The sequence below is a fragment of the Rosa chinensis genome, chromosome 5 (assembly GCF_002994745.2).
Source record: "Rosa chinensis cultivar Old Blush chromosome 5, RchiOBHm-V2, whole genome shotgun sequence".
NCBI lineage: Eukaryota > Viridiplantae > Streptophyta > Magnoliopsida > Rosales > Rosaceae > Rosa > Rosa chinensis.
Window position 1 is genome coordinate 43976946 of NC_037092.1, and position 70653 is coordinate 44047598.

Sequence of the window (70653 nt, forward strand, 5' to 3'; positions counted from 1 at the left end):
GCTCGGTTTTCGACGGAGATCATTTCCCCTAAGGTCTTGCTTTCCAATTCGCTGTGTAGGGGTCGAATCAACAACCTAGGGTTCTTGAATTTCACCATATCAATGATTCGACCATTTCCAGGTAAAATTTGGATGTGTTGTAGTTGAGAAAATTAATCAGTGGGTTGAGTTGTTGCTATACATGGAATTTGGTAGCCGGTTGTGGAGGTTGGTTTTTGGCCAGACTTTGACTTCTGTTGTTGAGATAATTAGTCAATTATACATTTAGTTTCATAATTGCAGCTTTGGGATAGAATTGGAGATGGAGTGAGTATGAATTTTGATGTTGTTCCAAGGTGGAATTTGTTAATTGAATTACGAGGAATTCATCCATTGGATTTCCTTGATTCGGCCCTAAAGCCCATATATTAAGGGAATGACATTAGTGAAGAAGATTAGGAGGTGTTGGGCATATAAAGATAATGTTAGGGTTTGGTTTTACTTATCGTAATTTAGTTTTTCATCCAGTAATTAAGGGTTTACGAACGTTATATTGTACAGGACGTGAGGAGGATTCCCTCGAGGAGGGTTCGGATCGACGGCAGGCTTAGCCGTACACTGTGAGTGGACTTTTGTTTTTAAATAAGTGATTGCATGCATTTATTTACTAAAGTATGTTCTATTTAATTAACATATTACTTTCTGAGCATATAAATTTGATTGCGACTTATCTCGTGGTTTTGCTTCCAATAATGATTTTTATGAAGTATTTATGATTTATACCGGTTGTGAATTTTGGTTATTAAGTTGTTATGCTCGGATTCGAACTTATAATTGATGTTGATTTTCGACGAATTGTTCTTGATGTGATTTCCGGATTTATACTATTTATATTATATTTATATTCGTCGATTTGAGACCTTATTTGCGAATTGAGTTTTGATGGAGTAAATTTTCATATTTATTTATCGACCTTCGATTTTTGGCATTGGGAATGCCTTATTGATAATCTAATTATTCTTTTAGCGTGTCCCACACGCTGTCAATTTATGTGACTTTCTACGAGAATTTCCGGGTACGGTTGGGAATCGTACCCGTGTTTTCTTTATTCGTGGGACATGGGGAAGCCTTAAGGATTTATTGGATTTTAATAGTTTTTACCCACCATACCTGGGTCGCTATATTTTATTGCTAGCTAGCCTATTAGTACTCCTCCCTGCTTACTATGTGTTTGTGGGTGAGTAAGAGTAGAGCATGAGATGCTCCAGAGTGTGGGACACTCCGACCCGAGCCTGAGAGGCTCCCTTCTTTTGTATGGTGAAATTTCTTCCCCATATTTTATCGTTATTTAACTAGCGGGGCTAGTCCGATTTCTTTTAACCAGCGGGGCTGGTATGTTTTTCATGAGTTTTTGAATTTAAAGAAATACGTTTTATAAACGTTGCATGCATCGAGATTTTTATTAAATTTAAGTCTGTGGGAAAGTATAAACTTTTCTTCCATTATACTTATTTATTTTGTCCACTCACACTAACGTTTTTATGTACTTTCCCCCTGGGCCGTTTGGTTTCAATTGCCCAGATCGCAGCGTTGCTGACCGGCTTAGGAGTGGAGGCTAGCACCACCTTTGTCATCTATCCTCAGTAGGTTATTTATTAACCTACTTTATGTATTATATTTCGAGTGTGTTCTATAGATTGCTCTGATTACCTTAAAAGGGTGGATTTATACTTTTGTATAATTATGAGTGTATGGGAGTTGTATAATATTGGAGGCAGTTGAAAGATTTGATTTGTTGGGTTGTAATTTATATAAGTGGTTATGTTTGTGCAGTACGATGTTTATACTTGGAAATTTGCGGATTGTGCTAGGAAGCAGGGTGGCTTCAAGCATAGAAATTTATTATACTTAGAAGTGTTTTCAGCAGGTTTAGGGTTGTCCACTTCTAGGGGAAGTTCTGTCGAATTTTCCAGAAAAGTGGGCCCCGCAGGCCCATCTTGGAGTTAGGAGGGTAATTCCGGGGTGGGTCCTGACAGTTAGAGGCACTGCAACCACACTTAGTGGAGGCGTGGTTGAGGCCGTGGCTCCCCAAAGGAAGAGGGGGAGGCCGCTTGGTTTGATTGACACTCACCCAAGGAAGAAGAGGGCTAGTAAGGCACAAACCGATCCATTAATCATCAATGTAGAGAATCCCTCTCATGAGATTGTCTCTTATCATAGTTATGCCCATGAATCAATACTGGAGGACCCTCCGATGTTTGAAATGATTCCAGAGAACAAAGAAATCTCAATGGATTATGAGAGTGCATATGAGTTGATAGAAAGATCTTCCATACACATTGATGATGTATTTACATACACTGTTGCTCAAGAAATCATAGAGCATGATGATATCGAATCACGCTCTGTTGCAGAATGTCAACAAAGAGCATATTGGCCTAAATGGAAAGAAGCAATCTAGGTAGAACTAGATTCTCTGACAAAGAGACAAGTATTTGGTTCGGTAGTGCTAACCCCATCAAGTGTAAAGCCTGTAGGATATAAATGGGTCTTTGTCAGAAAGTGTAATGAGAAGAATGAAGTCCTGAGGTACAAGGCTCGCCTTGTGGCGCAAGGTTTCTCACAACGCCCTAGAATTGACTACGAGGAGACATACTCTCCCGTAATGGACGTTATAACGTTCCACTACTTATTTAGCTTGATAGTTTCCGAAGGACTAGAAATGCAGCTCATGGATGTGGTCACTACATATCTCTATAGGGATCAAGATTCAAAGATAAATATGAAAGTGCCTGATGGCCTTACATTACCCAAGTCAAGTGACTCTAAACCACGGAGAGCGTGCGTTTGCAATTAGATTGAAACGCTCACTTTACGGATTGAAACAATTCGAGCAGATGTGGTATACCCGTCTAAGTGACTACTTGATTGGGATGAGATATAAGAACGATGAATTATGCCCCTGCGTATTCTTAAAGAAAACAAGTTCTGGATTTGCAATTGTAGTTGTATATGTCAATGATATGAACATAATAGGTACTCTTGATGAAATAAGAGAAACTGCGAGCTACTTGAAATCCGAATTTAAGATGAATGATCTTGGGAAAACTCGATTCTGTCTAGGCCTTGAACTAGAACACCAAGTTTGTGGAATACTTATCCACCAGTCTACGTATGTCCAAAAGATGCTCAGGCGATTTAACATGGACAAAGCGCATCCTGCTAGCACTCCCATGATCGGTCGAAGTTTGGATGCAAAGAAAGATCCATTTCGTCCAAAGGAAGATGACGAAGAGGTGTTGGGAGCTTAAATTCCCTATCTAAGTGCAATAGGCGCATTATTGTACTTAGCCCAATGTACTCGACTAGACATTGCATTCTCAGTGAACTTGTTAGCTAGACTTAGCTCAGCACCAAAGCAGCGTCACTAGAATGGTATCAAGAACATTTTACGATACCTAAAAGGAACCATTGACTTGGGACTGTTCTTTCCCTACAGAGAGACAAGAGGGACCGCAGATGGAACTGCAATCTCTAAAGGAAATGTTGATGGCGAAAGTGCCACTCATTACACCGAAACGCCAAATGACGGTTTAGTTGGCTTTGCTGATGCTGGGTACCTCTCTAACCCACATAAAGGTCGTTCCCAAACTGGTTATGTATTTACCATTGGGAACGTGGCAATATCTTGGAGATCAACCAAGAAAACTCTTGTGGCTATCTCCTCGAACCACTCAGAGATCATTGCTCTACATGAGGCGATTCGTGAGTGTGTATGGTTAATAGTTATAATTACACATATTCGAAGGACTAATGGTTTGAGTTCTACCACTGAATAGCCTACTTGCATTTATGAAGATAATGCAGTTTGCATCGAACAAATGAAGCTAGGATATATCAAGGGTGATAATACAAAACACATATCGCCAAAGTTTTTCTACAATTAGCAACAACAGGCCCTCCTCAAGATTCAAGTGAATCATGTAAAGTATGAGGAGAATGTGGCTGATTTGTCCACCAAATCATTGCCTAAGGCCACATTTGAGAAACATGTGAAAAACATAGGAATGCGAAGACTTTCCAAGCTCCCTTGATTAATGTAAGGATCAGGGGTTGGTGTAGACGTCAGGGGGAGTCTAACACACATGTCATCCTCAAATGTAAAAGGTGCGTTGTGCTCTTTTCATTCGATCAAGATGTATTTTTTGTCCCACAAGGTTTTTATTGTTACTTGGCAAAGTTTTTAGTGAGGCAACAACCCATGCACCATGCATTTCATCTTTGACTTGGCACAAGGGGGAGTGTTAAAGGAAAATCACATTATGTGTCTTCGTCAAAATGACTAACGGAGAGGGAATCAAGGAATTAGCGATTACCATCAATCAGCAAGGATTACGGATCAATCGGCATTTAATGTCATCATTGTAATTGATATTTCTGTTGTAATTCTCTCCCTATATAAAGGGACTATGAAATAAAATGAGGAGACAAATTCCAATTCTCAATTTACTTTTACAAACCGCCTAATTTTCGCCTAGACTCCCATTTAGACGAGAAATTTTTCTGTGCTACTGTCAAGCCATGTCAGCTTGCTGACATGGTTTAAAGAGTTAATAAAATATTGACAAGTGGTATTATACTATTATTTATTTAAATGAGTCTACATGGCTTAAAGAGTTAATAAAATATTGACAAGTGGTATTATTTATTTAAATGAGATTACACCTCATTACCAAACTCAAACACCGTTATATACTTGTACATTCTCTCGTTGTCATCCCAAAAACCAGTTTCAATCTGATTGCCTTCTCTGCTCTTCCATCAATACCTTCAACCTTCAATTCTACCAAAATTCATTTCTTTTCTTTTCTTCTCTTTATGCTCCCAGATCCAAACACTACTCCACAAGTACCCTCTTAATTGATTTTCTATTCTTATATTGATTTCATATATAGAATAACATTAAAATCGATTTTGGGGTTTTGAACTTTTGTAGAAGGAGGATGTTTCAAGTTAATTATTTGCAGAGAGACAAAAATGAACTTAGCAAATGCCAAGATGAGTGAGAGGCAGAAAAAAAAAAAAAAAAAAACCAAGAAGAAGAAGAAGGAAGCAAATATAAATAGATCGATGAAGTGATTATATTCATTAAGAGGCCTTTTTATGAATAGAGCACAATTACCCGATCAGTAAAATAGGGGTTAGGAATACATGATTTAGGGTAAAACATTTGGATTTGGGTTGTGTTCATGAACAGACATGTGAAGACATAGAGATCTCTGGGAAGAAGAAGATGGCTGTCAGTTTGGTTAATTTTGAGGTATAATATCATTTTAAATAAATAATACCACATGTCAATATTTTATTAACTAATTAAGACATGGTTTTCTCCATCTAGACCCCTAGACGCTAGTCTGGGCGCTAGTCCTCGGACTACCATCAGAGTGTCAGACTAGTGCTTGGCTATTTTTAAAACCTTGCTAACCCTTACATAATTGACGGCACATATAATTCTTCCCAGCACGTGACCACCATGTGGTTTGTGGATATACACTGCTATATACGGAAAAGTGAAAACCTTCTCATGTTTTGCTCTGCGAATGAGAATGGCAGCTTGTAATTGTTTTGAAATATAAAAATAGTATTGTAAAATCGGATGCTTATTTGGGTTTAATGGGCTGGCCACTGCTTTACTTACGAGCACTATTTGGACGAACTCTGCACTTATGAGTCAACAACCCTGTTGGGTTTAATATATTATCTAAAGTATAACTATTTTTCTTAAAAAAGCAGAAGCCCTGCCACGAAAAAGACGAGAGATGATGGGGCCGCCAGAGTAATTGGTATTCTCGAAATTAGGTTTTCAATCAGCTTTATTAAAATTTCCGCCGGTTAAACACAACTGTTGCATTCTACTCCGCACGAGATGCTTATTGTTTTAGATACGTCGGAGAGCATAAATTAGATACTTGCTTATGTTTATGTTTCCTTGCAGTTGCGATGTTTGATTACTGACAGAAGCTGATCTTATTGTTATGCTGATTGAAACTCGGCAGGAGGAAAAGGTGAAGGGGTTGAAAACTACTGCACCATAAGGGAATCCCATCTCATCGTATAGATTCTGGATTCATCATTTTAGTAAACTCGATCAAATCTACCAGATCTACCAAAGTATTGTCCGTAAGCTAGAACTTCTTTTTTTTGTTTTTTTTTTTGTTTTTTAATAAAGAATCAGCCCGAACAAGAACCCAGAAATCCCAACCTGACAAGAACAAAGCTTGCCCCAGTTCCATAGAGAGGGGGCCTTTTCCCATCATAACGACATTATCTGACAGCGGACGAGCGGCTGCCAAACCACGGGAACGGAAATCAATAATCAACGCCATCATCTGAATTCTGAAGAAGGCTTCCATCTGCGAGAGGTACGTTGTTTTATTTGTTAATTGTTGTAGTTGTGTTATTCCCTGGTTGCGTTTGTAGTCCTTTCTAATTTACCATTCATTTATCCAAAATATATATAAGAAAACTATGCCACGCATTCAATCAAGTCTGTCACCGCGAAGTTATAGTTAAGGGGTCTGTAAGTGTAAGAAGAATTTGATTATCTTATATATGAATTGCATCATCTGATGTTTCAATTCTGGCTATTAGTTCTAGTTGCAAATCTATCGTGCTGTAGTGGGATCTGTTGGTTCTTAGTTTAAGGGTAGAAACCCTTTTAGTTAAACAGAGAGTTTTGACGCATCTCTCCAACAAGAGGATTTGGAACCCTCCACTGTTTGCAATTTTTTCAGACTTTAGTGGTTCCGGATAGAAGTTCCAAATTTTAAGGTTATAATCCATCTGCAAATGGGGTGCTGTGGTCAAGAGATTTGGGATTGAAGCAAAATAAAGGATAATCTGGAACCACACCAATAAGGCAAATATCTGTGGGCAAATGGGAAGAGATCTGGGATTGAAGAAGAAGAAGAAGAAAATAAAGGGGAATCTGGAGCCACACCAAAAATCTCTGGGCAAATGGGTCTTGTGGATAAGAGATCTGGGATTGAGGCAGAAGAAGAAAATTGAGGGTAATCTGGAACCATGCCAAGAAGGCAAATATCTGTGGGCAAATGGGTGCTGTTGTTAAGAGATCTAGGATTGAAGAAGAAGAAGAAGAAGAAGACAGTGGAGGGAAATCTGGAACCACACCTAAAGTTCTCACAAAAGACTTGATTGAAATTGTTTGAAACAAAACTTAATGAATCTCATTCACTAATTTTCAGAAGTACACATTGGCTCTCATAGTGAGCTACAGATAGACCGACAATAAATGACCCACTTTTTATTTCATGATATTGGTATGGTGCCCGCTGTAAAGGTTGTACCCATTCCGAGGTTTTGAAGTAATGTCCAAAGCATAGGCCTTGCTACAGATTCTCTTGTCCAACTTAAAAGCACCCTTATTCTTGGGTTGAAGCTTATAATCCTTCTTGTGCTGCAAGAACAGTCTCTTTTGATTATTCCATTTGTCTCTTTTGTGAAGTCCTTCCTCACAAGTTGCAAGATCTTTTGTCACATTGGTAATAGAGGACAGAGGTGGACTTTTGAACATGTCAACAATGGATGGAAATATAGAGGCTTAGAAAATTAGAACACCCTTTCTTCCCTTAGATTTGCTGGACTTCTAGTTTTTGTAGTGTTTCATGCGTCGTCTAGATGTTTCATTTAGGTTGTATTGGGCCATGTTTTGTATTTCTGAGGGCCATGTTTTGCATTTCTGAGGGCCATGTTTTGCATCTTAACATCACATGTTTTTACATCCACTTTACAAAAAAAAAAAAAAAAAACCCTTACGATACTAAGAAAAGGAAACATGGAGTATGGATTGTAAAATAAGGTGTGAATTTCACTCCCCTAATATTAAACATAAAAAAATGCCTTTTGGAAACCATAGGGATATGCAAGAACAAACAATTTTTATTGGAAGCATTAATCTAAATAGAATGAATAGAGTTGTTCGTTAATCCATGAACAGGTTCCATATAGACACAGACCCATGGATCCGTACATCTTGATTGCAAAACAGTTTATAGAAAAGAATCGGAAAGGAAACAAACAACTAAACATTTATCGTGGATCAAATAAAGCCCTCCTGAGGACTTGTTTAAGAATTTGGAAGAGGAATCTCATGTAAATATCATGGAATAAGGTTTGCTGGTGGGATAATATTTTCTAATTCTTTGTTTTGAGTTGGTAATTCTCGAGTGGACGATACTTAGTTGAGAACCATTCTTCAGAGAGAAACAAAAGTACAAGGAGATGCAAAACGACATAATTTTGCTTTCCATTAGAAAGTCAGCATCGCTACTATTTATTTATTGTGTGTGCTGATCTTATAATTCTTGTCTACTTCAGTTACTCTAGTTGTAGTCTATTGTATTGTGTCTGAGATGTACACTCAAAGAAACTATGCAATTAATCTACAGTTTATTGCTCTTAACACTTTGCCTCTTGTCTCTTTCCTGGTAAACCCTTGTCTAAGAGCTTTGAATGATCACTTTATGAGGACCATTATGCAGCACTATATAATTAAGTTGGATGATACTATTGATTTTATGTGGTTTTTGATGGATGAATGAATTTATATATATATATATATATATATATTTATATAGTGTGTGTGTGTGTGTGCACGTTTTAATCTATACAATTTATATGTATTATTATAATAATTCATGTGTGTGTGTGTGTGTGTATATATATCTATATATATATATATATATAGTGTGTGTGTGTGTGCGTTTTAATCTATACAATGTATATGTATTATTATAATAATTCATGCGTGAGAGGCTTATGCATCAACGTCTAATGCTTACGAGGTGCAAGGCTTAGACCGTCATGATTTAAAACAATTCTCCATACTGCCTTAGGTCCCGCTCTGTGATATCCAAACTAGGATATTCTAGTTTCACGTGACTAATTGAAAACTGTTTTTAATGTCTCCTACAATGAGATTTTTATAGAAGCAAAATACTTGCATTTCTTTTTGTTTTCCTGCTGTTGTCTCCAGCCATATATTATATACATGTTATCATCCATTTTTCAAAAAAGGGAAGAACTTGTTTCTGCCCTTTCTGACATTTCTGATTGCCTTTTCTGTCAACCTTATGTCACAATGATTCATTCACCTTCATATAATTTGATTCTACTGGATTGCAAGGTAGACAAGATTCAAATGTGGTTCAGCTTTGCATGTGAAGGCCAATTGCCAATTGATAACCCTGGAATATTAGAGATGGTAAAAGTTCTCTCTATTTTAGATCATTTACAAATAGCTGAACATACTTGCTCTTTATACATATAACTGGAATTTGGTTTGTTCTGCAATTTTAGTTACTTTTTTTTCCTTTATAAACATTTCTTAAGACTAATTTTGTCTTATCAGTCTTGAAATGTATCATACAAAAGAAAATTTATTTGCTAATTTAGCTTCAGGTGTAAGGTGGCCAAATTAATATCAATGCAATGCCAAATAAGAAAGAATCCAATATTTTAGGCATTCTGAAATATTTAATATCAAGATCAAAAGTTGCTGATGGCAGCCCCTGGACGTGCTAAAATCTGTAGTCAATGTACATTTGATTTTTTTTTTTCCCGGTTTTCAGAAGAAATATGTTTTACTAGGACAAAAATTTTAGTACAAAGATTGGAGAAGTATTATACACTAGAGATAAAAAATACAAAAGTGGAACACAGCACAGCACGCACAACTAGAAAGAGCTAACTGATCGCAGCCCTCCAATCCCAAAATTGGGAAACAAATTTACAGCATGAAAAGCTACTGATATAGAAGCCCAGAAAGAGGACCAATTTTTTCCCCACAACTCCTCCACCACTGACTCTATACTCAAAAGATCTACTTCTTTCAACCAAGACTCTAGTTCCACAGTGTTTTTTTCCCTTTCCCTCTAAAGCCCCTAAAACTTGCACTTAGCAGAGACCAGCAACCCTCTGTTGGATCCTAGACCATTCCAGCTTCCAGAAAAAAGTCTTGACTAAAGCTGTTGAGCGATTTGACTGTGAATCAAGACAAGGTCAGAGCTGTAGTCAATATACATAGATATAAGGTGTGAGGTTTCGGTAATATGCTAGATTATAATTACTGTATTTGACAGAATATTGATAAGATATAACATCCTTCTGATATTTTCATTAAATATAAGTTGGATTTTTACACAAAATTTTCTGTACCTGAAGTACACTTAAAATCATAAGATTACATTTATTGATTTAAGAAATTGTAATCCCACTTTAACATTTAAATTACACATTGTGTATGGGTCCATCTGGTTTAAATTAGGGGTATGAAAATTGTTCTGAATTCTTTTAATACTTATTTTTTTTACATGCCCTAAATGATTCCAGCAGATGAGTATATATTATTATAATGGCCGTATTTGATTAATTGTAATATTCTTTACTGCTTTGGTTTTATCTCTTCAGGCGCACGGCGAGAGTAAGAACACGATTAATAATTTGCCAGATTGTGTAATGTCATCTATACTTGCATTGTTGACAATAAAAGATGCAGTGGATACTAGCATGATATCCCGTCAGTGGAGGTACTCCTGGAAGCATCCAATACTTTCAAGGCCAGATCTTGAATTTGACATTCCAAACATTTTCGGAACCAAATTATGTTGCCAGCTCTTTAATGAATTTGGAGATCAGTATACATAGGTTTGGTCAGTATGAAAGAGAAGCCTTTGTAGGATGCGTGAATAAATTTTTGAAGCTTTACCATGGTAAGGAGGTTGACTCTTTCAAAGTGTCATTCCCTTTAGATGGAGTTTATGCTGCCGACCTAGATGAATGGATTCATTTTGCAATTAGAAAGGGAGCTCAAGTGCTTGATCTTCAATTATTATGTTGCGGCCTTCTAGAAACAAACAATTTTTATGTGTTCCCTCACTGGTTACTCCCAGGATCTCTAAAGCATTTGTCATTGCTAAGGTGTGTTCTAGGACCTCCTCTTGATTTTGGCACATTCAATGAGTTAAGAACTCTTTCTTTGAATAATGTTATCATAGATGAAAAATTTGTGGCACATCTATCCTCTGTTTGTTTGTGCCTTAAAAGATTGACCTTAAAGGAGTGCAGTGTGGGTTCGTGTCTTATTCTTGGGGCTCCATTACTTTGTTTGACCGAGTTGAAAGTGCTCCAATGTATTGATTTAGCCAAACTGGAGATTCACTGCAAAAATATTACCTCCTTGGAATATGAAGGACTTGCAGAGACTTATTACATGAAAACAAAATGGTTGGCAAGAATTTTTTGGTCTGATAGATCTTTCAATGATTCATCACTTCATGCACTAACCCAACTTGCCTCGTGTCCTGGGCTAGAGTGTCTTCATCTGCGGCTTTGGTTTTCGGGGGTGAGTTAATATTTATACTGAATGCATGTCAATTTATGTTTGCATAATTAAAATGTGAAATTTCTTTGCAGGAAGAAATACCTGAAAACATACAAACATTTACAAACCTCAAGCAACTGCACTTGGATCTGTTTTCACCGCACTTGAATGTTTGTGGTGTTCTGATTATAATCAAGGCTGCACCTATGTTGGAAGAATTTGTATTAACGGTTAGTAAAAGCCCCTAAACGCTAACCTGTAAACGAATCTCTCAATGCAGTCTTTGTACTTTTGTAGCAAAATATAATATATAACTCACATTACATTGAATGTAACCTGCTAATATGGCTATCGTAGGTACGGGCATCTATTCACAACGAGGTGAGAAGTATCAGGAGGAAGATGAGCATTCTTTCTAGATTCTCACATCTTTGTTTGAGGAAAGTTAAGATTCATGGTTTCCAAGGTAGATGGTACGAAATTGAGTTGGCCATTTGCATTCTGAAAATTGCTAAAAAGATGGAGATAATGGTAATCGATCCTATTGGAAAATACTATGCCGGTGGTGGTGAATGGAAGGACATGAATGATTCAAGATATTCGTATGAGGCTGTTGTTCAGGTCAAAGAGGCCGTGGGTGAGGCTAGGGAGGACGGTGAGGCTGTGGAGGTGGATGAGAAAAAGGCTGAGGCTGTGGATGAGATGGGGGACGAGGATGGTTGGGAAGAAAGAGGTAGGGCATTTGTCCAAAAAATTTACGTAAGGTAATGACTGATGCTCAAGTTATAGTTCTGTGATGACCATGGGTCAGCTTTTCACAAAAAAATGCAGCTTAGGCGGATTGCTTTGACAGAAAGATATTACAAAATAAGTAATATACCCAATTTGCTTTTTATTTTTATTTGTTTTCCTCGTGTAAATGTTACCCTTATAATAACTATAAGGAATGACAAAAATTACATTTTGAAGTTTAATACCATTTGATCTAGTTAGGCGGATTGTTTTGACAAAAAGAATATTACAAAATAAGTAATTTATATAAAGGTCTTTTTATTTGTACCCAGTATATCTCTAAGTAGGGAGCGGCTGGAATACGCCCTACGTAGGGTGCGCCCTCGTGGGCCCAGCAGTCATGGTTCAATCATGTCCACACATTTTGAAGTCAAAGGTTATTGATGTAATTGCCTACTTAACTACCGTTATCAGTAAAAACTAACTCCGTTATAGTAATTTCTTGAGGGCGTTTAAGATAATTGTCACGTGCTTGTCCATCTCTTTCTGCGCTCACCCAATTCTCAATCTCGTTCTCACTTCGAGATCCCAAAGAGGCAAAGACCATCAGAGCTCCGAAACAAGGAGAATAAATTACTCCCTCTGATCTGAAAACCCACCTCCATCTCTGTCACCGGAGGTCGTCGTCATCGTTTCGCTCTTGTTGTTGGTGAGTTCATCTGTCACAAAGTTTCACTTCCATGGCTTCTAAAATCGTAATGCGATTGGGTACTGAGAATCAATCCTCCTCTGCTTTCAAGTTTGAACCTTTATGCAGAATAAATACAGTGGAGATATAAAGATAGAGAGCTTCAGCCATAGCCAATTCCTCTGTAATCGATCAGCAAATTCTTAAACCATAAGCCCAGTTCCAAAAGCAATTCTCTCTTTCAGAACCCGATCAGCAAATTGCCGGAAACCCACAATTTCGAGTTTACAGAACCCGATTACATATCAACAACTTCATACGAGCATATCAACAACTTCACAACCATTATCATGACAAAACTTCAAGTTTACAGAACCCGATTACATATCAACAACTTCATACGAGCAACCCATTCCAATCCAATTCACCATTCTCATAAACGCAGATTCACCGTAAGCACAAGCAACACATGCAGCCTATTTCAGTCCACAATCTCAATTCAAATATCAATTCCCAGATTTACTTGCAACAACTTAAAACAAAATAAACAAGACAACATAACCAATTCGATAACAGAGTCTTCAATTTCACCATATCAAACCAAACTCAGTTCCATAACTTCCGATCACTAACACAAGAACTACCTTCGAAATCGGAAATCAACTTTAATCAACCCAACTCAGTTCCCAGGACAAGCCTGATGACGAAAACCCAATTTCCCAGTGTCACTGCCGAAGGTGAACTGGTGAGTGTGATGCCAACAACCAGAGAGCTTTTCGATTGTTAGCCTATGAGTGCAGCCCAGCAAGAAACGAAGCCCAGAAAGGCCGGAGAAGTTGCCGGCGTTGAAGAACACGGCAGAGCAGAAGGTAACCCAGAAACCCAATCAGTCAAAATCGTTCGAATTGAAAAAAATAATTGGTCTAACGTATAGAGATTGACGAGAGCATGTGGTAGGAAAACTCATGCAGCTTAATCGGTGACCGGAGTCGCCGGAATTCGTTGAAACTCGCCGGAGCAGACTCGGAGCTTCAGGTCTTCGATTCTCCTTCTTCGTTCAATGCATGGACAATCAGAGGCCACGGGCGTGACGAAGATGGCGAGACGGAGAGAATGCCAGTGATCCGCCGCTGTGCTGTGGCCGGCCGGAGTAGCGCCAGTCGGATCCTCTTTGCGGGTCTCTGGGTCGCGTCAGTCAGAGAAATCTGGTTTTCTCTCTCGGTCCTACTGGATGGATCATCTGATTACATGCCTACTTATAGGCTTTTTCAAATAATATTCGATGGCTGTGATCAGTCGGTGGATTTATGGATGGCTAGGATCTCGCCACGTTGATCTCTGCTTTTCCAAAATATTTTTCTTTAATCTGAAACTTCTAAAAATCACCAAAAATAGCATGAAAGTTTGGAAAATTTCCCGAAAATTCTAACGAACTCGTCGTGTCGCGTATTTTATTATCCAATCTTTAAATCGAGGATTTCACTTGTGAAAAATTTTAGAAAATATTCTTGAGCACCTTTTCTAAAACCCGAAATCAATAAGTAAATTATCAAACTATCTCAATTAGGCATGGTAAACTTTTCTGGGGCTCACATGTAATGTCAAATTTATCGAATTTCAATTTCGATTTTTTGAATCGCACAATATTCTTATATGTCTACTAATGTGGTATAACAGGTTTTTTAGTTGTAATGAAAAGTATACATTACATAAGCAACTATGTGTAGGTAATAGATTTTATCAAAATCGACCGTAGGATGTTATCACGATAAGAAGAAATGGTTATGGTCAAAATTTCAGCTATTTTCGTCGTCGTTTGGGTCTCGATTTAGTAGGTCAACCCTAAACATTAAATACCACATATTCTAATATGCTCATAACCGCTCACTCGTAACTTATTTTTTTGATCTGTCAGCTCTCACGCTCTCATGGATAGGAGCAATATCAAATAATATAAAAATTTAAGGAATTTTATCTCATCAAGGGTCTGCTCCCCTTAGGGAAGTAGAAGCTTTTAAAGGGTTGACCGGTTTATTTCATGTCAAAATGACGGTGGATTGGGTTAATTTTTTTACACAATGCCTATTAATATGCTATAAATAGATGGGTAATATCAAATTTATCGATTTTCAATTTTGATTTTTTGGATTGCACAAAATTATTACATGTCTACTAATGTGGTATAACTAGCTTATTAGTTGAAATGAAAAGTATACCTTCCATGAGTAACAATGTGTAGGAAATAGACTTTATCAAAATCGACCGTAGGATGTTATCATAACAAGAAGAAATGGTTATGGTCAAAATTTCTGCTATTTTCGTCATCGTTTGAGTCTTGATCTAGTAGGTCAACCCTAAACCTTAAATACAACATAAAACTAATATGTTCATAACCGCTCACTCGTAACTTATTTTTGCGATCTGTCAGCTCTTACGCTCTCATGGGTATCAGCTATATAACCTAATGTTAAAATTTTGGAAAATTTATGTCTTTGTGATTAAGCTCCCCTTAGGGAAGTAGAAGCATATAAAAGGTTGACCGCTTGATTTAATGTCGACATGATGACAGATCGGGTTAATTTTTTTACACAGTACCTAATAATACACTATAAATAGATGGATAATATCAAGCTGATCGATTTTCAATTTCGATTATTTAGATCGCAAAAAATACTTACATGGCCACTAACTTGTATATTAGTTACTTGTAGAAGCATACCTTCTAAGACAAACAAGATGGAGAAAATATAATTTATAAAATTCGACCGTTAGATATTATCATAACATAAAGAAATGATAATGGTCAAAATTTCAATTTTTTTCGTAGTAGTTTGGGTCTCGATCTACGTGGTCAACCTTAAACCCTAAATACACATAAAACTAAAATGCTCATTACCGCTCACTCGCAAATTATTTTTTCGATCTGTAAGCTCTTACACTCTCGTGGGTATGAGCTATATAACCTAATGTTAAAATTTTGGAAAATTTATCTCTTTGTGATTAAGCTCCCCTTAGAGAGGTAGAAGCATATAAAAGGTTGACTGCTTGATTTAATGTCGAAATGACGACAGACCGGGTTAATTTTTTTACACAGTACCTAATAATACACTATAAATAGATGGATAATGTCATACTGATCGATTTTCAATTTCGATTATTTAGATCGCAAAAAATGCTTACATACCTACTAATGTAGTTTCACTTATTTATTAGTTACATGTAGAAGTATACCTTCCATGACAAACAAGGTGGATGAAATATAATTTATCAAATTTGACCGTTAGATATGATCATGGCATAAAGAAATGGTTATGGTCAAAATTTCAATTTTTTTGGTCGTAGTTTGGGTCTTGATCTACGTGGTCAACCTTAAACCCTGAATACACAAAAAACTAAAATGTTAATTACCGCTCACTCGCAACTTATTTTTTCGATTTGTCAGCTCTTACACTCTCGTGGGTATGAGCTATATAATCTAATGGAAAAATTTTGGGAAATTTATCTATTCGTGGTTAAGCTCCCCTTAGGGAAGTAGAAGCATATAAAGGGTTGACCGCTTTATTTAATGTCGAAATGAGGACAGATTGGGTTAATTTTTTTACACATTACCTATGAAAATATTATAAATAGATGGATAATGTCAAACTGATCGATTTTCAATTTTGGTTATTTAGATCGCACAAAATGCTTACATGCCTACTAATGTAGTTTCACTTATTTATTAGTTACATGTAGAAGTATACCTTCCATGACAAACAAGGTGGATGAAATATAATTTATCAAATTTGACCGTTAGATATGATCATGGCATAAAGAAATGGTTATGGTCAAAATTTCAATTTTTTTTGTCGTAGTTTGGGTCTTGATTTACGTGGTCAACCTTAAACCCTAAATACACAAAAAACTAAAATGTTCATTACCGCTCACTCGCATCTTATTTTTTCGATCTGTCAGCTCTTACACTCTCATGGGTATGAGCTATATAATCTAATGGAAAAATTTTGGGAAATTTATCTATTCGTGATTAAGCTCCCCTTAGGGAAGTAGAAGCATATAAAGGGTTGACCGCTTTATTTAATGTCGAAATGAGGACAGATTGGGTTAATTTTTTTACACATTACCTAATAAAATATTATAAATAGATGGATAAGGTCAAAATGATCGATTTTCAATTTCGATTATTTAGATCGCAAAAAATGCTTACATGCCTACTAATGTAGTTTCACTTATTTATTAGTTACATGTAGAAGTATACCTTCCATGACAAATAAGGTGGATGAAATATAATTTATCAAATTTGACCGTTAGATATGATCATGGCATAAAGAAATGGTTATGTTCAAAATTTCAATTTTTTTGGTCGTAGTTTGGGTCTTGATCTACGTGGTCAACCTTAAACCCTAAATACATAAAAAACTAAAATGTTCACTACCGCTCACTCGCAACTTATTTTTTCGATCTGTCAGCTCTTACACTCTCGTGGGTATGAGCTATATAACCTAATGAAAAAATTTTGGGAAATTTATCTATTCGTGATTAAGCTCCTCTTAGGGAAGTAGAAGCATATAAAGGGTTGACTGCTTTATTTAATGTCGAAATGACGACAGATTGGGTTAATTTTTTTACACATTACCTAATAAAATATTATAAATAGATGGATAATGTCAAACTGATCGATTTTCAATTTCGATTATTTAGATCGCACAAAATGCTTACATGCCTACTAATGTAGTTTCACTTATAAACAGTTACATGTAGAAGTATACATTCCATGACAAACATGGTGGATGAAATATAATTTATCAAATTTGATCGTTAGATATGATCATGGCATAAAGAAATGGTTATGGTCAAAATTTCAATTTTTTTGGTCGTAGTTTGGGTCTTGATCTACGTGGTCAACCTTAAACCCTAAATACACAAAAAACTAAAATGCTCATTACCGCTCACTCGCAACTTATTTTTTCGATCTGTCAGCTCTTACACTCTCGTGGGTATGAGCTATATAACCTAATGTTAAAATTTTGAAAAATTTATCTCTTCGTGATTAAGCTCCCCTTAGGGAAGTTGAAGCATATAAAGAGTTGACCGCTTTATTTAATGTCGAAATAACGACAGATCGGGTTAATTTTTTTACACAGTACCTAATAATACACTATAAATTGATGGATAATATCAAACTGATCGATTTTCAATTTCGATTATTTAGATCGCACAAAATGCTTACATGCCTACTAATGTAGTTTAACTTATTACATGTAGAAGTATACCTTCCATGACAAACAAGGTGGATAAAAAATAATTTATCAAATTCGACCGTTAGATATGATCATGACATAAAGAAATGGTTATGGTCAAAATTTCAATTTTTTTCGTAGTAATTTGGGTCTCGATCTACGTGGTCAACCTTAAACCCTAAATACACAAAAAACTAAAATGTTCATTACCGCTCACTCGCAACTTATTTTTTCGATGTGTCAGCTCTTACACTCTCGTGGGTATGAGCTATATAACCTAATGTTAAAATTTTGAAAAATTTATCTCTTCGTGATTAAGCTCCCCTTAGGGAAGTAGAAGCATATAAAGAGTTAACCGCTTTATTTAATGTCGAAATAACGACAGATCGGGTTATTTTTTTTACACAGTACCTAATAATACACTATAAATTGATGGATAATATCAAACTGATCGATTTTCAATTTCGATTATTTAGATCGCACAAAATGCTTACATGCCTACTAATGTAGTTTAACTTATTACATGTAGAAGTATACCTTCCATGACAAACAAGGTGGATAAAAAATAATTTATCAAATTTGACCGTTAGATATGATCATGACATAAAGAAATGGTTATGGTCAAAATTTCAATTTTTTTCGTAGTAATTTGGGTCTCGATCTACGTGGTCAACCTTAAACCCTAAATACACAAAAAACTAAAATGTTCATTACCGCTCACTCGCAACTTATTTTTTCGATGTGTCAGCTCTTACACTCTCGTGGGTATGAGCTATATAACCTAATATTAAAATTTTTAAAAATTTATCTCTTCGTGATTAAGCTCCCCTTACAGAAGTAGAAGCATATAAAGAGTTAACCGCTTTATTTAATGTCGAAATAACGACAGATCGGGTTAATTTTTTTACACAGTACCTAATAATACACTATAAATTGATGGATAATATCAAATTGATCGATTTTCAATTTCGATTATTTAGATCGCACAAAATGCTTACATGGCTACTAATGTAGTTTAACTTATTACATGTAGATGTATACCTTCCATGACAAACAAGGTGGATGAAATATAATTTATCAAATTCGACCGTTAGATATGATTATCACATGAAGAAATGGTTATGGTCAAAATTTCAATTTTTTTCGTCGTAGTTTGGGTCTCGATCTACGTGGTCAACCTTAAACCCTAAATACACATAAAACTAAAATGCTCATTACCGCTCACTCGCAACTTATTTTTTCAATCTGTCAGCTCTTACACTCTCGTGGGTATGAGATATATAACCTAATGTTAAAATGATGACCGCTTTGTTTGATGTTGAAATGATGACGAAAATGATTGATTTTTTTACAGAGTTCATATGAAGATGCTATAAATAGATGGGTAATGTCAAATTTATAGATTTTTAATCTTGATTTTTTAGATCGCACAAAATCTTTATATGTATACTAATGTGGTCCAACTTGTTTATTAGTCTAATTTTATCACATACTGTACCTTCCATGAGGAACAATGTGGAGGAAATAAACTACATCAAAATCGGCCGTTGGATGTTATCATGATAAGAAGATATAATTATGGTTAAAATTTCAGCTATTTTCGTCGTCCTTAGGTTCTCGATCTACTAGGTCAACCATAAACCTAGACACCACATAAAACTAATATGCACATAACCACTAATTTGCAATTTTTTTTTCTCGATTTTTCAGTTCTTACACTCTCGTGGGTATCAGATATATCAACCAATATTAAAATTTTAGGAAGTTTATCTCTTTGTGATTTAGCTCCCCTTAGGGAAGTATAAGCGTATAATTAGTTGACCAAATTGATCGAAGTCGCAATAATAACAAAGTTGGCTGAATTTTTTACAACATGAATAAAATATTCCAATCCTCTTATCCTACGGTCGGTTTTCCCAGTGTTGTATGTCTTGATGTGTTGCCCTTTGAGAAATTTGATATATAAATATAGTTATGAAAGTAACTATATTTGACCAAGTGGATCGAAATCGAAACGAATACAAAATTGATTAAATTTTTTACAACCAAAATGAAATATTCCATGAGCCTGTGGTTTTTTTTTTAGTAAGGAGTTAAAGTGGAATTATTATAAATTGAGTCTATGGTCTCGGTGATTATTTAGAGATCTAAAAAATATTTTCTAAAATTTTTCTTTATGTGGAATCTTTAATTGATGGATTTGATAATAAAGTACGGGACGAGACGAGTTCGTGTGAATTTTCGGAAAGTTTTTTAGACACGTAAGTTATTTATTATGATTTTTCAAAGTTTCCAAAATAATTAAAAATTATTAATTAAGGTTGTGCAATGTTAGCCGTCAATAAACCCACCGCTTGATCTCTACCCATTATCAAAATTGAATTCTAGGCTTTTGAATAACCAATTCAGATCCAAGGGGCCAGAAGCCGTTTTCCAGACTCGCGAAGCTACGACAGTGAGTCGACTGTATCTCGGCCGCTAGTGAGTTGATTGCATCGCCGGCGTCCCCGTGATCTTGGTTTGTGCATGGGCCGAGTTTGAAGAGAGAATCGAAGGCCGAAGTCTTCGGCAGCTCACCACTTGATTCAGTTTTCCGGCGACTCGATCACCGCTGGCGGTGCTGCTGTGCTCTAGTAAGATACTGCAACCGAATTAAATTGAAACAAGTTGAAAAGGCCCATCAGTTACCCTCCCTGCAACTCTTCTCATTCAAACTTTCTCCCTCAAAATCAAAGCCAAAAATTATTTCCAATCGGCGACGGTACGACGTCAAGAAGCCGCTGCAACTCCGCTAGCTTTCAAGCAATTTCCGGCGACTCCGGTGGCGGTGCAGCCTGCATGTTGTACGGAAGTTGGTCTACTCGTCGTGCTCTACACGTCTATGCAAGTAGTGCTTCGATTCGATTAAGTTTTGGAGAAATTGTATTTTGGGTGTTTCGGATTTTTACTGTGATTGCGGTTTCCTGCAGCAATTCCAGACTTCTGACTCTTTTCCGGTAGCTATATATCCTGGTGCTAGAACTCGGAAGAATGATAGGTCCAACCAGATGGTTGGCCGAGCTGAGTTGATGATCTTGGGTAAGTTCTACAGTCGCGGTGCCGCTGTCGTGGTGGCAGTTTCGATCTTCATTGGTTTTCTTAATTTTGATTTGTGCTGTGAGTTGTGTTACACAACTTGTGTATTGATATTTGGTTGAATTCATAAACATAGAATTCGTTTACTTCCTTAATTTTGATTTGTGCTGTGAGTTGTGTGTGTTGATATTTGGTTGAATTCAGAAAAACAGAATTCGTTGAGTTTGGAAATGAGAACAGAGGGAGAAGACACGCGAAAGCGACCAAAGTTTCAGAGTATGGTCGAAGGTTCGGAGGAAGATGAGTCATGAGACCCTTTCAAGGAGGTGATTGAGGCAATACGGTAATAACCTTTAGAGCTATCTGTCCAAGAATCAGACACATAGCTTCTGGTTTGTCATTCCTCCACTGACTGTTCTCTCACCTCCGAGTTCTCATTCAACTTCAATCAGTGTGCGGGTGTCAGTCTGCACTCAGTGCCTGACTCTTCGATTAGGCAGACCCCGACTGATTGGCATGTGAATGACCATTTCACCCCTTCATTGAGAGGGATGGCGCCACAGTAAAGAGCTTTTTACCCACTGCAACAACCTTGTCGTTTGCAAAAGATTTAATGACCATTTTGCCCCTCCGTTGACTTTCGTCTGGGGCGCACCATACGCAGGGCGCATTCCAGAAATTCCCCTCTAAGTAAACCCAACAATAATATTTTATATCATATTGTTCCAACTTTATCCTTGTATGGTTGGGAAAAAAAAATTTGCACCACACTTCAGTTCCTCAGCCAACCGTTGTCGGTGGCTCTTTCCCCTCATCTCCAGCAGCATTTTCTTCCTCCCTCTGTGAAAACCATAAGGCAAACAACTTAACTTTCCAATACCCAATCAGAATTGTGAAAATCAACCACATATGGCTATTCTACTAGTGAACATTAATATGAGGTCAGAACTACGAAAATCAGACCTCTGCGGCCTCCTTTCCGATGGCGATTGTTGTGATAGCGTAATGAGTGACGGCTTAGCTACCCTTTTCTAATCTCTCTCTCTCTCTCTCTCTCTCTTCTCTCTCTCTCTCTTGCCTGAGCACTCGGCTTATTTTTTGATCGCTCTCTCCTCCCTAAGCAGTTGGCTTAGTTTCCCTTTTGCTACCGGATGAAAATTATATTCATGGTTTTATGGTGTTGATTGAACCCACCACCATTCCCTATTTGCTTTAACTAGTTTTGCAATTCCAAATTGAATAGTTAACTATCAATTTGGCATGTCTCTTTTATCATCTCGGCAATTGCTTCTTTCACGAAGCCATACCGTTTTATATCAACTGACAATCTAACATGATTCAAAGCCTACACAAATTTTGATTGCAACCCTATGGAGCAACTCAAAAACCCAATATTCTAAATGATGAAAAAGTTAAACTACCTAGTGGAGAGGGATAGTCAACAAAGCCAGCAAGAAAATTTGACAGAGTTGGGGAAGGAAGCTGGGTACGGCTAGAAGGCTTTTTGAAATGGTAAGGGTAAAATTGGAAATATAGGATAACTTCTTGTGTGTTGGGTATACATAGATATTTGTTTGGTACATTTAGCAAGACCTTTTACATAATTTTATCTGTATTTTTATTTGTAATAACTATAAGGAATGACAAAAATTATATTTTGAACTTCAGTACCATTTAATTTAGTAGCATAAGTTTATCCTTGTCATTAGTTGCAAGTTTCAACTGTTGATGTAATAAATAAAATATTATGTTTTGATTAAAGTTTATTCATTTATTATTTATGTTTTGTTTTTGAGTTTTCTACCTGAACGTAACTAATATTGGTACTGCATAATAGAAAGTCAAATTAGATGTGTAGTTGGGATCTAAAATTATTTTTTTAAATAAGAAAGGTGTTCAAGTAAATCTATAATATGCGTCTGGCCCAAACTCTAGGTTACTTGATCTAGTTATAATATGATTTTGAATTAGAGATATTGATAGGAGCATTTTAATGCGATGTTTTAACGGTTATTTCCTCATTTTTACTTAGTTATTTCCTTAAATAAATTCTTTTGGTTTAGGAAAGTTTCTATTTCCTATTTTTAGAAAGTTTCCATTTTAGTTTAGGAAAGTTTCCATTTCTCATTTTTAGAAAGTTTCTATTTTTAGTAATAGTTTCTATTTTCAGGACCTTCGCACAAATGAGCTGAAATGAGCTTGAAAGTGGAAAGAGGAGCTAGTCAACGTTGGAGGGAGTTAAAGACAAGACACAAAGGGCTGCATAAATGATCTGAAATGAAGACATGAAGTTTCCCTGTTTCAACCAGGAAACCTGTTCAGAAGAGGAAACTTTGACAAAGCAAGACTCCTAAGCCGTCCAAGAAGTATGATCGAAATAATGAAGGGAAATGACTCTTGGAATCGTGAGGAGGCATCAAGGCTTGAAGATGACGCAACAAGGCCCAAGAACCTTCTAGGTTAATTTGGATTTTCGGCAAAAATGGATAAAAGCCCATTGGATTTAGGGTTTGTGACGCATGGGAGAAGTATAATGTGTGTTTTCCGTGAAATGCCAAGAGGAAAAGAAGGAGATGGCGTGAAAATCAAGAAGAAAATAAAAGATTACGCAAAGAGATATTCAAGGGAGAGTTTTAAGGAAAGAAGAAGTGTGTGCAATAAGAAAAGGTTCAAAACAAGTCTAGATTCGTCCCCTACTTTCTCTAAGGATATTATGGCTGAAATTGGTGAAGAAAATCAGAAATAAATCCTATATATTTAGGCAATAATATATTTTAAGGGATATGGACTTTATTTTGAAGACTTTTGATTGGTTGGACAATACAATAGGGCTTACATGACAAATTGCGATTGGTTGGTGTTATGTGGCATTTTCTGATAATTCCTTGGAAAATAATAGAAGATTCATGAAGCTTGGAGAGCCTTTGCCGTTCCCCTATATATACTCCCTCATTCTTGACGTTAAAGAGACCCTTGGAATTCAGAAAATTACTCCATAACCTGAAAGCTCTCTCCATTCTCTAGTTCATCTTTTGCGATCTCAAGCAAGGGAGGAAGAAGGAAGAAGAAGCCATGACCATCCCTCCATAAACCACCTTGAAGCCGTGAGTTTTGAAGCTTGCTTTCAAGATTCAATAATTCATCGTTCAAGTTCTTCATCACCATCTCCATTCACTGTGTAATTCAACCTTTTTTCCTTGTAGCCTCTTTCAGTTTTCCTTGTTTGAATTCGTATGATTTTGTTCTAGTTAACATATAATGTTTAGGGCAAAGTTAAAGCCTAATTTCCATGATTAAATAAAGTTTTCGATTCCTATATTTGTGATTCTAAGTTGCTTTTGTGAGATTGTTCGATTGAATTTAATTGATTGATATCTTTTATATGTTTATTCTAATTGGTTCGAAACTTTTAGGGTTTATGTATAATTGGTGCTAGATTTAAGTTAATGATTCACCTAATAGTTTTGTGAACTTAAATCAAAAGTAGTACATGTTTTGGACAAAAATCAAATTCAATTGAAAAGGATTGCAAATAGATGAACTTATTCATACTAGGTTGTGCACTTAAGTTGATAACCTTTCTCTATGTGTTTTGCGTTGAACATGTCTTGATTTGTTATCTTTCTAGACTTTGATTGCATGTTTGACAGGATTGATCTAGGTGCTTTCACTTCGATTAATTAGTAAAGGAAAGTAAAATATGGGAAATCATTTGCTTCAAATGTTTTACATGATCAACTTCTTTCTCATGACTTGGAAGAACAATTGTGGGGTTTAAATCGAATTTGATGTTTGGAATAGGTTTGATCTTTGTTTCTTGCGTTCCACTTGTGTATATGTGTTTTTGTGTTTTAATTTTATCTATTTTAATTTTCGTAATCCTAAAACCTAAAACCCCCCTTATTTTCGTAAGTTGTAAATATTTGTGTAAATATTATACTATGTTTTTATTTTAATTTTTGGATTAATTTCAGTTTACCCCCCTGAGGTTTGGGGGTGTCATCATTTCACCCCCTAACTCTCAATTTTGAATTTTTACCCACTGAACTTTCCAATTTCAGTCGGCTGTGTCCAATTTCTTTGATTCCGTCCAAATTGGACGTTAATTCTGACTACTTGACCCACTTTGAGGCTAAAATTGTCATTTCAAGGAAAAAAAAACCCAAAACAAAAAATAAAAAAACCTTTCTCCTTCACTTTCGGTTTCTCTTTCATCTCCAAATCTGTCTCTGTCTCTTTGTCTCTCTCTCTCTCTCTCTCAGATCCACATCTCCAAATCTATCTCTCTGTCGACACCTCCCTCAAGCTCCTTGCCGCCGCCAACTCCTCTGACCCCTCCCCTTCCTTTGAGTCCACCTCCACCTTCCTCTCCTACTTCTCCATCTCCAAGTCCTCCGTCAACTCCCAACTCGCCTAGTGCCGACTCACCGATCCCACTCACCTCAAACCCTTCCTTGACCAAATCTCCGCCTCCATCTCCTCGTTGCCGAGAACTCCTACTTCTTCCCCTATAAAGTCCGATCGTCGTTGAAAACGATCTCCGATTTCCTATCTGAGGGAAGCAACGCCGATCTTGAATAATAGGGGAGGAGAGAGACGACCCACAGAAGCTGAAGAAGATAGCGGTGGCGGCTCACGACTACAACGACCCGAGATGGGCTGACTACTGGGCCAACATCCTCATCCCTCCTCACATGGCCTCTAGCCCTGACATCATCAGCCATTTCAAGAAAAAGTTCTATAAGCGCTACATTGTGAGCAGCCCGCTCTCTCTCTGTTCTGTTCTACTCTGTTCTTCAATTTCGAATCTTTACTAGGATTGATTGCTGATCAGTGTTTTTTGCTTGCCAATTTGGACTCTGGAGCCTGGATCTCATATGGGTTTTATCTGTTTTGGGTGATTTGGGATTGGGTTTCTGGGGTTTTGTTCTTTGGTGGGTTGTGAATTTGTTTCTACGCTGAGATTTTTTGTGGATTATAGAAAGGTTGGAACTGGGTTTCCTTGTTTTGTTTGTCAAGAAATTTGATTTATTGCATTTGTTATCTTCTAATGATTATGATTTTGTTACTCCTGCGTTTTCTGTTTTCTGTGAATCGAGTGATTGAGCCTTTAGGAAATTGTGTGCCTTTAGTTTCTGGGATTGTATGCCCTCTTCATAATTGTTCAGTTCTTTTAAGCGTACACTTATTAGGATTTTGGTGAATGACGTACTGGGAATGTTGTAATTAGCAAATTTGTTGTTTCTGATTCCATTTCCTGAGTATGATGAAAATGACAATCCGTGAGTCTTCGTTTCTGATTCCATTTCTTTTCATTCGCAAATTTGCAATTGGAGATTATGATGGGAATGCTACAAGTTCAGTCTCGAAGCAGTTTTCCCAACTAAAATGAATGTCGAGGCTGGTTCTGGTGGCAATGCTTTATCTTCTGAGCTCATGGATCATGGTCGTTGCCAGCATGGTGGTGGTAAGAGGAGCATGGAGTGTGACGGTGACAGTGGGAGGAGAAATGGTTTTAGGGAGAGAGAGGTCGAAACTGTTTTTTTTTTTTTTTTCCTTTTTCTAAATTTTGAATTGACCATTTTAGCCCTCAAAGTGGGCCCCATTATCGGACTTAACGTCCAATTTGGATGAAAAATGAGAGATTGGGCACAGAAGACAAAAATTGGAAAGTTCAGGGGGTAAAAAAGTGAAATTGAGAGTTTGGGGGGTGAAATGATGACACCTGATTATACGCATTTATATGCGTATAATTATATCTAAAGCACTATAATTAAGTCAATTCTCATGTCAATTAATATGTAATTAATACATTTTTATTTATTTTGTAGAAAATAAGCGGAATTGCGAAAACGAGAGAAAATGGTGCGAAATTGGAGCAAATTGGAGTTTCCGACAAAAGGACAAAATTGTCAATGCGGGTCAACGCCATCAAGGGAGCGGAATTCAATTACCTCCGGTAGTATTTGCGGAAGTGCATTGAGAAGAGAGAATAAAAAGAAGAAGAACAAAAAAAAGAAGAAGAGAGAAAGCAAAACAAAATAAAAGAGAAAAGGAAAAAAAAAATAATAATATCTGTACCATGCTGACGTCATGATGACGTCAGCACACCATTCCCTTTTCCTTTTCCCTTCTTCCTCTCACCCGTGCAGCATTTTCCTTTCTTTTCTTTTTTTTTCTTTCTTTTTTTCTTTTTCCCCTCTTCCTCTCATTTGTGGCCAGCTAGCCATTATTCTATTTTTTTCCTCTTGAAAGCCACGGAGAAAAAACCCCATTTTCCCCCTCTTCTCTATCTATCACGCCCAGGTCTCCCATCTTCTTTTTTTTTTTTCTCTGCAGCCGCACCACTAGACCCATATTCCATCCCCATTTTTCCTTTCTCAAACACCAAAGCCGACCTCACCCACTTACCCTCTCTCTATCTCTTCCTCTCGGCAACACAACCAAGAACCTCCTCACCAATTTTTTCTCCTCACAAAGAACCTCCTCACCAAGATCCATTTCTCTCTCACCTCTCATTATTCTTCACCATTCCTCAATCAAATTTAATCATTTTGTCAAGGATCCGGGTTTAGGTATAAGAGAGAGTATAATTCCAAACTAGTCATTCTCACTCTTTAGTGTAGTTGTGATTAGTGTTGGTCTCTCTCTTTTCTTTACTCTCTTCTTGCTTTAATTTTTTGTAATTGATGAATTTCTTTGTGGGTATGTTGATGGATTGTGAGTAGTTTCTTATTTGGGTCTAGGGCTTGAAGCCCTAGCAATTTTTATCATGTAATGACATTAATTTTTGGTGCTTAATGAAAGTGTGTTGTGGTTTTTGTTTATGACTTTGCGTAATTTTCGATGGGAATTTGTTATAAAAATTGGCCAAATTTATGACTAGTTCTTGTCCTCATCATGAAATTCATTTAATTAGTGGCTTAATTTTATGAATGAGCATGTTGTCGTGAGCAAATTGTCAGTCTCTAAAAATTGACTTAATGCCATTTTATGCATGTTAGGAGCCATAGTCCGGTCTTAATGTGTGTGATATGAGAATGTGAATGCCCTAGCCCGGATTTACATTATTTTCGTACTATGAGAATGTGAATGCCCTAGTCCGGATTTGCATTATCACTCTAAGGCCCTAGTCCGGCTTAGAGTTAGGGATTGCGCCATTTCCCTTTTGTTGTGTGCCAAAATTGTGTTGTTACGGTAAATGATTGCTAGAGTGGATGCTTTAGTACCCAAATTTTGTCCATTGTTTTCCAAACCTTTAAATTTCTAGCACTTTACTTTTTTGCAAATTTTAATTTTCTAGTTTTTAATTTCCAAAACCAAAAATTAATTCCCCCAAATATTTGCTCACATTTTTCATTGTAAGTACCATAAGGCCTTGAGCGTACCAATTTATTTTGGTGAGTTCTTGGCTACCTTTTGGCTTCGGGAGACCTAAGCCGTGCATGTGTGAGACTTGGTGTTTCACTTAGCCATTTTACTATTTTTTTCTTTTAGTTTAGCAAGTGACTTTTGTGACCCATAAACCATTGGATTTGAGTTAGCTCAAGATCCCCGAGGTACGATATTTCCGGGTTTAAATATTTCCCAATTCTTTGATGACCGTGTCCTTGTTGCGCGTAAGTTGCATTTTAGGCATCAAATCAAATGGCGCCGTTGCCGGGGATTAGAGTGTAATATCTCTAATCCCTTGGTTTTAGGTTGTTAGGTTACTTGCATTATTTTCTTAGTCGTAGTTAATTTTTCTTTTTGTGTGTAGCTTAAAAAAAAAAAAAAAAATTGTGATCGTTTGTTTTACTTTGCTTATTTTTGTTACTTTTTACTTGTGTGATTTGTTGTTGAGACATTGTGGTTATTTCTATCGAAGTGACGGGCCTTGGATTACTTTGTAGTACATGTAAGACATGAGCATCGATAGCGATCGTCACTTTGCTTGACTTTTTTGCTAGTTTTTTTTATTACATTTTCTAATTAGTCGTTAGTTTCTTGAGTTGTTAGCTTTTCACTTATTCTTTGCTTTAATTTATTTTATTTTCTTGTTTAATTGTTGTCTTATCTTATCTCGTTACATCTCCCATTTATTGTGAAGCGTGAAATTGGATTCAAGTTGCTTAGTTTGTGAATTCTTGAGTATTTCTTACGTGGTCATATTTTTGCGAGGTGCATGAGTGAAGCTCCAAAGAGACAAAGATGTCGTCCAAGAAAGCGAGCACCTCCTAGACCAAGAGTACATCCAAGCAACCTTTCACCGAGTCCATTAAGATCACAACCTACAAACACCATGGGGGAGCAAAAGACAATGAGGGAATACACTAATCCCACAATTGTTGATCATCCTTCTTGTATTGTGCTCCCTCCATGTGAGCATCATTTTGAGATCAAGCCAAGTACTTTGAGCATTCTACCTGTATTCCATGGCATGCCCTCAAATAATCCCTATGATCATATTGCGGAGTTTGAAGAAGTGTGTACTACCGTTCAACTACATGGTCTCAATCCCGATGATTTGAAGCTTAGATTGTTCCCTTTCACACTCAAGGACTATGCGAGGAAGTGGTTAAGTAAGTTGCCTCCTAGATCCATACGCACATGGGTTGAGATGCAAGAAACTTTCCTGGGAAAATATTTTCCTCCTTCAAGAACTTCCAATGTTAGAGATGAGCTTGTTGCATTCCAACAACTCCCACAAGAAAGTTTTAATGAGTGTTGGGAGCGATTCAAGGACTTGGAGATGTCATGTCCTCATCATGGGTTAGAGAAGTGGTTCCTTGTGGACAAGTTCTATAGAGGATTGATGCCGGATCAAAGGCAAAGGGTTGACACTTTTAGTGGTGGAACTATTGCAAGTAAACTCCCGGATGCCGCTTGGGACACATACGAGGAGCTTTCTCTCAACTCCCTTCAATGGGATGATCTTGATACAAGGAGACGTCAAGTGCATAACAAGGAGAGTATACCTAACCGAAGTGGTATTTATGAGGTTCAAGGGACATCAACCGGGCCTTCTATGCATGAATTCAAAAGGTTAGAAGGCAAGATTGACCAATTTCTAAATCAAGTTAACCGAAACCCTCCTCAAGCACAAGTCAAGATGGCGACTTCTACACCATGTTTGCTTTGTGAGAACCTAGCACATTCCACTCAAGAGTGCCATTTATCTTCTCAATATCCGGAATTTATGGAGGAGCATGTTAACCAAGTGGGTAGTTTTGTGCCAAGGAACCCAAGAAATGATCCATACTCCAACACTTATAACCCCGGTTGGAGAAATCACCCCAATTTTTCTTGGAAAGATCAAGGTGGAGTTTCTAATATGCACCAAGGAGGAAAGCAAGGCTTTGGAGGCAACCAAGGCCAAGGATCATCCAATTTCATGCCCCATGGCAATGTGCACCAAGGAAACACTCATTTTATGCCTATTTCTTCACAAGGGCAGCAAGCATATATGCCTTATTCTCATGGTCAAGCCGCTTTTTCACAAGGATTCCAAGCTCCAAATGTCTCTCCCGGGTTTACACAAGGTATTGGCTATAGTTGTAGCAAGTTTCAAGGCAATTCTAGCTCATTTCAAGGTCCAAATCAAGGCGAGAGCTACAATTCCCCACCTATTCTTCAAGGCATGCCGATTCAAGCTCCAAGTGAACCAAAGAAGCCTAATTTTGAAGAATTGATGGGTGAGTTCCTCAAGGTTCAAACTTCTACCAATGTGGAGACCAAGCAAAACATCTCTTCACTAGCTCAAGGGTATCAAAATCTACAACAAAGCATGACTAAATTAGAGATACAAATGGGCCAAATAGCAACCAATTTGAGTGAGAGACCAATGGGAGCTCTTCCTTCCACAACGGAGAAGAACTCGAAGCATGTAGCCAAGGCTATTACTACTCTTCGAAGCGGGAGGACATATGACAATAAGGTATATTTACCTTCATCTTCTCAATCCCCTTTGCATGTGAATGCCCCATTTAATGCTCCCTCTCCTACTATATCACCTTCTCTTGGTAATTGTGTTTCCCCTTCCACACATGTTCCCAACTCTACCTCTCTACATTTTAATGATGGTTATGTGTTGGTTGAGGAATATGATAGTGATGATAGTGATATGCATGATGGTGCCACGAGGGAAGAAAATGTACCTCGTGGCAATTTGAATAATGATTATTTACATGCTTTTAATTCAAAGGAGGATGGGAACCGGGGGGAAGAAAATGTACCCCCGGGAATTGGAGTGGGTGATGTGGCTTTGAATGCAAAAGGAAGAAATAAGGGGGTGGATAAGGTAGCCGGAGGGGAAGAAAATGTACCCTCCGGAGGAGTTTCTAATGTTGACAAGCCTCACACAAGCCAAGCTTCGGTTTCTCCCACTTTTATTCAAGGCAAGACTACAAATCCTTCTATTGTGCAACCGATGGTTTCTAGAGATATTGTAGATCCTAAGAATGGGAATTCCATGGCTCTTGATAATTTGGGTGAGGCTATGAAGGCTAGGGACCCCAATGAAGCCATAAGTAACCCTAGGGATCCATCAAGTGGTCAAGCATCTACTCAAGCTCAAAAGCCAAGAAAGGGTCCAATTTGTGTGCCTCCTCTAGATATGACGGATTATGAGATTCCATTGCCTTATCCTCAAGTGAAGCGGAAGCAAGAGTTAAAGAAGAAGCAAGAAGCACAAACGAAAGAGTTCATTGAGTTGTTCAAGAAAGTCAACATCAATATCCCTTTGTTGGAAGCCATAAAGCAAGTGCCTTCTTATGCTAAATTTCTAAAGGATGTGTGCACAAACAAAAGAGCATTCAAGGAGCATGAACAAGTTTGTCTAAGTGAGAGTGTATCGGCTATTCTTCAAGGAAAATTGCCTCCTAAACTTAAAGATCCCGGTAGTTTCACCGTGCCATGCACTATTGGGTCAAGATTCTTTGACAAGGCAATGTTGGACTTAGGAGCAAGTATTAATTTGATGCCATATGATATTTATCGAACACTTGGTCTTGATGATCTTAAGCCTTTAAAAATTTCATTGAAAATGGCGGATAGGAGTGTTGTCTACCCAAGAGGGATGCTAGAAGATGTGCTTGTGAAGATTGATTCTCTCTATGTGCCGGCGGATTTTGTTGTTCTTGACATGGCTAAGAGTATTGATGTTGAGGAGGATGAATCTCCTATATTGCTTGGTAGAGCATTCATGGCCACCGCCGATACCAACATTAGTGTAAAGAAGGGAATCTTGACGATGACCGTTTTTGATACTACTATTGGCTTCCGAATTTTTGATGCCATGAGAAGTCCTCTTCACTTAGGTGAGTGTTTTCGGGTAGATGTGGTTGATTCCATGGTGGAGAAGACTTTCATTGAAACAAGTGCCAAGGATTCTTTAGTAGCTTCTATTATGCATCATGGAGAAGAGTTCAATGACAAAAGTATTGAAGAAGATGATTCCACTATTGAAGTTGCTATGCCCACCTCTTCCTCACACACTCCTATTAGCATGCTTGATCTTCAACCGAAGTTGTTGCCGTCTATTATTTCTCCTCCTACACTTGAGCTAAAGCCTCTCCCATCTACTCTCAAGTATGCATTTTTGGGACCTAATGACACATTGCCGGTGGTTATCTCTTCCAAGCTTTGTGACGTTGATGAAGCCAAGTTATTGAAAGTGTTGAAAGAGCACAAAGGAGCTTTGGGGTGGACTATAGAAGACATAAAGGGAATATGTGCTAGCAAGTGTATGCATCACATTTACATGGAGGAAGGTAGCAAGCCCTCTAGAGATGCTCAAAGAAGACTTAACCCTCCTATGATGGAAGTGGTCAAGAATGAGGTGACAAAGCTTCTAGATGCCGGTGTGATTTATCCTATTTCGGATTCAAAATGGGTTTCTCCTGTACAAGTTGTTCCTAAGAAAGGAGGAATGACAGTGGTGAAGAATGACAAAGGAGAAGATGTTCCTCAAAGGGTGCAAAATGGTTGGAGGGTATGCATAGATTACCGGAAGTTGAATAGTGCTACTAGAAAGGACCATTTCCCTCTACCTTTCATTGATCACATGTTGGAGAGATTGGCGGGACATTCCTATTTTTGCTTCCTAGATGGCTATAGTGGATATAATCAAATTGTGATTGCTCCCGAAGACCAAGAAAAGACGACTTTCACTTGTCCTTTTGGTACATTTGCTTATAGGCGTATGCCCTTTGGCTTATGTAATGCTCCGGCAACCTTCCAAAGATGTATGATGGCTCTATTTCATGATATGACCGAAAAATTCATGGAGATCTTTATGGATGATTTTTCGGTTCATGGTAACACTTTCGATGATTGCCTACACCATTTGAGCCTAGTCTTGAAGCGTTGTGAAGAAAGCAATTTGGTCTTGAATTGGGAGAAGTGCCATTTCATGGTGGAAGAGGGCATTGTCTTAGGTCATGTGGTTTCTAAGAGGGGAATTGAGGTGGACAAAGCAAAGATTGAAGTCATTGAAAAGCTACCTCCACCGGTGAACATCAAAGGTATAAGAAGTTTTTTGGGACATGCCGGCTTTTATCGAAGATTTATTCCAAATTTTTCCAAGATATCCAAGCCACTATGTGATTTGTTAGCAAAAGATGCTCCTTGGGACTTCAACGAAGCTTGCCTCATTGCTTTCAATGAAATCAAAAGACTCTTGACTTGTGCTCCTGTTATGTGTGCTCCCGATTGGTCACTCCCATTTGAGTTGATGTGTGATGCTTCCGATTTTGCCTTAGGGGCGGTGTTGGGACAAAAGCATGGGAGATTGATGCATGCTATCTATTATGCAAGTAGAACCTTGAATGAAGCTCAAGTGAATTACACAACAACGGAGAAAGAACTCTTGGCTATCATATTTGCATTAGAAAAGTTTCGGAGTTATCTCTTGGGTTCTAAAGTGATTGTGCACACGGACCACTCGGCATTGAAGTATCTCTTAGCCAAGAAAGACTCCAAGCCAAGACTTATTAGATGGGTTTTGCTTCTACAAGAGTTTGACATAGAGATTCATGACAAAGATGGCAAGGAAAATGTGGTAGCGGACCATTTGTCAAGACTTATTGATGGGGGAGATGATTGTACCATTCCTATTGTTGATTCATTTCCGGATGAGCAACTCTTTACCGTTACATCAAAGGAGCTTCCATGGTTTGTTCACATTGTCAATTATTGGGCAAGTGGTGGTACATTTATTCCGGAGGATTGGGACTATCAAACCAAGAGGAGATTTAGAAGAGATGCATGTCGGTATGTATGGGATGACCCTATTCTATGGAAAGTTGGTCAAGACGAAGTTTTGAGAAGATGTGTGCCACAATGGGAAGTTCCTAATATTCTTGAGCATTGTCATTCCCACACTTGTGGTGGACATTTTGGTGGAAAGAAGACCGCTTTCAAGATCCTACAAGCCGGTTTCTTTTGGCCCACATTATTCAAAGATTCTCATGATTATGCCAAAAAGTGTGACCGATGTCAACGAGTGGGGAGAATCACCTCTAGAGACCAAATGCCTTTGACTAACATCATTGAGGTGGAAATCTTTGACACATGGGGAATAGACTTTATGGGGCCCTTTCCTAATTCAAATGGGTTTGAGTACATTCTTGTTGCGGTGGATTACGTGTCAAAATGGGTAGAAGCGCAAGCAACTCGGACCAATGATGCTAAGGTAGTTCTCAAATTCCTCCAGGAGCACATTTTTACTAGATTTGGCACACCCAAGTTCATCATAAGTGATGGTGGTTCCCATTTTATCAACCGAGCATTTGCTTCACTTTTGAAGAAATATGGGGTTAAACACAAGGTCTCCACTCCCTACCACCCGCAAACAAGCGGGCAAGTTGAGATTTCCAATAGGGAAGTGAAGGGAATTCTAGAGAAGACGGTGAATATCTCAAGGAAGGATTGGAGCACCAAACTTCATGATGCTTTGTGGGCATACCGTACCTCATATAAGACCCCTTTGGGCATGACTCCATTCCGACTTGTTTATGGCAAGGCTTGCCACTTACCCGTAGAGCTTGAGCATAAGGCATTTTGGGCAATAAAGCAATTAAATTTTGATCTAGACAAAGCGGGTGAGAAGCGAAAATTTGATCTCTATGAGTTGGAGGAAATAAGAAGGGAGGCTTATGATAGTACCAAATTGTTTAAGGAGAGGACAAAGGTAACACATGATAAAAGACTTGTTGAGAAGATCTTTGAGTCTCATCAAAAGGTGCTCCTATACAATTCCAAGCTTCATCTTTTTCCCGGAAAATTAAGATCTCGTTGGAGTGGACCGTATGAAGTGGTTGAGGTATTCCCACATGGAGCCATTGAAGTCAAGAACTTGAGGAATGGGGAAACATTCAAGGTCAATGGGCATCGCCTAAGGCCTTACTTTGACCATACTTATGAGGCTTGTAAAGAGGTGCAATTCCTTGAAGACGCCACCTTGAAGTGAGAAGCAATATGAGATAGACCGGCTTTGAGGTCTCTAAAAAGAAGCGCTAGTGGGGAGGCAACCCCACCAAATTTTGAGAGTTTGATTATCCTTTTTATAGAAGTAGTAGTTGAATAAGGCCTTTTTGGCCATGCTTTTGGAGGTTGGGAGGGTATGGAGATGGAGTTTTTTTTGGGTGAAGCTTGATACTTATTTTGGGGAGGATTGAAGCTCCAACGACCACATTCACTTGAAAATGGAAACTTGAACCATTTAAGCACCATGGAGCCTAACTTGGAGCATACGCAAAGGAAGTCAAGGCTTATGCCTTGAGGTTGGTGTCTATTGGTCTTCTCTGAAGGTCGTGAGCTATGGGATGTCTACAAAAGGGGGTTTTCGCATTTCTTCTCCGCATTTAGATTTTTTTCATTTTCATAGTTATCTTTTGTGCCTACGCCCGGACTTCACTCTCATGCCTAAATCCGACACGAATTTTAGCTTTCGAGCTCACTTTGCAACATTGAGGACAATGTTGGTTTTAAGTGTGGGGGTGAGGGCTCGGGCGCCCTATAAAAAAAAAAAATTATTAAAAAATAATAATAATAATAAATTAGATTAGCTTTATGTAATTATATTTTAGTGGTTAATGCCTTTTCCAACCCCAATGACGAGACATGGACTTAACTTGTTATGATTGTGGATAGATTGAGCATGATCTAGGACTTTGAATTTGTTTTGTGATTGAGTGTATATGTGATCTATGCTTGATTATATGTGTGCACATAGCCTATGTTAGGTTCGTTCATCATAGTTAGAGAAGCATATAGATTATTCGATTAACTTGCATGTCTTATTTGTGAGATTTTGAGCCTAATATATATAGTGTATGCATCGTTCATTCACTTATTCTTTCATGTGTGTACAGTTTCATGACATTGCGTATCTAGAACTTGCTTGAGACCTCTTGAGGCTACTTTTAGCTTGCGACATGATAGAAAGGATGGAGGCATTAGGCACAATACCACCACGGCCAAAGAAGCATGTGCCCAAAAATATTTACCACTAGATTGCCACTTCGAGCCTATTTATATATATTTAGCCTTGTTGTTCATTTGCACCACAAATTCCTACCTAGCCTATACACTTTTATCCTACCATTCCATGGTAGTTGGTGAAGCGATTCGAGAGAATGACTTTATGTTTGAGTGCTTCAAAAGAAAGAAAAAGTCAAAAGTGTGAGGTTACAAAAGAATAAGTGTGGGGGTGAGTGATATTGTTTAGAAAAAAAGAAAAAGAAAAAAAAAAGAGTGAGTTGTTCAAAAAAAAAAAAAAAAAAGATAAGAAGTTGTGAAAATAAAAAGAAAGTTCAAAGAGAAAGAAAGAGAAAAGAAAAGAAAAAGTGTAGAAAAAGAAAAAAGAAAAAAAAAAAAAAAGATGAAAAAATATATAGTATTATTTTGTTTATAGAATAGTGTAGTGTGGGTTGTATATTGGGTTTTAGAGTGAGTGACTTAGCATTCGAAAGCAAAAGTCCTAAACCTCTACAAGAGAGAGTTGCTTCACCGATTTCTATGGACTTTGTATTTCCTTATCCTTCATTTCTTATAGCCACTTGCCCTTAGCCCCATTACAACCAAATAAAAGACCTCTTGATCTTGAATGTTGTGGGTTACCTAGCGGAGATGAGATCGAAGAGCAAGCATATGGCGGCGCGTGTTGTGAAATTGCTTCTGAGTGAAACACATATAACCCCTAAACACTTGAGCGGTAATATTTAGTGAACCTATGTGAGTTTAGTGGGTTATATCGGGTCTTCTATGTGCCTATTTGATTATGGTGGATTGATTTGACACATGGTCAACACATGCATATACTTGAGCATTTTTCATATGTGCATCTTAATTGCCTTACAAATTCGAAAATCTTATGTTATGCTTATGTCTACTTCATGGTCATGTACATAACTAGTTCTCCGAGGGTTATGGTTGGAAAAGCTAATACTACATTATCTATATGTTTGTGAGTTAGTAGATTTTTGGATTAAATTTACATTTAGATTGCTTGAGGACAAGCAAAGTTCAAGTGTGGGGGTGTGATTATACGCATTTATATGCGTATAATTATATCTAAAGCACTATAATTAAGTCAATTCTCATGTCAATTAATATGTAATTAATACATTTTTATTTATTTTGTAGAAAATAAGCGGAATTGCGAAAACGAGAGAAAATGGTGCGAAATTGGAGCAAATTGGAGTTTCCGACAAAAGGACAAAATTGTCAATGCGGGTCAACCGTGGTCAACGCCATCAAGGGAGCGGAATTCAATTACCTCCGGTAGCATTTGCGGAAGTGCATTGAGAAGAGAGAATAAAAAGAAGAAGAACAAAAAAAAAGAAGAAGAGAGAAAGCAAAACAAAATAAAAGAGAAAAGGAAAAAAAAAAAATTAATATCTGCACCATGCTGACGTCATGATGACGTCAGCACACCATTCCCTTTTCCTTTTCCCTTCTTCCTCTCACCCGTGCAGCATTTTCCTTTCTTTTCTTTTTTTTCTTTCTTTTTTCTTTTTCCCCTCTTCCTCTCATTTGTGGCCAGCTAGCCATTATTCTATTTTTTTCCTCTCTTGAAAGCCACGGAGAAAAAACCCCATTTTCCCCCTCTTCTCTATCTATCACGCCCAGGTCTCCCATCTTCTTTTTTTTTTTCTCTGCAGCCGCACCACTAGACCCATATTCCATCCCCATTTTTCCTTTCTCAAACACCAAAGCCGACCTCACCCACTTACCCTCTCTCTATCTCTTCCTCTCGGCAACACAACCAAGAACCTCCTCACCAATTTTTTCTCCTCACAAAGAACCTCCTCACCAAGATCCATTTCTCTCTCACCTCTCATTATTCTTCACCATTCCTCAATCAAATTTAATCATTTTGTCAAGGATCCGGGTTTAGGTATAAGAGAGAGTATAATTCCAAACTAGTCATTCTCACTCTTTAGTGTAGTTGTGATTAGTGTTGGTCTCTCTCTTTTCTTTACTCTCTTCTTGCTTTAATTTTTTGTAATTGATGAATTTCTTTGTGGGTATGTTGATGGATTGTGAGTAGTTTCTTATTTGGGTCTAGGGCTTGAAGCCCTAGCAATTTTTATCATGTAATGACATTAATTTTTGGTGCTTAATGAAAGTGTGTTGTGGTTTTTGTTTATGACTTTGCGTAATTTTCGATGGGAATTTGTTATAAAAATTGGCCAAATTTATGACTAGTTCTTGTCCTCATCATGAAATTCATTTAATTAGTGGCTTAATTTTATGAATGAGCATGTTGTCGTGAGCAAATTGTCAGTCTCTAAAAATTGACTTAATGCCATTTTATGCATGTTAGGAGCCATAGTCCGGTCTTAATGTGTGTGATATGAGAATGTGAATGCCCTAGCCCGGATTTACATTATTTTCGTACTATGAGAATGTGAATGCCCTAGTCCGGATTTGCATTATCACTCTAAGGCCCTAGTCCGGCTTAGAGTTAGGGATTGCGCCATTTCCCTTTTGTTGTGTGCCAAAATTGTGTTGTTACGGTAAATGATTGCTAGAGTGGATGCTTTAGTACCCAAATTTTGTCCATTGTTTTCCAAACCTTTAAATTTCTAGCACTTTACTTTTTTGCAAATTTTAATTTTCTAGTTTTTAATTTCCAAAACCAAAAATTAATTCCCCCAAATATTTGCTCACATTTTTCATTGTAAGTACCATAAGGCCTTGAGCGTACCAATTTATTTTGGTGAGTTCTTGGCTACTTTTTGGCTTCGGGAGACCTAAGCCGTGCATGTGTGAGACTTGGTGTTTCACTTAGCCATTTTACTATTTTTTTCTTTTAGTTTAGCAAGTGACTTTTGTGACCCATAAACCATTGGATTTGAGTTAGCTCAAGATCCCCGAGGTACGATATTTCCGGGTTTAAATATTTCCCAATTCTTTGATGACCGTGTCCACACCCCCAAACCTCAGGGGGTAAACTGAAATTAATCCTTAATTTTTTAATTGTTTTACAATAACAGGTGTACCCTCAATCCCAGGAATAGAATGATCCTTATTTACTATATACTAATGATGACATTTTTAGGGTTAAATTATATGCTTGCTTAAGCATATCAATTTTTGGCGCCGTTGCTGGGGATTGAAAAATCACTTGTTAAATTGTGAATATTTGTTGTATATATTGTGTTCGAAACATAGATTAATTAATTTACTTAGGTTGTTATTTTTTTTGTTGAAAACGAATTTTAATTGTGAGTTGTAATTTGAGAGGAATAGGTGAAGTCGCGTTTGTTAATATTTGCCTAAACCCCTTATTGGTACCTAGCCCTTATTCGTACCTAGCTCAGGTTCCTTAAGGTTGAGGGCGGTATTTATTAACTCTTGTTGAACTGTGTTCACACTTAGGACCGTTTTCATCTTAGTAAGTATAGCCTATGTGAGATGATGTCTAGGAAGGGGACAACGTTCATGACGGGTTTTGGATCCAGAAGTGCTTGCAAATGGGCCTAAACCACTATGTGGGAGTAGCTCATGCCAAAATGGATTCTGCCTCTTGTGGTCGTCCTCCCCTACCTGGCCATTTCAGTAAGGTTGCCCAAAAGATGCTTAAGGGAATTTGTGTCTAGACGACCATACTTGGGCCGCACGTCCACTTGATTTACCGCTTGAAATTTAATTCGATATCAATGATATTTATAACAAAAGAAAATGTTGTGATACACTAAGGTATATTGGATTAAACATAGTCTTGAAAAGGGTAGCTGTTTCAGTCCCATTGCACATCGAGACTCCCTGTTCCCGTCCCTAAGTGTTGAAAATAATTGTACATAAAAGAAAAGAAAAGAATACTTGTACATTTTTTTTTCGTGAAAATGGTTGTTGGTAAGAGTAAATATTTTTTTATGAGTTTTTAACCATAAACAGAATAGGTGAAGGATTTTATCTTTAACGTTAGTCATGCGACTAGTGTTAAGGGTAGAGCCATTGGGCCACACGTCTAAACCTTGGTTAAGGGCTTATAATAGAATTCGAACTTTTGTAAATTACGTGACTCACCCTTTTAATTGTATATATTTGTGACGTTTTGTGTGAAAATTTTGTATATTGTACTTCTAATTTTACTTGTAAAGATTGTGACATTTTATTGTACAAAATATCAAGTTGTATTTATTTTATTGTATAGTTTACTAATTTATTTATTTCTTAATGTTGTTCAGGGTCTTCATGAATGTCCAAGTCTTCTAAAATACCTAGTGCATGAGAAATTGAAGAAAGACTTGCACGTTTGCAGAATTCTCCACAACTTGAGTACAGAAAACCTTCTCCTTTGCAATTTAAGGAATACATATTTAACGAGCAAGGGAAGAGGATTTTACAGTCTTCTGAGGAGTCTACATCACCTACACCAACTCCTTCTCCACCTTCACTTACGCCATCACCTTTTGTTTCCTCCAATTCAATCTCAACTCAGATTACACCACCTCTTTCACCTTTACCAGTCTACACACCACCCCTTGAACAGGAGGATGAAGAAATGGCTAATCAATTTGTTAATGTTTAAAGTCCAGCGATAGCTAAACCCTTACCAACGCTGGTCCGATGGGCGGACCGCTATCAATGATACTCAGAGTTCCCGCTACTTGTCAAGTAAACTACAGAGGGCGTCAAAGGGAGACCGTGCTGGGCGGTCTTCTCTTCTCCGATGCCTAAGTTAGTCAATGTATTTATGTTGACAAAGTAACAGTAGGTAAGTATTAATTGCGTAATCAATGAGGAGAGAGGAGAGAACCATTTATAGGTGAGGAGGGGGAACTGATCTTCTCCATGTTTTCGATGTGGGACTGATGTGCTTCAGTCCCCAGCTTCTGAAGCTACTGATGCCAACTTGGCGTGGCGCTTGGCGGCGCGTCAGCAGCGATCTGGAGGCGAACCGGGGCTTAGGCGATAGCCTGTTTGGCTGTGTTTCTGTGGGTCACTCCTTTGGCGGGAGTTGGTACCGCTAGTGGTAGCATGAGTGTGGCTCATTATAGCTAATTATGCTTGTGAATGCCTATGTAAGTACAAGTCCCCAAGTCCCCAGTCAAGGAGGGTAATCTCGGTTGGGGAGTTGCCTAGTGGTTCGAAGCGTTGCTTCCGCCAGTCTTGCAAAGCATAATTAGCATCAGTACGTTGTCAACCATAGACTTACTGAGCAAACGCTTTATACCCTTCCGGGTGGGCCCCTGCTAGGCCCCCTAGGGAGTCCCCCATTCTCCGGCTAAGATAGACCTCCGTTTGGCCAGCGTATTATTTGTTGAGGGGAGCTGCGTTGAGCAGAGGGTGTTGGGTAGCGAACCCAATCTGTGATACCCAAGTGGTGAGGGTCAACGTGCTTGATCAGGGCAGACGGAGACTGTTGACGCATCCCCCTACCTGTCCCGGAGGATCATATTTTGACTGCAACACCATGTTACGGTCGTTGTCAAAGTGAGGCGTGGCCTCGGGAATCGCCGCTGGCGGAAGTCCCTCCGCTGATGATAAGTGGCTGGAATTTTCACTAGGACTTGCCTGGTGGTAGCCTGGTGTATGGCGTTGTGGTCAGCGGCGACTATCTTCCCAGGTGTTGAGGGAGGAGTCTTGCTTGCAAGATGGAAAGAGAGAAGTTCTGCTAGAGGAGTTGCGCCTAGCGGAGACTATCTCGCTTGCAAGATGGAAAGGGAGAAGTTCCGCTAGCGGGGTTGTGCCTAGCGGAGACTATCTCGCTTGCAAGATGGAAAGGGAGAAGTTCCGCTAGCGGAGTTGCGCCTAGCGGAGACTATCTCGCTTGCAAGATGGAAAGGGAGAAGTTCTGCTAGCGGAGACTGTCTCTCTTGCAAAATGGAAAGGGGGAAGTTCTGCTAGTGGAGTTGCGCCTAGAGGAGACTATCTCGCTTGCAAGATGGAAAGGGAGAAGTTCCGCTAGCAGAGTTGCGCTTAGCGGAGACTATCTCGCTTGCAAGATGGAAAGGGAGAAGTTCCACTAGCGGAGACTATCTCGCCAAGTGTTCCGATGATTGATTTTCTTTTTTCGATAGCTATCTTGGACAGACGCTTCGTGTGATGGTGCTTGACACGTGGCGTGCATGTATTGGATTAGCGTGTGCGATAATGTTTCTTCAGCACGCCCGTCACCTCATCATTAATGCGAGTAATTATTGATTTTGTAACCGACGCGTCGCCTCGATTAATCCGGACAGTAAGTGCGCTTTGTGGGGCACGTGTACTGTTGTGGTGTGATGTCGTTTTTCAGTGGATGGCTGAGATTAACTTGATGTGGACATAAAATGGGGGGAAATCTGTAGGTTTGACACTTTGTAACTTTTGCTTGTTATCGTCGTCTTCAAGCTTGACCCTGTGTTCTGAGAAGCAGACTGCCAGCACTTCGTGAAGTTGTCGATCGTCGAAGCACGAAAGTTATCTGAAGCAGAGACACACCTTTGATTTCGCCACAGCCTTCATCTTTAAGGTTGGGACCCCGAATCCCACCCCTGTTCCATTGAATTTGTGTTTGGTTTCGTCGAATTTTTTTTTTTTTTTTTGATTTTTTGATTTGGGGTACTCTGTTCTTTTGGACATGGTATGAGGGTGTGAGGTGGGTTGTGGGGGTGATTTTTGGTGTTTGATGGCGAGATGGGGTTTTAGGGATTTCCTAGATGGTCGAATCTGGGCTGACTGTACGAATGTGTTGTGTCCTTGTTTTGGTAGTTTATGGGAAATTGTTCTTGATTTTCTTGGGTACAACTGACATAGGGATAGATCTTGTATGCACTGACTGGCTTTGGGTTTTAGGGTTTGGGATGGCTAGCGTCGTAGAGATTTTGAGCAGTGAGGAATCCGGGTCTGACGAGTCGCTCAACGTGGCAGATAGGGTGTTTATTGTTTCGTTGCGTTTGTCTACCCCTGCAGGAAGCTCCTGGTCCGAACTGCTAGATATTGAGCCACTACAGACCACACCCTCAGAAGTTGCCATGGGTCGTGCTGTTTGTCCAAAGAGTTCTAGGGCAGGAGAGGATGCCGCTACTAGCAAAAGGCGGGAGGAGAGGTTGGCGAGTAATAATGCCCTAGCGGCTCTGTTGATGGGGTTGGAGAGGCGGGCGGGGACGAGATCGAGTCAGCTTGGGTTCTCGGTGACGGCGCAGCGGTTGACGAGGCGGGAGGACCGATGACGGTGGCTGCCATCGACCTTATGAAGCGGGTGTTTCGCCTGCCGGGTGTAGTGAAGTTGCGACCGCCGCTGAGGGGTGAGAGAGCGTCGTTCCTGCCAGCGGGGTATGCCGTCGTGCATGAGGCGATCTTCCTCCAGGGAGTGACATTCCCGCTGCTGCCAAATCTTCAGATTTTGGTTTGTGAGTTTGGCCTCTCTTTTGAGCAAATTTGCCCTAACATGTGGCGGTTGCTGATGGCGCTCAACTCGCTGTGGCGGTTGTCCGGCTGCGAAGGTACAACCGTGGCTGAGGTGCTACACTTCAATGAGTTAATATACGTGAGGTGCCAAGGATGCAGCGGGCAAGTGAGCCTGAGTCGCCGCTAGGGGGCGCCCAAGCTACTCGAGAACTTGAAGGACTCCATGTCACCGTGGCGGGGGACCTTTTGTGTTGCCACCGCTGGATGGGAGTATCAAGCGGGGTCGAATGAGGGGGAACCGACGTTTAGGATCAAGTCGGAATTCCAACCTATCCGAGGTTGTCAGTCTGCCGTAGGATAGAGTTGATTTTTGTTTGCGTAATTGTTGTACTGACCACTTGGTTTTTTTTTTTTGGTAGCGGGGCTGCGCTATAATTTGACGTGCGAAGAGGAGTGTCGCTTGGCAAGGTTCCGCAGTTGCTGGCAGAACCGCAATTTGCTAGATCTCCGCTTACTTACCAGGTGGGAGCTGTTGGTCGATCAACAGTTGACACGATCTCTTGGTAAGTACCTTCGCCGGATGAGTGTTTTAGTTCGTTGTTGTCAAGCTAACTGGGTGGTTTTGTATAGATTCTCCGCCGGATAACAGAGCTAGTCGTGAGGCGTTTGAGAAAGCCATGGACCGTGCTGAGATCAATAATTTTTTGGAGAGTATGTATGCCAGTCCGAGACGCCGGTGGTGTTACCGATGTCTCTTCACTCCCACCTCGGCCCCGACGGCTCGCCCGTGGTGCAGGCAGGAGCTGGTGGAAGCAATGTCCCTGCTGCGCCAATGCAGCAGAAGGATAGGGTGCCAGCCTTTAGGCGTGGGTCGCGGAAGGAGAGGGTGGCGCCCTCCAAGGAGCCAGTGACTATTGCGGGGCAGGAGCCGCAGATGGGAGCGTTCCCTGTTGCTGTCGGTGTGACACGGTTGGTACCGCAAGGGAAGTGGCGACAAAACCAGGTCAACGTGGATGATGCGGCCGATGAGGATACCATTGGGGTCTACCAGTGGAAGAAGGCAAGGCAGGCCCCTTTGAAGGCAACCTTAGCTGCTGGGCCGGAGGGGCAAGCGAGTGACCTCGACTCATTTGCAGCATACGCTGAATTCCTGACGGAGCCTGGGCGGGAGTTTATCTTCGACCTCTGCCAGCGGTTGGGTTTCGGCGGACTAGAGGGAATCGTGCGCTCAACCGCCATTGAACAGTCACCCTATAGCTCAGCCTTTGGGCACTTGTCCGTTGGGCTACATGAGATGTTCTTGGCAGCCTCCAAGCAGCCCTTGGTGGAGTGGCAGCTCAAGGAGGAAATTGATGGTCTCCAGAGGGAGCTGGCGGAGACCAAGGACAGTTTGGCAGATGCGGAGCGGCTCCTGACCAAGGCAGAATGTGATGCCGCTGATGCCCGCGGCAAGCTGTCTATGGCCGTTGCGCGGGACATGGAGCGGAATGACCATGTCTCCAAGCTAGAGCAAGACATGGCCCTGCTGAAGGATCAGGTGGGGTCAAAGGCAAAGAAAGTTAAGATCCTTCAGCGGGAATCTGCCTCTAAGTCTGCTGAGGTGAAGAGGCTGGATGATGAGGCTGCCCGTCTAGGAGCGGAGGGGAAGCGTGCGGCGTCTGCCGCTGTGGAAAAGTTCAAGCCGTCAGCGGAATACAAGAAGGCTATGACTGAGGCAGCGAAGGCGGGTGCCATGGCCAATGTGGAACTGCTGAACCAAAAGGGCGCCATCGATTGGGTCAAGGCATCCCAGCCTACCGGGCCATCAGGTCAGAATGCACCGCCCGCAAGGGATGTGGTTCCCGTTGAGGCTGAAGGTGCCCGCTCAGGTAGCGGTGAGAGTGGTATGCGTCCGGTGGAAGATTCTCAGCAGACCCCTCCTCCTACTCAGTCCGAGGTCTCCCGTGCTGGCTTTTTGGCCTCCCATACCAGAGAGGACGGTACCGTCATAACGCTGAGTCCTACCGCCGTCAGTCCGTGCAACAACAGCCACCGGAGGGCGAGACTGCAGCTGAAGTTCCTCAGGTATGAAGATAACTTCCCCACCTGAAGTATTGCCGCTGAGGCCCTTGTCTTGGTTTTTTTTTTTAAATTTTTTTTTATGCCGCTACGACTTATTGTAATTGAATAATATTTTTGGGCGGGGAGTTCGGACCTCTAATACAAAATTGGTATTTTGCTAAGTGTGGATGTATTTGCTGATTGCAATGTTTGCATTTTTACGAACCGCTAGAGCTTTGACTGTTGTTTTGTGGCTCACTGAAACATTAAAGTCCGTCGAATATTGTTGGCGTTTCCAGTTGATTCTTTTGTTTGGACTTGGCGACAATGGTTTGAATAATTCCTCGGTTCATTGATAGCTGCTATGTCAGCGTTTACAAAAAGCGGGGTTGTACCCGTTGGGTAGCTTCCCTTAGCTAAATATTGAGTCAAAAATTTAGCTAAGCCAAGATGCTCTAGGGTAGCGGTGAGACTACTTGTAGTAATATCGGAGGTGTTCGGTATTCCAAGGGTGGGTCGTTGTGACGCCATCCTTGTCCATCAGGTAGAAGGTGCCGGCGCTAGCAAGTTCCACAATTTTGTATGGACCCTCCCAAGTTGGGCGGAGTGCCGTTGGCGGTCGAATAACTTCCTTCATTATCCAGTGCCCCAGTAGGAGGTTCCGGGCCTTGACCCTGGCGTTGTAGAAACGCGATACCCGCTGCTTGTTTTGCAAATTGTGCAAATGGGCCTTGTATTGTTTTTCTTCTAGGAGGTCTCTGTCGAGATTGACTCCCTCGCCATTGGTCTCGGGGCAGTAGCCTTTGACTCTGCGGTGGGTTGAGTTACCTCTATGAGTAGGGCGACCTCAGTTCCGAACATCATGCAGAATGGTGTTTCACTAGTGGCGGAAGTTGGCGTAGTTTTGATGGCCCATAGCACTTCCGGCAGTTTTTCAGCCCATAATCCCTTAGCGTCGTCAAGCTTCTTTTTTAGCAGTTTCTTGATTATCTTATTTGCTGCTTCGACCTGGCCGTTGGTTTGGGGGTGAGCACAGATGCAAAACTCATCTTGGTGCCCAAGTTAGCGGTGAAAGATATGAGTTCCTTGTTGTTGAACTGCGTGCCGTTATCTGTGATGATGGTGTGGGGGACACCATAGTGGCAGTAGATGTTCTTCCAGAGGAAGTGAGTTACCTTGGCGGTGGTTATTGCCGTTAGTGGTTCTGCCTCGATCCACTTGCTATTGTAGTCTATGGCAACAACAATGTACTTGAATTGGCCTTTGGCGGTTTGGAATTTGCCCATCAAGTCAAGACCCCACGTCGAGTGAATCCATGGGCCAATGATGATCGACAGTGGTTCCGTCGGGGCATGTGGGAGATCAGCATATTGTTGACATTTGTGGCAAGCTTTTGATATCCTCCTGGCGTCGTCGTCGAGTGTGGACCAAAAGTAGCCTTGTCACATTGTGCGGTTGGCCAAGGACCTGGTGCCTGAGTGGTTGCCGCATTCTCCGCCGTGTATCATTGTCAGTACGACCTTTCCTTCCTCTGGGGTTAGACAACGGAGATTGGGATGGGTGAACCCCTGGCGGTAAAGCTTGCCATTTTGGATGTTGTAGCGGGTCGGGCTTCGACCTTGTCCTCTGGCAATGTTCCATTGCGCTTGTACTCGATGATCTCTTTCATCCAACCGGGATTGACCTCAATGTTGAAGATTTCCGCTAGGGTTTTTGTGATGCTAGGCCTATCAAGACATTCCACCCTTGTGTCCGCTGGACCTTGGTGTGGTTGAGCGGTTGCTAGTCTTGCTAGGGAATCAGCCTTGGCGTTCTTTTCCCTGGGGATCTGTGTGATGGTATGAAACTTGAATTTTTTGAGGAGCATCTTGACGTATCCCAAGCATGCCGCCAACTGTTGGTCTTTGGCCTGGAAACTGTCGTTGTCCTGGTTGACGACTAATTGGGAGTCACTGAATATGTTGACGCTGTCAGCTCCTGCGTCGATGGCGAGGAGTAAGCCTACAATGAGCGCCTCATACTCCGCCATGTTGTTTGAGGCTTTAAAATTGAACTTCAACGAGTATTCTAAGCTTAGTCCCCCTGGTACGGTCAAGATGACTCCGGCGCCGCTGGCCTTGGCTCAAGCGGAGCCGTCCACGTGTAGGTTCCAGTCTGACTGTTGGGGAGCTGGTTCCTCAACAGTTACCACTTCCGTGCTGGGCTCAATCTGTTGCTCGGTGAGCTCAGCGATAAAGTCTGCCACCGCCTGGCTCTTTATGGCGGTTCTTGATTTGTAGTCGATGTCAAACTCGCTGAGCTCGATGGCCCATTTGCTGAGACGCACCGAGTGTTCAAGGTTCTGCATTACCTATCTCAGCGGTTGATTCGTTAAGACATGAATTGTGTGGGCCTGAAAGTACTGGCGGAGGCGCCGAGCGGCCACGATGAGTGCAAGAGCGAGCTGTTACAGGGGTGGATATCTTGTTTCGGCCCCGTTTATGCCTCTGCCGGCGTAGAATACGGGGAATTCGTCCTGGCCGTCCCGTTGGACAATGGCGCAGTTTACCCCTGATAGTGATACCGCGAGGTATATATATAGTGTCTCCCCCTGTACTGGAATGGAGAGGAGTGGGACTGCTGCCAAGTATTCTTTCAGGCTCTGGAACGCCGCCTCACAGTCTGGGTTCTAGTCGATGACTTTCTTGTGGGTTGTTTTTAGGACTTTGAAAAATGGGAGACATCTGTCAGTGAGTCTGGAGATAAACCGAGAGAGAGCGGTTAGTTTGCCCCGGAGACTATGAACGTGCTTCTTCCATTCTGGAGCCTTCATGTTGAGGATGTCTTGTACCTTGTCAAGGTTGGCCTCTATGCCCCGCTCACTGACTATGTAACCTAGAAACATGCTGGCAGTGACGCCGAAGAAGCATTTTTCTGGGTTGAGGCGCATACCGTAGGTCAAGAGAATGGCGAATATAATTATGAGGTTTGCTACGTGTCCACTGGTCTTTATGCTTTTTACGAACATATCGTCCACGTAGACCTCGATGATTTTACCCAGATGCTCCGCAAACATAGCATTCATCAGCCGCTGGTAAGTTGCCCCGGCGTTCTTCAAACCGAATGGCATGACGTTGTAGCAGTGTAGGACTTTGTCAATGGTGAAGGAGGTGTGCTCTTGGTCACCAGGGTGCATCTTGATCTGATTGTAGCCGGAAAAGGCGTCCATCATGCTGAGTAGCTCGTGGCCAGCGGTTGCATCGACCAGTTGGTCTATGCGGGGTAGTGGGAAACTGTCCTTGGGGCATGCCTTATTGAGGCCCTTGAAGTCGACACACATTCGCCACTTTCCGCTGGGTTTTTTGACCATGACCAAGTTGGAAATCCACTGTGGGTAATTTACCTGGCGGATGAATCCAATGCTTTGGAGCTTGGCAACCTCCTCTCCTATAGCACTGTATCTTTCTTCATCAAAGGCCCTCCGCTGCTGCTTGGTAGGGTAGGCGGATGGTTTGATACTTAATTTGTGAGTGATGATCTCGGGGGAGATGCCTGGCATGTCAGTGTACGACCATGCAAAGAAGGCGACGTTGTCACGTAGAAACTAGGTGAGTTTAGCCGCTACCTCTGGGTCGAGCTGACCGCCGATGCGGCTGTTTGCGTAGGGTGCTCGTCAGAGATGCTGATAACCCTTAAGGATGTCTCCGGGTTGACAGGCTCCTTTTTGACATACTTCTTCTCGTCATCTCTGGGGTCCTCGAAGATATCTGGCGCCGCTGCATGATTTCCCAATGTTAAGATTTCATGGCGGCCTGTTGATCGTGCCACGGTTGTGGAATAGCACTATCATGCCAGTTGTTGGCTTCCCTTCACACAGCCTGTTCTGTTGGGAGTGGGGAACTTCATGAGGAGCATGTACCCGGCGATGATGCACTTGAGTTTGTTAAGTGCTGGTCGACCGATGATGGCATTGCATGAGCTGAAACAGTCCACAATGATGAATTCCATGTGGATCTCCGCCGTTCGTGGACTGGCGCCGATAACCAGTCGCATATAGTCAGAGCCCAATGGATGTGTGATATCACCGGAGAAGCTAAGCAATGGCTCATGATCCTGCAGTAGTTTTCTGTTCCGCCGGAGTTTTTCGTAGCACCTGTTGAAGATGACATTTACAGTGGACTCGCTGTCGACAAAGATCCTTCCCACTAACCATCTATCGAGTATGGTGTCGATCAAGAATGGATCGTCGTGGGGCAGATGAACTCCGCGCTCCTCCTCCTTTGAGAAGGTAATGGGCTCCCACCTAGATTTAGGGAGCTTAGCGGACCTCTCATAGCAGATATTGCACACCTCCTTGGGGTGGTTGGCACGTGCGTAACGCTTCTTTTCCCTGTGAGACATATTGGTGATTGGAGCACCACCGTCGATGGTGTTAATGTGGCCCAAGGGCTCAATGTTAGTGATCACAGGTGGTGGCTGGTGTATCTTGAATTGCTCCATTTTACCATCTCGGTATAAGGTTTCAATGGCTGTTTTGAGGGCGTTACAATTGTTGGTGTTGTGGTGCCTGTCCTCGTGATATTTGCACCACTTAACGATATTTCTGGGCTTTCCCACCCGTGGGTATTTTCTTGGGGGTGGTGGCGGAATCTGGTCTTTGCACTGATCGTATATTTCCTCGTATGAGGCCTTGAGGACAGTGAACACTGCGTACTGCTGGGATGACTCCGTTGATTTATTACGGTTATCTCCCTGAAATGAGCGGTTACCCTTGGTGTAATGTTGATCCTTCTGCCACTTGCTATGGTGGCTGCTCTGTTGCCACTTCCTCTTCTTATCAGTTGGCGGAGCAGCAAAGGTTTTGTTAGCGGTTTCCTGATCGCTAGAGGAGGGTTGGGTGGATTTTACAGGTGTTGGTGGTGATGGGGGGGTTTCTCCATATGTGATGAATTCTGCCTGTGCGTGGATGACAGCTTCGCTCATGACATGGTCGTAAGCGGCGTTGGGATGATTGTAATTGAGGTGATAGAGAAATGACCCCTTGAGGAGTCCCTGCTTGAAAGCTGCCAGCGCCATTGTCTTGTCGAGATCGCGGCACTGGGATGTTGCCGCTCGCCACCTGGTGACAAACTCCTTCAATGTTTCCTCCGCCCCCTGCTTGAGGCTGAAAAGCTGAGTTGTATTGTGGTGGCCGGCAGCCAATAGTAGGGCTGGGCGTCCGGACCCGAAAGACCGAGGACCCGACCCGAACCGAGGAAAAAAGCCCGATTCGGTTCGGTTTTAGAATAGAAATTTTCGGTTCGGTTCGGTCTCGGGTTCCATATTCATGTAATCGGTTCGGTCTCGGGTTCCATATTTTCAGGGCCCGAAAGCCCGAACCGACCCGAAAGTTTTCCTTACATAAGTTTTCCTTTCTATTTTCTTTGCAGGATGACTTGTAAAACGTTCCAATGTACAACCTAGAAAGGTTCCCTTGTAGTTTCCATTAGGATAGTTATATTCTTGTGATACTTTACAATTTATATATTACAACACAGTGACACACCTTATATTAGGTTGCCAGAAAGAGACCCATCTAGGGGCCCCGTGGCTGCTGGTGGCCTTTAATTTTGTAGCTAAATGAAATCTTTATCTTGATCACATGTAACATATACAATGATGTGGTGTTGGGCATTAGAAAAGGAAAAAAAAATGTTTCGTTTTTGTTTTTCGGTGGAAAACTGAAAATAAATGTTTGGGCCCAAAAAAGCCCGAAAACCGAACCGGCCCGAATGGGTTCGGTTTCTGTCGGTTTTCAGTTTACAAAAAGACCGAACCGGCCCGAACCGACATTTTCGGGTTCGGTCTCGGTCTCACTAATTTTCGGGCCCGGCCCGACCCGAGCCTAGCCCTAGCCAATAGGATGAACTGCGAAAGGAAAGCATTTGATAGGGCATGAAATGAGTCAATGGATCCCGGTGGGCACTCAAAAAACCAACTCATCGCCTCACTATCAAGCGTTTCGCTGAACAAGTGGCAGAGGGTGGCGTCATCGAACCCCTTGTTATTGGTGACTTTTTTGAAGGTATCCATATGGACAAAGGGGTCAGTCATGTGACTGTAATGTGACATCTTTGGTGTTTTAGAGTGTTCCGGGCGGATGGCATGCAGGATCCTGGCGGTGAGTGGTCCTAGTCTGGACGCAAGAGTGGATTTGGTATTGGCGCTGGGGCGCCTGCCTCGGCCCGGATTAGCCTTTGTTCTAATTGCTGCATCCGTTCCAGTATTATGGCCGTTGTGTCTCCATCGGGTCCCTTCTGGATGCTCCGCTGAACCAGCTCTTGCCTAGGGACAGGCTATTACCCTCGGTTCTGGCCCTGAATGTTGAGGCTGGTATGCGGCTGTGACTCCGCTTCCTGCTCCAACATTAGTCAGGGTTCAGGAGGTGGTCCCATTTCCCGTAGCTCTAGTGAGTTCAACGGTACTTGCATCTGTATGATTGGTCCGTGTACCAATCCGCGGGTGATGGGCTGACTGCACCTAGTGCTCCGCGACTGCTCGCTTTGCGCTGGGTTAGCGTTCTCTTCCAGCGCCTTCTTCAGTTCGTCAAATTTTGACATCAGCGTGGCTACCTGCTTTTGGGCCTCGGCCTTTTCTCTGCGCTCCTGCTCGCTCTCTCTATTCGCCTTGTGAAGGTCTACTAGTGCCAGCTCATACATAGCGGCGATGTCCTGCACCCGGGGGCGGCTACCGGTCGGCTGAGCCTCCGCTGTAGTTTGAGTTGGCGGAGTCTGGTAACTGGCCTGGGGTTCCCCGCTGGGGTTGACCGGTGTGCTGAATAGTGCACGATTAACGTTAACCGCTGGATTAACGTTGACCGTGAGGTTGGTGGGGTGGGGATTGGTGGGTTGATCCGCCTGCTATTCAGCGTTTCCCCTGCTACCGTTAGTCATGGTGGATGTGGTGGGATGGCTTTTTGTTCAAGGGTTTGCACAGACGGCGCCAATGTCAATGTCTAAAGTCCAACGGTAGCTAAACCCTTACCAACGCTGGTCCGATGGGCAGACCGCTATCATTGATACTCAGAGTTCCCGCTACCTGTCAAGTAAAACACAAAGGGCGTCAGAGGGAGACAGTGCTGGGCGGTCTTCTCTTCTCCGATGCCTAAGTTAGTCAATGTATTTATGTTAACAAAGTAACAGTAGGTAAGTATTAATTGCATAATCAATGAGAAGAACGGAGAGAACCTTTTATAGGTGAGGAGGGAACTGATCTTCTCCATGTTTTCGATGTGGGACTGATGTGCTTCAGTCCCCAGCTTCTAAAGCTACTGATGCCAACTTGACGTGGCGCGTGACGGCGCGTCAGCAGCGATCTGGAGACCAGCTGGGGCTTAGGCGATAGCCTGTTTGGCTGTGTTTCTGTAGGTCACTCCTTTGGCGGGAGTTGGTACCGCTAGTGGTAGCATGAGTGTGGCTCATTATAGCTAATTATGCTTGTGAATGCCTATTTAAGTACACAATCCATTAGGGAACTTTCCTCATCTGTGGTTCAAGGAGGACTCCCTACAAGCATTGTGTTTCCTATTGCTGCTGAAGGAAGGTTTGCAGACTTTGAGCTGAAAAGTGGACTATTGCATAGACTTCCTGTGTTTCATGGCCTATCTATGGAGGATGCCAACAATCATCTCCAAGAGTTTCTGTTTGTCTGTTCAAGCATGATTCCACAAGGAGCTGATGAAGATATCCTTAAGTTGAAGGCCTTCCCCTTCTCACTAGTTGATAGAGCCAAGGACTGGCTATTTGAACTTCCTGCTGCTCGTATTACATCATGGGACGCAATGATGAAAGCCTTCTTGGAGAAATACTTCCAAACATCCAAGGTAATCATGCTCAAGAAGAAGATCAGTGGTATTGAGCAAGCACAAGACTAGTCTTATGCTGCCTACTATGAGAGGTTCATGTTCCTACTTGCCCAATGTCCTCAACATCAGATGAAGGATGAGAATCTCCTTACATGCTTCTATGAAGGGCTCTTGCCCTTAGAAAGGAAAATGCTTGATGCTGCAGGTGGAGGAGCCTTTGTTGATAAATCACCTGCGGCTGGGAAAGAACTCATTGCAAATCGTGCCCTAAATGCCCAACAATATGAGGATGTAGGACATACAACTCTCAGGGTACATGAGGTAAGTACTAATTCTGCTATTGAGGATAAGCTAAATAAACTTACCCTTCTGTTGAACCAGGTTGTAAGCAATAAGGGACCAATGCTAGCTTGTGGGGTGTGCTCTATGCAAGGCCACGTGACTGACCAATGCCCCAACTCATAGACAATGGTGGATGGGAGTCCTTAAATGCCATAGGTGGATACCAAGGGGGTCCCCAACGTCCAAGGTATGATCCTTATTCGAATACCTATAACCCTGGATGGAGGGACCACCCCAATTTCAAGTGGACTAACAATGAGAATGTTCAGAATCCTCTTGGTGGAAATTTCCAACGTCATCTAGGGCCATCCTTTCAAAGGCCCTATCTGCATCCTCAACAGGCCTCAGGTAGTTTGAATTCTAACTATGATAAAATGTTTGAGGCACTAACTAATTCTACGCAGGCTTTGGTTCAAGGACAACAGACCCATACAAAGGACATTGCAGATCTTAAGAAGCAAATGGGCCAAGTTGTGGACTTCATCAGCAAGATTCATGAGACAGGAAAGCTCCCTAGTAACACAACACCCAATCCAAAAGGTAATGTAGAGAATGCATATGTTGTGACTACTAGGAGTGGACGAGTATTTGTGAATCAACCTAAGAGATCCAAGGAAGCCCAAGTAGACATTGAAGCTGAAGAGGAGCAAGAGCCAATCAAGTTGGGACTTGAGAAAGACCCTGCAACGTCTAGGGTAGAGGCAAAGACATCTTCACCTTCTAAGGCAATTCCGGAGAATAAAGGTAACACTTCTAACTTGTCCAATTTGGTTATTGCTAATCCTTCTTCCTCTTGCATGCCCTTTCCATGCAGATTTGCCAAATCTAAGAAGGATGAGAGTGACCAAGCTATCTTGGAAACTTTCAAGAAGGTGCAAGTGAATCTACCCCTCCTTAAGGCCATCAAGCAAGTGCCCAAATATGATAAGTTCCTTAAAGAGCTGTGCACCACAAGGAGGATAAACCGTGAGAAGGAGGTGGTAAAGGTAAGTGAGAACGTCTCTGCCCTCATTCAGAGGAAGCTACCTCCCAAATGTAAGGATCCTGGAAGCTTCACCATTCAATGCACTATTGGTAACTCTAGATTTAAGAATGCCATGTTAGACGTAGGAGCATCGGTTAACGCTATGCCCTATTCTGTTTATGAAACCCTAGGTCTAGGAGAGCTTAAATATGATAATGTTATCATTCAGTTAGCTGACAGGTCCAATGCATACCCTAGAGGTTTGTTGGAAGATGTGCTTGTGCAGGTTAAGCATCTTATCTTTCCAGCTAAGTTCTAAGTGTTGGAAATGGAGGATTCTCCTGTGAGTTCAATGCCATTACTTTTGGGTCGCCCTTTCTTAAGGATGGCTAGGACAAAGATAGACATGTATGCTGGATCTTTCACCAGGGAATTCGATGGTGATGTTATTGGCTCCAATATCTTTGAAGCCATGAGGTATCCTCTTGATGTTCATGATTGTTTTTCTATTGATATTCTGGATAATCTTGCGCAGAAAATGTTTGATATCATGAATGAGGATACTTTGGTCACTACACTCGAACAAGGAGTGGGCTACACCAAGGATGGCGTCATAATCCAAGAGGACATGCTTAGGGAAACTTGTGAGGACAAAATCATTGCAAATGTGTCCTTCCTTAAGGCATCACCCTTCGTAGGTAAGTCTACTCCACCCTTGTCCATTCAATTATCTGCTAATAAGAGTTTACCTTCAGTGGTCCAGGCACCAGAACTTGAGCTTAAACCTCTTCCAGACCATTTGAAGTATGTCTACTTAGGGGACAAGGAGACCTTACCAGTGATTGTGTCCTCTGCACTTACATCTTCACAAGAGGAGAGATTGGTGGAGATGCTTAAGCAACACAAGACCGCCATAGGATGGACATTGGCGGATATCAAGGGAATCAGCCCTACAACTTGCGTCCATAGGATACTTCTTGAGGAGGGGTCCAAACCCACTAGAGAGGCTCAACGTCATCTCAACCCTCCTATGATGGAAGTTGTGAAGAAGGAGGTCATCAAACTCCTAGATTGTGGCGTAATCTACCCCATTTCAGATTCTAAATGGGTGTCCCCAGTTCAAGTCGTACCCAAGAAGTCTGTAGTGACTGTTGTGAAGAATGCTGAGAAAGAACTGGTGCCCTAAAGGACAGTTACTGGCCACAGAGTTTGTATTGACTACAGGAAGCTCAAGGCCACCACTAGGAAAGACCACTTTCCTCTTCCATTCATTGATCAGATGCTTGAGCGACTAGCTGGACATGACTGCTACTGCTTCTTGGATGGCTACTCAGGCTACAATCAGATTGCCATAGCCAATGAGGATCAAGAGAAGACGACGTTCACTTGCCCCTTTGGAACATTTGCCTATCGTCGGATGCCTTTTGGACTATGCAACGCCCCAGGTACCTTTCAGATGTGTATGGTAAGTATCTTTTCAGATTATATTGAGAAAATCATAGAGGTATTCATGGATGATTTTTCTGTTTTTGGAAAAAGTTTTGATGATTGTCTTAATAATCTGGAAATAATCTTAAAACGTTGCATGGAAACTAACGTTGTATTAAACTGGGAAAAATGCCATTTTATGGTTAGGCAAGGGATAGTCCTAGGACATATTGTCTCTTCTAGGGGTATAGAGGTTGACAAAGCTAAGTTAGACCTTGTGCATTACTTACCCTCTCCCACTTCTGTGAGAGAGATTCGATCTTTCCTTGGTCATCACTACTAAAAAAAACTTCAATTGCTTCGAAAATTTGCGACGGAAAACTTTTCGGTCGCAAAAAATCAACTTTTGCGACGGCATGTGCTACGGCTATTTTACCGTTGCATGTTAAAGAGTTTTTGCGACGGACATAACATTACCGTCGCATAATTATACATCAATTGCGACGGTATAGTCACGCCGTCGCTTGTATAATTAAAAAAAAAGAAACAAATACGACTATTCCTTAAGATCTAGATCAATTTCTTTCACGCAACACTTCCTCCTCTTTCTCTCTCACGCTTCATTCACCGAGCTCAAAACCCTAACCTAGTGATCCTCGACCGCCATTGAAGAGAGAGATTTGGTGACAAGTGGAGGAGATCAAGCTTCCTTGACGACGTGGCCGAGGAGGAGGAGGAGGACGATGAATACGACCCCTATCGTGGTGGCGGCGGTGGGAGTGTAAGCAGAGCAAAAAGAGGCTCTCCGATATGGGTTTTCTTGATCTCGAAGCGGTGGTCGATTTAGATAAGGAGGAAGAGGAGGATGAGGGTTGAAGCTTATTCAGTTGAAGCTTGCTGGTGACTGGACCTCCGGTTAGTTTGCAACCACTCTCTCTCTCTCTCTCTCTCTCTATCTTCTCTCTCTATAAACTTCCAATTTTTGACAAGATTTATATATGATTCTAAATCTGATGTAGGGTGTTGGTAAAACCACTCTAATAGTGAAAGTCTTTGAAACCCTGAAATCCTCAAACCCTAACTTAAAGATTCAAGGTTTCTACATCAGTAATCCCCTCTCACTCTCACTCTCAATCTCAATCTCAATTTCTTAAACTGTTTTCATATACATACAACTCTGGATTCGATGTTTACAATGTTAATTTGTCTTTTATCAATTTCAATTGTATAGGTGAGGTTAGACAAGGAGGTGAGAGAGTTGGGTTCCAGGTGGTCACATTTGACGGCCGTACTGCTCCACTTGCCTCATCCATCAGTTCCAGGTCTTCTCAATCTTTGTAATTGTTCATTGTCCAGATTAATCATTCATTCATTTAGTTCCAGTTAAAGCTCAACGCATCAATATTGCTATATATTTCAGCCCTGAATCTTTGAGATGGCCCACTGTGGGGAAGTACAAAGTAGATGTTGCGTCGTTTGAGTCCTTGGCAGTTCCTGAATTACAGGTGGGATATTGTATTGCACTGCTAATTGTTAAACATGTAGTTAAAAGTGATCTTATTTATGGATTAGACGGCCGAGTGCATCATGTCTATGTCATGAGTTTTTGAATTGAAGAATTCTATTCTTATCAGGTAAGAGAAGATACTGACCTATTTGTCATCGTTGAAGTCGATAAGATGGAGTTGTTTGGTTCATCTTACTTCCCTGCTGTCTTAAGAGTGCTAGAATCCAATGTTCCAGTCTTGGCGTCAGTTCCAATTCCAAAAGTTGGCCGCGATATACCAGCAGGTACATAACCTTCACACATGCCATTCTTTCTTTATCTAATCTTTTGATTTACTTTGGCTTGCGATGCTTACTCAAATCACTCATGCACTTCGCAAATCCTTGTGCATTTTCTTTTGGTAATAGAGGGGGGGAAAGGCATTAAAAGGCGAATCCTTGTGCAATGTTTCATATATATATATATATATATATTTCAACATTTGCTTCAGTTTTGATGATTTTCTAAAAAGTTGTTTTCTGACTCCAGTTTCTTTTTATTTGTGTTCATAAAAAAAATAAAAAATAAAAACACCAAGTCATCTGAAAATTTTGTGATAACTAATCATTGTTCTGTCTTTCTTGTTCATAGAAAAAGGGTAACATGTTTGGCATTCTTCCTAAAATTTATTTAAAGCCACCAAAGAGCTAGGTATGAGCTATCTATGTTAGATGAAAAGCTAGATACCAGGACTAGGTATATGAGTTATCTATGATTAGGATAGTTGATCAAAGAGTGATAGCAGTTGATGTAATGACTTGCAGCAGAGAGCTGATTCTGTCCACTGTTGGAAAAATTCATTTTGCTTTATTTTAACTTTCTTCTACTAATTAAAAACGATCAAGGAGCCTTAGATTGTTTGATTATATTCTGTTTGACCTTTGAAGATTAGGATCTTGTAGTTTGGATTGCATGATCTGCATATCTAATCTCTTACCTTTAATGTAATGTGACATGCATTATACTTGTTTTTTGGTAATTGATTGGTGCCTTGGTGGTGAATGGAATAGCTTTAGTTTTATGGAAGAAACTCTTACCTCTTAAGCTTGAGAAGCAGACGATCTGGCAAAAAGTTATTGACATTCCATATGATAACTGAATCTAATGTTGAGTGATATGACATAGTTGAAGCTGACCTATGATGTATTATGGTCTAATATTGTGTTTTTATCTTTTGTACTGACAGTAAGGTCCTCTCTCCCATTCTTTCCAGTTCATTATCTCTCTCCCGTTCCATTTCGTTTTAGTGCTCCTTTTATTTTGTGAATTGCTACAAGGGTTTGAAGGGTTTAGGTTAATGTTGATCATTGCATAATGTTAGTCTTAGTTTTGGTAGTTTAGCAAGATTGATACCTGCATATACTGAAAGTATCAGATTTCAGTTAAGGTTGTGAAGATAATGGACATTGCGATTTTAATTAAGGGTGTTGAATATTGGCTTGTTTTGAATTCAATCAATTTAGTGTGGTTTGTGGTTTTGAATTTGCAGGATAATTATGAGGGACATATGGTTGCTTTTGCTGGGCATAAATATGCTACAAGGTCTACTGCTGATTTGTTGCCAATACTACCTACACTGTCACCAGTTTTACTCTTGTAAGTCAGTCAGGACATTGCAATTGGATTTGGAGTTTGAATTCGTTAATGTCGTTTTTGGGGTATTCATATAAGAATAGCATGATATTTGTATCAATAATTTAGAATTAGGTCATTTTCTTTTCATTCATACTAGTAAGAGGATGATTTTGATAGTCTGGTATTGATATGTAAATATGTAAATCTTTTCTCTAATTGAGTAGCTATTGTTATCAACTTTTTGCAGAAATAGTATCTTCAAAAGATGAATGCAGATTCTGGTTCATTGCCATCCAAAGACAAGTATAAGAATAAGGTGCGTGTTTTTGATTGTTGTTATTTCTATCTCTGCTATGCTTTTAGTCTCCTTGTATGAGTATCTTTTGATCTTTTGCATGCATGCATCCTTTTGTGTTCATAAAACTGCTGTTTTATTAGCATTGTGGTCTATATCTTTGATCATGCAGAAATGTTGTTCAAGAAACTTTGCTTTAAGAATCATGCTCTTTCTCATTTCCATTTCACTCTAATACCTGTATGCTTCTCAATCATAAGTTTTATCTATGGTTACAAAAGTTAATTTATATCTTTGGTATTTACTTGCTATTTGCTATCTGTGGGATAAATTATTAAGGATATGTCTCTATTTTACTTGTGGGGCTCTTCAAAAGCACAAGTCATGGATCAGTAAATGAAGAAGAAGCTGATAGGATTGTATAACTTCCTGGGCAACCCAAGGTCTCCTTCCAATAGTTTTCGGGTTTCAGGTGAAGAATGTTACAAGCAAGGAGGATGTTAGTCATAAATATGGTTCAGAAGTTTTGGTCACTAGTTTCGTGTGTAACTCTTAATTTCAACAAGAAGCTAGTAGTTTTAGGTATTTTGATGCTTGTAATTTTGCAAAACCTTTGGTTGGTCTTACAATTGTGATTGTTGATTTGTAATCGAAATGAGTTCATATGATATTTTAACATTTTTCAATTTATAATTTTTGCAGTACAGTACTAGTTTTGGTGTGAAATTCACACCAGATTTTTTTTTTAAAAATGAAATATCTTTTTGCGACGGCAAAGTACCCGTCGCAAATACTTTTTGCAACGGAAATTTACCGTCGCAATTGGATCTTGTGATGCCACCTATTGCAACGCTGGAATTTCCGTCGCAAAACCTTAATTTGCCGTCGCAAATTGTATTTGCTACGGCAAAATCACTATTTGCCGTCGCAAACTGCCGTCGCAATTGAAGTTTTTTTTAGTAGTGCATGCAGGGTTTTATAGGAGGTTTATCAAGGACTTTTCCAAGATATCAAAACCTTTATGCCACCTACTCCAGAAGGATGTGACGTTTACCTTTGACAAGGAGTGCCAAGAAGCTTTTGACAAGCTTAAGGAGCTTTTGACATCTGCCCCCATCATGTTACCTCCAGATTGGTCCTTGCCCTTTGAGTTAATGTGTGATGCTTCTGACTACGCAGTTGAAGCTGTTTTGGGGCAATGAAAAGACAAAAGACCCTATGCCATCTATTACGCCTCAAGAACTCTTAATGTTGCACAAATGAATTATTCTACTACTGAAAAAGAGCTTCTTGCAGTTGTTTTTTCCCTTGAAAAATTTTGTTCTTACTTACTTGGTACTAAAGTTGTTATTTATACTGATCATGCAGCTCTCAAGTACTTAATGACCAAGAAGGAGGCGAAACCAAGGCTTATTAGATGGGTCCTACTTCTCGAAGAATTTGATGTGGAGATTAAGGACAAGAAGGGTAGTGAGAACGTGGTAGCTGACCATTTGAGCCATTTGGTGCACGCAGAAGACCCTCTCCCTCTAGTGGAGACTTTTCCAGATGAGCAGCTCTTTGGAATCCAGGTAAGTGAACCATGGTATGTAGATATTGTGAATTACATTGTTTCTAAAAAGATTCCTGATACCATGTCACGTGCTCATAGAGATAGGCTTAAGAAAACTGGTAGACATTATGTTTGGGATGAACCTTATCTTTGGAAATATTGCTCTGATCAATTGATTAGGAGGTGCATACCTGAACATGAACAAAATGCCATACTTTGTTTTTGCCATTCTAAAGCATGTGGAGGTCACTTTGGGTCTAAGAAAACTGCGTTCAAAGTGTTGGAGTCTGGGTTCTATTGGCCAACGTTATTTAGGGATGCATATGCCTATTGTTTAACTTGTGATAGATGCCAAAGAACCGGAAATCTAGGTCTTAAAGATCAAATGCCATTATCTAATATCATAACTTTCAAACTATTTGATGTCTGGGGTATAGATTTCATGGGCCCTTTTCCTTCATCCTTTGGATTTCTCTATATCTTGCTTGCTGTGGACTATGTTTCGAAATGGGTGGAAGCAAAGACCACTCGAACTAATGACTCTAAGGTTGTTGCAGATTTTATCAAATCTAACATCTTTAGCAGGTTTGGAATGCCTAGAGTCCTTATTAGTGATGGTGGATCCCACTTCTGCAATCGGACGATTGAGGCTTTGCTAAGGAAATATGATGTGACACATAAGGTTTCTACACCTTATCACCCCCAGACGAGTGGGCAAGCTGAAGTCTCTAATCATGAGATCAAGAGGATATTAGAAAAGAATGTGAACCCTAACAGGAATGACTGGTCCCTACGCTTAGAGGATGCTTTGTGGGCTTATAGGACTGCGTACAAGACTCCCATTGGAATGTCACCTTATCGAATAGTGTATGGCAAACCTTGCCATTTGCCTATGGAGTTAGAACACAAAGCTTGGCGGGCAGTGAAGCAGTTTAACATGGACCTTGATGAGGCTGGGTTTCATAGGAAGTTACAATTGCAAGAGTTGGAAGAGATAAGGGATGATGCATTCGAAAGTGCAAGGATTTATATAGAAAAGACAAAGGCCTTCCATGATAAGATGATTCGTGGAAAGACTTTTGTTGTGGGCCAAAAAGTTCTCCTATTCCATTCTCGTCTCAAACTCTTTCCAGTTAAGCTTCGTTCTCGTTGGATTGGGCCTTTCACTATTACTAATGTGTTTCCTCATGGAGCTGTGCAGATAAAGAGTGAACAGACTGGCAATGAGTTCAAAGTCAATGGCCACCGCCTAAAGCCTTATTATGAAGCATTTGTGGAGCATGAAGTGGAGGCTGTACCCCTCCAAAGTGCCCCACAACCTGAGGATTAAATGGAGGTACAAGTCTAGGCTGAAAGACTATAAACATTAAGCGCTATTTAGGAGGCAACTCAATTCAGAAGTAGCTGTGCAGGAGTCTACAAATGCAGATTTGCTTCTCTTTCCCTATTCCTTTTATTTTTCGACTTTGCTTTAGTTTTAATCTTCATTTTCATAAATGTCATTCCTATATGCTTAATTGTTTCATTGCATGCTTATGATTGATTACATTGAGAACAATGCAATATTTAAGTGTGGGGGAAGGGATTTATACTTTTGTCTTGAGTCATATATATTGAAAAATACAAAAAAATAGAAAAATGTCAAAAATAACAAAAATTCCGTTGCTTTTAATTATTGAGTCAAAATGATTTTTTGGGTGAAATACTTTCTTCATTGTAGGCGTATTTATTAAGGTGTGATGTTTTAGGTCTGGTTTGGATCCGAGAAGTGCTAGCAAAGGGTCTCGTCCCCTGCTAAACAAGTGAGCTGAACTCCGCCAAAATCGGTCCCTTCCTTACCTGGTTACATCCCAAAGGAGTTACCAAAAGGAGAAAGGAAATAACCCTAGTCCAAAACACTTTTTGACGTCTCTCTTAGTCTTTGTTTTTGTTTCTTTGAGTCATAGGATGCCTTTCAACTGTCTAGGATGATTCTATATCTCTGAAATTATGGCTAAAAGAGGATCACAATATTGAGATGATTGTAAAATGGTATTCTTTGGTTAATTGAGATATATGAAAAATGTGTGCATGTGTAGTGGATATGGATTTCATGACCTTGGTACAGAATATGAGCATGTTAGGATGAGTGTTGATTCATAAAAGCCATGTGAGATATTTGAGCCCATGTCCCTTTTTCTTGGAGTGATAAATGAAAAATATGTTCTTATTTTCTTGGCGATGTTTTGATGATCTCATTATTCTTTCATTTGATTGATTGCTTGCCATAGATTAAGTTTGATGGACTAGAGAATGCTAGAATTCGCTCTTGTGCTTATTGAGACTTTTATCAATACATGTCCTTGATTCTGGAAAGGATAGAGGCACCTTAGGAATTACCACCATTTCAATATAAGCTTGTGTCCCCATTTGTACCCGTCGTGGGACCCCCTAGATAAACTCATTTGAGCCTACATTAAGCCTTTTCTTTCATCACCCTTAAAATCTTTAACCTGAACCTTAGTATAGTTACAACCTTACCCTTTGTTCTAAGAACTTAGTGGAGCTAATTTTGAGACTTTACTTGAGGATTTGGCATCAATGATGAAGGATGAGAAGAGGTGAAAGTTCAAGTGTGGGGATAGACTTGTCCTATATAAAAAAAAAAGTATGTGAAAGCCGTGAAAAAAGAAAGTGAAAAAGAAAAAAATGTGTACTGCTAAGAAAAGAAAAAGAAAGAAATAAAAAGAAAATATGTCTATTAATTTTAGTCCCCCATACTAGGTGAGTTGGAGTTTGTTTGAATTGAAGGCCCACTATCGGAAAATTTGGCATTTGTCCAATCCACCAGAGTGCAAAGGAAGTTTAGAATGAAGATTGGGTCCAACATGAAGACATTAGGCCATTTTATAAAGCCCATAAGAAGGACATGACGTTACATACTTGGTGGATTTTGAAGAAAATTAGTCTCTCTACACCAGCATGAGCTCTGCTAGGTTTTTAGGATACTTTGTAAATTCCTTACCTTTCGTTTCTTTAAACCTTGAGCATTGGCCCCATTACAACCTTTAATAAGACCTTCTTGATCCTTAAGATGGGACAACCTTTGGTCTGTAGAGATGAGTTACAAGAGGTGAACCTATGGCTTGGGTCCATCTGTGCAAGTAGTTAATATCTTTCATGAGATCTTTGAAAAATTATAATCACAAAGTGCTTTTCGTTTCTTATATTTGTGAACTATTTGATTGCCTTAGTATATGCTCTCTCACATATAATTGAGTGATTATAAGCTTTTAAGTATTGCCTTGATCTGAGAAAAGAAAGAGTGGATATACCTTGTGAGGATATGAAACATGCTGAGCTCCACCCCATCACCATTGTTACAACCAAGTCCTACTTATGTATGTGTGGATTATATGTTTGAATTAACCCTCGAATGCCTAAACATTGATTCTTGGTTGAGTGCTAATCTTGATGTTGTGAAAGTAAGAGATTTTTGAGACAAAATGTTGAAGGGCAATAGAGTTTTTGTGTGTTTGAGTTTCTCTATCTTTGTTTTTGTTGAGTCTTAGTTGTGTCTATGTTGTGATTTTGCTAAGGGACTAGTAAAAGCTAAGTGTAGGGGAATTTAATAGGAGCATTTTAATGCGACGTTTTAACTATTATTTCCTCATTTTTACTTAGTTATTTCCTTAAATAAATTCCTTTGGTTTAGGAAAGTTTCTATTTCATATTTTTAGAAAGTTTCCATTTTAGTTTAGGAAAGTTTCCATTTCTCATTTTTAGAAAGTTTCTATTTTTAGTAATAGTTTCTATTTTCATGTCCTTGGCACAAATGAGCTAAAATGACAGCGAAAGTGGAAAGAGGAGCTAGTCAATGTTGGAGGGAGTTAAAGACAAGATACAAAGGGCTGCATAAATGAGCTGAAATAAAGAAATGCAGTTTCCCTGTTTCAACCAGGAAACCTGTTCAGAAGAGGAAACTTTGACAAAGCAAGACTCCTAAGCCGTCCAAGAAGTATGATCGAAATAATGAAGGGAAATGACTCTTGGAAGCGTGAGGAGGCATCAAGGCTTGAAGATGACGCAACAAGGCCCAAGAACCTTCTAGGTTAATTTGGATTTTCGGCAAAAATGGATAAAAGCCCATTGGATTTAGGGTTTGTGACGCATGTGAGAAGATTAATGTGTGTTTGCTGTGAAATGCCAAGAGGAAAAGAAGGAGATGGCATGAAAATCAAGAAGAAAATAAAAGATTACGCAAAGAGATATGCAAGGGAGAGTTTTAAGGAAAGAAGAAGTGTGTGCAACAAGAAAAGGTTCAAAACAAGTCTAGATTCGTCCCCTACTTTCTCTACGGATATTATGGCCGAAATTGGTGAAGAAAATCAGAAATAAATCCTATATATTTCGGCAATAATATATTTTAAGGGATATGGACTTTATTTTGAAGACTTTTGATTGGTTGGACAACACAATAAGGCTTACATGGAAAATTGCGATTGATTGGAGTTATGTGGCATTTTCTGATAATTCCTTGGAAAATAATAGAAGATTCATGAATCTTGGAGAGCCTTTGCCGTTCCCCTATATATACTCCCTCATTCTTGACGTTAAAGAGACCCCTGGAATTCAGAAAATTACTCCATAACGTGAAAGCTCTCTCCATTCTCTAGTTCATCTTCTGCGATCTCAAGCAAGGGAGGAAGAAGGGAGAAGAAGCCATGAGCATCCCTCCATAAACCACCTTGAAGCCATGAGTTTTGAAGCTTGCTTTCAAGATTCAATAGTTCATCGTTCAAGTTCTTCATCACCATCTCCATTCACGGTGTAATTCAACCTTTTTTCCTTGTAACCTCTTACGGTTTTCCTTGTTTGAATTCGTATGATTTTGTTCTAGTTAACATATAACGTTTAGGGCAAAGTTAAAGCCCAATTTCCATGATTAAATAAATTTTTCGATTCCTATATTTGTGATTCTAAGTTGCTTTTGTGAGATTGTTCGATTGAATTTAATTGATTGATATCTTTTATATGTTTATTCTAATTGGTTCGAAACTTTTAGGGTTTATGTATAATTGGTGCTAGATTTAAGTTAATGATTCACCTAATAGTTTTGTGAACTTAAATCAAAAGTGGTAAAGGTTTTGGACAAAAATCGAATTCAATTGAAAAGGATTGCAAATAGATAAACTTATTCATACTAGGTTGTGCACTTAAGTTGATAACCTTTCTCTATGTGTTTTGCGTTGAACATGTCTTGATTTGCTAGCTTTCTAGACTTTGATTGCATGTTTGATATGATTTATCTAGGTGGTTTCACTTAGATTAATTAGTAAAGGAAAGTAAAATATGGGAAATCATTTGCTTCAAATGTTTTACATGATCAACTTCTTTCTCATGACTTGGAAGAACAATTTTGGGGTTTAAATCGAATTTGATGTTTGGAATAGGTTTGATCTTTGTTTCTTGCGTTCCACTTGTGTATATGTGTTTTTGTGTTTTAATTTTATCTATTTTAATTTTCGTAATCCTAAAACCTAAAACCCCCCTTATTTTCGTAAGTTGTAAATATTTGTGTAAATATTATACTTTGTTTTTATTTTAATTCTTTAATTGTTTTACAATGACAGGTGTACCCTCAATCTCCGGAATAGAACGATCCCTATTTACCTATATACTAATGATGACATTTCTAGGGTTAAATTATATGCTTGCTTTAAGCGTATCAGATATTCTCGAAGATATTCATAGATATCCGATTAATTGTATGATAATCTTTTCTTATACAACTCTGATTCTATGTCTTGTAATCCTCTATATAAAGAGGGCCCTATTATAAATGAAAGTACGACTCAATTCTCTCCCAATTTCAGTTTTTCTTAAACACGTTATCAACACGATACCCTAATCCTAAAACCTAATAGCCAAAACGCTTAATCCGAACACAAAACCTTGAAACCTTTTCTGCCTCCGCCACACAACTTGAAGCTCTCGACCCTAGGAATCCAGAACCGGCCTGAAACCTACTGAACTGGCCACCGGAAGCTCCAAACAACCCGCAGAAAATAGTCCACCAGTTCACTACCTTCCGGACCTCTAATTACTACCAAATTTTCCAGAAGAAGCCCCTTGATCCAACCATTCAGGAATCAGAAGAACAACCCAAAAACCGGTCTATAAGATACTGAACCGGTAGCCAAAAACATACTGTAGAAAAACCTACAGAAGAGAGAAAGGCGCAAAAAAAAAAAAAAGGGAGAAGAAAGAAAGGCACCCCCTAAAGCCATTCAGCAGAAGGTAATCAATCAGTCTTATGTAGATTTTAGCTAGTTTGAAAATGGTTTTGTTCAATATGCAATTTTGTTTAATTCTGAGGCACGTATTCCTCCAACCTTGTTCATTATTATAGGACCTTATGTTGGAAGATACTTAGTCAATGTTCAGAGTGAGCATCCTCAAGAACACAAGCTTTGGCTTGTTGAAAATGGTTTTGTCCATAATCTATGGACTAAAACAAATGATGATCTCAAGGGACTGCCCCCTATAATTATCAACACGGTCAAAAATGTCAGAAAAAATGACTGTATATTGCGACTGAAGTTCAGATCTACTCCACCAGAATGGATAAAGAAGACAAATGGTGAAGTTGAGTATATTTCTCCATATCACTATGTGAGAATTATTCAACGAAGATATCTTCAGTCTGCCTGTGTTGGATACAATGGCCAGCCAAACTCAAGCATTCCATGGATGAAGGCCATGTCGCTGGAATATATCATGAAAATCATCTCTGAGGATACAAAGAACACTTTCCTGGCAGCAGGAGAAAAAACAATTATCACTGCATACGATCATCCTAACATAGTCAGCAGTGACCTATTCCTATCTTTCACAAGAAAAGAGATAGACTTGACACTGGCATGCTTACAGTGGGTTGAAAAGCTTGAAACAGACAACCACTACAAGATGTATGTTGATACAGATGTCGAAGACAATGCGACAACTGCTCGAATGGCCCAGGCAGATAACAACTCGTTTGTCCTAGTCTACAATTCAGAAACAGACGAGAACATGTGAAGCAGCAGGTGTAGAAAGCACCGAAAGTACTTCTGACTCTTCCCAAAAGCTGCTTTTGCTTTACAGAAAAGAAAGGTGAAAAACATTTCACCTAAAGGAATCTGCTTTTCCCTTGTCCGACCTCCACCAACAGGAGCACTCAGGAAAGCAGGAAATCACGGAGTTGTTCTGTACATTTTTATGTTTTGAATTCTAGTTTGAGTTCTGCTCCCTATATAAGGAGCTTTAAGTTTCATTTGCAAGGCATCAAATAATCCTTCCATGAAAAATCTCCTCACTTCAAAAAAAATAGTTTAAGGAACTTGAGCAGAAGAGTCTTCTCTCAAGGAGAATGCCATAGTAGCAGTGTGTTTTTTCCTTCCTGTCTAAGTGTGAAGTGTGCTTTCATTACAAGTAAGTATTGTAATCATTCTTATGGATAGCTAAACAAGCTTTTTAGCTATTTACCTGAGAATGAGGCTCTGAATCTTTAGCTTGTAATTATGTTTAAATAAATATTTTCAGTGTGTTTCCCCACTTCATCAAGTCTTAAATTCGCAAGTTATCTTCTGTTTCTATCATTTATGTTCGGTCATTATCTTATACTACTTTTAAGTTCAGATTTTCTGTTTCTTAGAAAATTTTGCCTCAAGCTTAGGATAGAAACAAGCAGCAGTGATTCCGCTTGTTAAAGTAACCGTTAGGCAGGGAACCGTTAGGTGAAAAACTTGGGCATGTTGAAGGCTAGTTTTGTTTTTCTCAGAAGGTTGAACAGTTTTTGCTAAGAAAAAGTGAATTTTGGACCCAAAAGTCAGCATAGGATACACTAGGCACTACTTTAGAAATGACTACCCTTATGAGTCTTTCCCCTAAAAGTTGTGTAAATGGGAAAAATACAAGGATGATGGATTGATTGGGCAAAATACTATGAGATTTTGGGCAAACGGGCACAACCCCAAAATAAAAAGGAGGTTCTTTTTCATGTTGCACGCGCCATGCAAATTTCTATTTTTCAAGGTTGAAAACCAACCTCATAGATGCTGGTGTTGAATCAAGTAGCTCTAATTACAGTAATCAAACCAATCTAACTAGTGCAAATGTATTTGGGAAGGCAATCTTGGTTCCAATTGCACAAAGCTCAACCTTCACGAAGCTTGGATAATACTGAGATCATATAGAGATACTTCAGTGAGAACTCTTGCTCATTGGTAACATTATAATGCACTGAAAAACAAAAGCAATGAATCAAGCTGCTGCTACAATTCAAACAGGGAAAACTAATTTACAATTTTACATTCGACGATTACAATTGGTAAAACAACATTAATGAAGAGAAATCTGATCTTGATTCCAAATATATTAAAATTGTGAACAAATTTTCGATTATGCAGAAGCTAAGAAACCTAGAAAAGAAGAGTGCGATTGGAGAGGACTAAAAGTCGTCATCCGGATCGTTGTTGGCTTTCAAGACAAAGCACCTGGGTTAGCAGTATAATGTTGCTAGATACTTGGGATTCTCACTCTAAAATCTCATCCTAGAGTACCAAACTAATTTCTCAAAAACATATTCATCCCAGCCTACACAAACCAACCCAGAGTTTGGATTGCCGGCAATATAGCCAGGGGCGGATCTAAACGGTGGGCTGTATGGGCTCAAGCCTAGACAGTTTTTTGCCCAAAAAACGACCAAGTATATATATATATATATATATATATATATATATATATATATATATATACAGATCCTATCCAGAGCGAGGCATCGCTTTGAAATTTCAGAGCGAGGTTAGGGTTTAGGGTCACTTTTCGGTCGCATATCCACATCTCAACCGTTCAGTTTTTAGGTACTAATGTATAGATCATCTATGCAAAATTTCAACGAAATTGATGGTCTTTAAGGTATCTAACTCGCTTAAACCAATGGACGATCTGAATCTGTCCAACCTGAACCGTACTAGCTTTAAGGCATTTATCAATGCCTTAACGACCATTAATTTGGCTGAAATTTTGCAGAGATGATCTATACATTAGTACCTAGAAACTGAACGGTTGAGATGTGGATATGCGACCGAAAAGTGACCCTAAACCCTAACCTCGCTCTGAAATTTCAAAGCG

The 70653-nt window shown here is 40.0% G+C and overlaps 2 protein-coding genes and 1 non-coding gene across 10 annotated transcripts; 2 read left to right on the forward strand and 1 right to left on the reverse strand.

The window, feature by feature from the left end:
* Window positions 1–5699: 5699 nt before the first annotated feature.
* Window positions 5700–12368, forward strand: LOC112166207. Of its 8 annotated transcripts, none has more exons than XM_024302985.2 (6): window positions 5700–5822; window positions 5975–6401; window positions 9185–9262; window positions 10468–11401; window positions 11473–11610; window positions 11738–12368. In XM_024302985.2, exons 4-6 carry the CDS (start codon window positions 10679–10681, stop codon window positions 12146–12148), a joined length of 1272 nt encoding a protein of 423 aa, XP_024158753.1. In that variant the 5' UTR covers window positions 5700–5822; window positions 5975–6401; window positions 9185–9262; window positions 10468–10678; the 3' UTR covers window positions 12149–12368. The 8 variants fall into 8 exon arrangements, with proteins under 8 accessions (XP_024158753.1, XP_024158754.1, XP_024158760.1 ...); XM_024302986.2 differs by having other exon boundaries at window positions 5822–5838; XM_024302992.2 differs by lacking the exon at window positions 5700–5822 and having other exon boundaries at window positions 5845–6401; window positions 10468–10977; window positions 11125–11401.
* Window positions 12369–24093: 11725 nt separating this feature from the next.
* Window positions 24094–35727, forward strand: LOC121053079. Its single transcript, XM_040519449.1, has 2 exons — window positions 24094–24216; window positions 26944–35727. The coding sequence occupies exon 2, from the start codon at window positions 29277–29279 to the stop codon at window positions 35559–35561; it is 6285 nt and encodes a 2094-aa protein (XP_040375383.1). The 5' UTR covers window positions 24094–24216; window positions 26944–29276; the 3' UTR covers window positions 35562–35727.
* LOC112168515 lies at window positions 29760–29866 on the reverse strand. The gene has a single exon (XR_002924277.1). It is a non-coding gene; the product is annotated as a small nucleolar RNA R71 (small nucleolar RNA).
* Window positions 35728–70653: the final 34926 nt, after the last annotated feature.

Excerpts from the sequence above, each read along its gene's own strand:
- LOC112166207 (XM_024302985.2), top strand. The coding sequence starts at position 10,679 with ATGAATTTGGAGATCAGTATACATAGGTTTGGTCAGTATGAAAGAGAA. Across the intron at positions 11,402-11,472 it reads TGCGGCTTTGGTTTTCGGGG|GAAGAAATACCTGAAAACAT; the intron begins GTGAGTTAATAT and ends ATTTCTTTGCAG. Across the intron at positions 11,611-11,737 it reads TGGAAGAATTTGTATTAACG|GTACGGGCATCTATTCACAA; the intron begins GTTAGTAAAAGC and ends TGGCTATCGTAG.
- LOC121053079 (XM_040519449.1), top strand. The coding sequence starts at position 29,277 with ATGAGTGAAGCTCCAAAGAGACAAAGATGTCGTCCAAGAAAGCGAGCA.